Raw genomic sequence first — 72,089 nt, 5'->3', positions numbered from 1 at the left:
AAAAAATAAAAATAAAACGTATGACTTATTTTTGACACTTTTATCAATGGGGCCCTTTTGTGTCCCTTGTTTTTTTCCATTTCTCAACAATAATAATGAAAATATATAAATAAAAATTAATATTGTTATAAATTGTTGATCTATTTAAGGCTTCTCAAAAATTCCACGCATACATTTTTTTGGGGGAAAAAGATTGCACATTTTGTTTTTGCTATTAAAAACAGAATTTTCTTTACCAAAAAGGCACAAAAAAAAAAAAATTTAATCCAACTTTATACCGACTGATGGATCTGAAATAGACCTAGAGATTCAAGCATTGAAAGTAAAAACATTAATTAAAATGTATGACTTATTTTTTACACTTATATCAATGGGGCCCTTTTGGATCCCTTTATTTTTTTTTAAACTGTCATTCCTCAAAAATAATAATGAATAAATATTAATATTGTTATAAATTGTTGATCTATTTAAGGCTTCTCAAAAATTCCACATAGACATTTTTTTGGGGAACAATTTTGTTTTTGCCATTAAAAACAGGATTTTCTTTACCAAAAAGACAAACATTTTTATTTTTTTAAATCCAACTTTATACCGACTGATGGATCTGAATTTGATCTAGAGATTAAAGCATTGAAAGTAAAAAAATTAATGAAAATATATGACTTATTTTTGACACTTTTATCAATGAGGCCCTTTTGGATCCCTTGTTTTTTTTTTTTAAACTGTCATTTCTCAAAAATAATAATGAATACAAATTAATATTGTTATAAATTGTTGATCTATTTAAGGCTTCTCAAAATTTCTACATAAACATTTTTTTGGGGAGAAAAATTGTTTTTGCCATTAAAAACAGGATTTTCTTTACCAAAAAGGCAAAAAAAAAACATTTAAAAAAAATCCAACTTTATACCGACTGATAGATCTGAATCTGATCTAGAGATTCAAGCATTGAATGTAAAAAAATAAATGAAAATGTATGACTTATTTTTGACACTTTTGAAACTGTCATTTCTCAACAATAATAATGAAACTATATAAATAAAAATGTATATTATTATAAATTGTTGATCTGTTTAAGGCTTCTCAAAAATTCCACGTAAACATTTTTTTGGGGAGGGAAAATATTGCACAATTTGTTTTTGCCAATAAAAACAGGATTTTCTTTACCAAAAAGGCCAAAAAAAACTTTTAAAAAAATTGAACTTTATTCCGACTGATGGATCAGAAATTGACCTAGAGATTTAAGTGTTGAAAAAAAATATATAAATTACTTATTTTTTAAAATTGTTATGACTTCCTGGACCAACCTTGAAGGAAGCCCTAAAGGTAAAAAATAAATAAAAAAATTATACATTTGTTTTGAAAATTCACAATATAAAAATGGCCCTCGCATGCGTTGATTTTTCAGTGTGCGGCCCTCAGTGGAAACGGTTTGGACAAGCCCTGCCCTAAACGTTGTCTAGCACGGCTCTGAAGGCACGGGGAAGTGAGGCCATGTTTTTGTCTGCAAATGAGTCATTGCAGTGGCAGCAAAAAGCAACATTGTGAGAACAAGCTCCTCCCCTCTGTGAGGGAAGGTCATGTGTGGACATCCATTCCAGTCCCCAAAGCAGACACGGACATTTATAACTGTCTCGCTGCTCACCCGTTAGCCCGTTATGGATGCCCCCCTCCCAAACCCCTGGCCGGTGATTTGTTTAATCCGTGGAAATGGTTCCCGGCGCCGTGTAAACAAGCCAAGTGCGGAATGAAGGCGGCCGGCCGAGCGTGGCGGGGCGGCCCTATTTGTCAGGGGCCCTTCATAAAACACGCCGGAGATGTGATGGCTTCATTTTACGCAGAGGGCAAAAGGCTCAAACACTTTTAACCACGTCTACACCCCTCCCCCTTTGGAGGAGAGAGACACGCTTACTAAATGCTCCAAATTCACTCATCTTCTCGTCCATATTGGAGGATGGATTTACCTAAGTACTCAACTGCAGAGAGTGCCAGGTGGGGGACAAAATGTTCATTTGAGGGTTTTTTTTTGTTCAAGTGTATGACGGCGTGAAATCTGATTAATATTCTAGAAATAATATAATTATTGTGTGAATGCTCCAAAACATTCACACAAATGGTTTTCTACACCAAAATGTATCTATTTATTCAACTTCTTCTTCTCCAGATTTTGGCGCGCTCTACCTTCCACATTTTTCACCCGATTCAAACCGTTTCAACTTCAAGCTATTCAGCCTATACGGGAAAATATAATGACATTGAACTTTGAGTGTAAACATAACTTGGCCCTAAAGAAATTAACTATTAACTGAAAATCGCAAGAAGAAGTTATTGGGAATAAAAAGATTCTGGGGAAGTTATGTGATAAACAGGAGGAAAATGTTAGAATAATTATGTATATATTATCACAATAACTTTACGCTTAAGGGCTGTTGCTATAAATTATTGTAAATTGTGCTGAAGTGTTTTTTTCTATCTGTGCAAGGACAAAACTTCTTGTCAGTGTTTAACAATATCGCACAGAGACAAACCCGCGATATATCGAGTATAGCCCTACTCAGGACCTTCGTATTGTGAGGCACATGCACTAACCCCTGTACCACCGTGATGCCCTGTTTTATATTCTAGTTTCTTCAAAATAGCCACCCTTTGCTCCGATTACTGCTTCGCACACTCTTGGCATTCTCTCCATGAGCTTCAAGCACACCCGTGAAGTGAAAACCCTTTCAGGTGACTACCTACACTGCAAAAAGTCAGTGTTCAAAAACAAGAAGAAAAAAAATACAAAAATGAGGGGTATTTTATTTGAACTAAGCAAAATTGGTTCAATCCGACCCTAGTACCAACCTCGTCATGTCCGTTGTGTCCTGAGCAAGACACTTCACCCTTGCTCCTGATGGGTGCTGGTTAGCGCCTTGCATGGCAGCTCCCTCCATCAGTGTGTGAATGTGTGTGTGAATGGGTAAATGTGGAAGTAGTGTCAAAGCGCTTTGAGTACCTTGAAGGTAGAAAAGCGCTATACAAGTACAACCCATTTATCATTATCATTTATCTGCCAATAGAACAAGAAAATTCGGCTTGTCATGACTTTCCAAAATAAGTCAAATTAGCTAACCTCAATGAACCCCAAAATACCTTAAAATAAGTATATTCTCACTAATAACAAGTTCTTGGTAGAAAAAAAGAGACCTTTTTGCTCAATATGTTGAATAATATTCTTAAATGAAGTAAATGCTAGTGCCATCATCTTGACATAATGATATGCCCTCGGCAATACATTTCTTGAAACCAGCAAACTTATACTAAAAACAAATGTATTGTTCTTAATGGAAAGGCAACCGCTTGTTACTCTCGGGGTCTCCTAGCCACTCAGGCAAATCATATGGTCTAAAAATGCATTTTTCCATCGACAACATGACATCATCGCGCCAAGAGCGTGCTCTTTCAGTCAATTAGTGCACATATATACAGCCCGGCCCCCGGACAAATTTTTTTAAATTGTAATTTTGAAGAATTTATCTGAATGTGCATGAACTATTTCTGTTTAAAATAGTTTGGAATATCACATGTTAAATGTTTAAATATTAACTGTCAGTTTACTGTACTGTGCCAACTGTACTACTATATGAGTACCGTATTTTTCGGGGTATAAGTCGCACCGGAGTATAAGTCGCACTTGGCGAATATGCATTAAAAAAAAAGGAAAAAACATATATAAGTCGCACTGGAGCCCGGCCAAACTATGAAAAAAACTGCGACTTATAGTCCGAAAAATACGGTACGTATTTTCTCTTGTTTCATTAAAAATAAAACAGCAAAGTCCATTTGGCTGTCATCTGTTTTAATTATGAGACACAATCATACTTGCCAACCTTGAGAACTCCGATTTCGGGAGGTGGGGGGGTGGGGGCGTGGTCGGGGGCGGGGCGGGGTGTGGTTGGGGGCGGGGTTAAGAGGGGAGAAGTATATTGACAGCTAGAATTCACCAAGTCAAGTATTTCATACATATATATATATATATATATATATATATATATATATATATATATATATATATATATATATATATATATATATATATATATATATATATATATATATATATATATCTACATCCTGAAAATATGCAAACAAAACTGTGTTTGGATAATTGATACTTCAAACTTGCATAAATAAATATTAAGGAATATAACATAACTTGGCTTCTGAGAGCTTCAAAATGTAATGAATAAAATGCTAAAGTTGTTGATAAACAAGCAATTATTTTAATAATTAAATATGGTCATTTTAAATGAATTATTATGATAATTTAAAATTAATTATTTCAAATATGTTTATTTTAAGGCTCCAGCGCCCCCCGCGACCGCGAAGGGATTAAGCGGTAGAAAATGGATGGATGGATGGATGTTTATTTTAATGTAAAATTCTATGGCTGGATGTAATAAGGAGTCAGAAAAAATAAAAATAAAAATACAATTAATTTTGATGTTTTTAGCAAAATATAGTAAACATTTATTTAGTTTTTTTAATTTTTTTTTATTAATAAATATATATTTATTTTTAGGTAAGATAAACATAATAATACAATGTATCTCTGGTCTGGATGATTTAGTTCTTGTCACCCTGTTGTCCTCCCGTCGTGAAAAAAGGCTGTCCTCACTCAGGTCCGCATGGAGCTGGAGGGGGCGTGGCCTCCAGCTCCGGCTGAAAATCGGGAGATTTTCGGGAGAATATTTGTCCCGGGAGGTTTTCGGGAGAGGCGCTGAATTTCGGGAGTCTCCCGGAAAATTCGGGAGGGTTGGCAAGTATGGTATATAATCACAGCAGTATGATGATTCTATGTGTCTACATTAAAACATTCTTCTTCATACTGCATTAATATATGCTACTTTTAAACTTTCATGCAGAGAGGGAAATCACAACTAAGTCAATTTAGCAAAAGTGTATTAATTAAAGAGTTATTAAGCAGTGGCACAAACATTCATGTCATTCCAAAACAGAAAGTGCAAGATTGTCAGAGACAATTTAAAACAAGCTATTAGTGCACTTTTGTGCATGATGTCACTAAGATGACATATCAAAACTACACTAAATTAAAGTCCACTTTTTGTACAGAACGCCACTACAATAGTTAAAAACAAATAAAGTGCATGATGTCACACAAGATATTTCAATAAGTGTCAAATAAAAATGAGCTGCATAATAGGAAATCAAATAGTGTATGTCCTTCACTATGTGGTAGGTTCCTGCGGACGTTATCTCCTTCTGTTGTTGACTATTTGTTTCATACGGTGTTGATGTGGAAATGGTTGCTTGGGCATTTTGTTGGTGTGGCACCGAACGGAGATGTTGACATGCGGAGTTTCAAGCATTCTTCATTCTAATGATGCTACATTAACAGTGCTGCTACTTTTTTTTAAACAACGCTTTTGCTGCATACTTGACATATTACGGTTGTCTGTTCGACATCTTCCCGCTTGAAGCCAAACCACCGCCAGACGATGGACCCCCTGCTGTTTTTCTTGGGAATTAATTCTTCCTTCATTTGTTACCAGATTCGCACCTTCTTTCTCTCGCTAACATCACAGCTAACGTTGCTCATGCCGCTACCTGTCTGCTGGGCGAGGGTGTATGACGGTGCACGCGCGACAGTATGTGACGTATGTAAGAAGGTGCGATTGTTTTATGTCTCTGTGAGAAGGAGAGACAAGAAAGAGTGAGAAACACATGTAGTGTAATGCCCGCAGCTAAAAGCAACTGCGTGAGAACATATACTCGAATATCATGATATAGTCATTTTCTATATCTGTTTTCAGACCCTGGTGACTATATATATAGAAAACATATAAAAATATGATGACATTGAACTTTGAGTGTAAACATAATTGGGCCCTAAAGAAATGATCTATTAACTGAAAATCGCAAGAAGAAGTTAATGGGAATAAAAAGATTCTTGGGAAGTTATGTGATAAACCGGAGGGAAATGTTAGAATAATTATGTATATATTATCACAATAACTTTATGCTTAAGGGCCGTTGCTATAAATTATTGTCAATTGTGCTGAAGTGGTTGTTTTCTATCTGTGCAAGGACAAAACTTCTTGTCAGTGTTTAACAATATCGCACAGAGACAAACCCGCGATATATCGAGTATAGCCCTACTCAGGACCTTCGTATTGTGAGGCACATGCACTAACCCCTGTTCCACCGTGATGCCCCGTTTTATATTCTAGTTTCTTCAAAATAGCCACCCTTTGCTCCGATTACTGCTTCGCACACTCTTGGCATTCTCTCCATGAGCTTCAAGCACACCCGTGAAGTGAAAACCCTTTCAGGTGACTACCTACACTGCAAAAAGTCAGTGTTCAAAAACAAGAAAAAAAAATACAAAAATGAGGGGTATTTTATTTGAACTAAGCAAAATTATCTGCCAATAGAACAAGAAAATTCGGCTTGTCAAGACTTTCCAAAACAAGTCAAATTACCTTAAAATAAGTATATTCTCACTAATAACAAGTTTTTGGTAGAAAAAAAGAGACCTTTTTGCTCAATATGTTGAATAATATTCTTAAATGAAGTAAATGCTAGTGCCATCATCTTGACATAATGATATGCCCTCGGCATTACATTTCTTGAAACCAGCAAACTTATACTAAAAAATAATTTATTGTTATTAATGGAAAGGCAACAAGGCAATCGCTTGTTACTCTCGGGGTCTCCTAGCCACTCAGGCAAATCATATGGTCTAAAAATGCATTTTTCCATCGACAACATGACATCATCGCGCCAAGTGCGTGCTCTTTCAGTCAATTAGTGCGCATATATACAGCCTGGACCCCGGACACATTTTTTTAAATTGTAATTTTGAAGAATTTATCTGAATGTGCATGAACTATTTCTGTTTAAAATAGTTTAACATGTTAAATGTTTAAATATTAACTGTCAGTTTACTGTACTGTGCCAACTGTACTACTATATGAGTACCGTATTTTTCGGAGTATAAGTCGCACCGGAGTATAAGTCGCACTTGCCGAATATGCATAAAAAAAAAAGGAAAAAAACATATATAAGTCGCACTGGAGCCCGGCCAAACTATGAAAAAAAACTGCGACTTATAGTCCGAAAAATACGGTACGTATTTTCTCTTGTTTCATTAAAAATAAAACAGCAAAGTCCATTTGGCTGTCATCTGTTTTAATTATGAGACACAATCATACTTGCCAACCTTGAGAACTCCGATTTCGGGAGGTGGGGGGGTGGGGGCGTGGTCGGGGGTGGGGCGGGGTGTGGTTGGGGGCGGGGTTAAGAGGGGAGAAGTATATTGACAGCTAGAATTCACCAAGTCAAGTATTTCATACATATATATATATATATATATATATATATACATATCTACATCCTGAAAATATGCAAACAAACTGTGTTTGGATAATTGATACTTCAAACTTGCATACATAAATATTAAGGAATATAACATAACTTGGCTTCTGAGAGCTTCAAAATGTAATGAATAAAATGCTAAAGTTGTTGATAAACAAGCAATTATTTTAATAATTAAATATGGTCATTTTAAATGAATTATTATGATAATTTAAAATTAATTATTTCAAATATGTTTATTTTAAGGCTCCAGCGCCCCCCGCGACCGCGAAGGGATTAAGCGGTAGAAAATGGATGGATGGATGGATGTTTATTTTAATGTAAAATTCTATGGCTGGATGTAATAAGGAGTCAGAAAAAATAAAAATAAAAATACAATTAATTTTGATGTTTTTAGCAAAATATAGTAAACATTTATTTAGTTTTTTTAATTTTTTTTATTAATAAATATATATTTATTTTTAGGTAAGATAAACATAATAATACAATGTATCTCTGGTCTGGATGATTTAGTTCTTGTCACCCTGTTGTCCTCCCGTCGTGAAAAAAGGCTGTCCTCACTCAGGTCCGCATGGAGCTGGAGGGGGCGTGGCCTCCAGCTCCGGCTGAAAATCGGGAGATTTTCGGGAGAATATTTGTCCCGGGAGGTTTTCGGGAGAGGCGCTGAATTTCGGGAGTCTCCCGGAAAATTCGGGAGGGTTGGCAAGTATGGTATATAATCACAGCAGTATGATGATTCTATGTGTCTACATTAAAACATTCTTCTTCATACTGCATTAATATATGCTACTTTTAAACTTTCATGCAGAGAGGGAAATCACAACTAAGTCAATTTAGCAAAAGTGTATTAATTAAAGAGTTATTAAGCAGTGGCACAAACATTCATGTCATTCCAAAACAGAAAGTGCAAGATTGTCAGAGACAATTTAAAACAAGCTATTAGTGCACTTTTGTGCATGATGTCACTAAGATGACATATCAAAACTACACTAAATTAAAGTCCACTTTTTGTACAGAACGCCACTACAATAGTTAAAAACAAATAAAGTGCATGATGTCACACAAGATATTTCAATAAGTGTCAAATAAAAATGAGCTGCATAATAGGAAATCAAATAGTGTATGTCCTTCACTATGTGGTAGGTTCCTGCGGACGTTATCTCCTTCTGTTGTTGACTATTTGTTTCATACGGTGTTGATGTGGAAATGGTTGCTTGGGCATTTTGTTGGTGTGGCACCGAACGGAGATGTTGACATGCGGAGTTTCAAGCATTCTTCATTCTAATGATGCTACATTAACAGTGCTGCTACTTTTTTTTAAACAACGCTTTTGCTGCATACTTGACATATTACGGTTGTCCGTTCGACATCTTCCCGCTTGAAGCCAAACCACCGCCAGACGATGGACCCCCTGCTGTTTTTCTTGGGAATTAATTCTTCCTTCATTTGTTACCAGATTCGCACCTTCTTTCTCTCGCTAACATCACAGCTAACGTTGCTCATGCCGCTACCTGTCTGCTGGGCGAGGGTGTATGGCGGTGCACGCGCGACAGTATGTGACGTATGTAAATAAATAATAAATGATAAATGGGTTGTACTTGTATAGCGCTTTTCTACCTTCAAGGTACTCAAAGCGCTTTGACACTACTTCCACATTTACCCATTCACACACGCATTCACACACTGATGGAGGGAGCTGCCATGCAAGGCGCTAACCAGCACCCATCAGGAGCAAGGGTGAAGTGTCTTGCTCAGGACACAACGGACATGACGAGGTTGGTACTAGGTGGGGATTGAACCAGGGACCCTCGGGTTGCGCACGGCCACTCTTCCACTGCGCCATGCCAAGAAGGTGCGATTGTTTTATGTCTCTGTGAGAAGGAGAGACAAGAAAGAGTGAGAAACACATGTAGTGTAATGCCCGCAGCTAAAAGCAACTGCGTGAGAACATATACTCGAATATCATGATATAGTCATTTTCTATATCTGTTTTCAGACCCTGGTGACTATATATATAGAAAACATATAAAAATATGATGACATTGAACTTTGAGTGTAAACATAATTGGGCCCTAAAGAAATGATCTATTAACTGAAAATCGCAAGAAGAAGTTATTGGGAATAAAAAGATTCTTGGGAAGTTATGTGATAAACCGGAGGGAAATGTTAGAATAATTATGTATATATTATCACAATAACTTTATGCTTAAGGGCCGTTGCTATAAATTATTGTCAATTGTGCTGAAGTGGTTGTTTTCTATCTGTGCAAGGACAAAACTTCTTGTCAGTGTTTAACAATATCGCACAGAGACAAACCCGCGATATATCGAGTATAGCCCTACTCAGGACCTTCGTATTGTGAGGCACATGCACTAACCCCTGTACCACCGTGATGCCCCGTTTTATATTCTAGTTTCTTCAAAATAGCCACCCTTTGCTCCGATTACTGCTTCGCACACTCTTGGCATTCTCTCCATGAGCTTCAAGCACACCCGTGAAGTGAAAACCCTTTCAGGTGACTACCTACACTGCAAAAAGTCAGTGTTCAAAAACAAGAAAAAAAAAATACAAAAATGAGGGGTATTTTATTTGAACTAAGCAAAATTGGTTCAATCCCCACCTAGTACCAACCTCGTCATGTCCGTTGTGTCCTGAGCAAGACACTTCACCCTTGCTCCTGATGGGTGCTGGTTAGCGCCTTGCATGGCAGCTCCCTCCATCAGTGTGTGAATGTGTGTGTGAATGGGTAAATGTGGAAGTAGTGTCAAAGCGCTTTGAGTACCTTGAAGGTAGAAAAGCGCTATACAAGTACAACCCATTTATCATTATCATTTATCTGCCAATAGAACAAGAAAATTCGGCTTGTCATGACTTTCCAAAATAAGTCAAATTAGCTAACCTCAATGAACCCCAAAATACCTTAAATTAAGTATATTCTCACTAATAACAAGTTCTTGGTAGAAAAAAAGAGACCTTTTTGCTCAATATGTTGAATAATATTCTTAAATGAAGTAAATGCTAGTGCCATCATCTTGACATAATGATATGCCCTCGGCAATACATTTCTTGAAACCAGCAAACTTATACTAAAAACAAATGTATTGTTCTTAATGGAAAGGCAACCGCTTGTTACTCTCGGGGTCTCCTAGCCACTCAGGCAAATCATATGGTCTAAAAATGCATTTTTCCATCGACAACATGACATCATCGCGCCAAGTGTGTGCTCTTTCAGTCAATTAGTGCACATATATACAGCCCGGCCCCCGGACAAATTTTTTTAAATTGTAATTTTGAAGAATTTATCTGAATGTGCATGAACTATTTCTGTTTAAAATAGTTTAACATGTTAAATGTTTAAATATTAACTGTCAGTTTACTGTACTGTGCCAACTGTACTACTATATGAGTACCGTATTTTTCGGAGTATAAGTCGCACCGGAGTATAAGTCGCACTTGGCGAATATGCATTAAAAAAAAAGGAAAAAAACATATATAAGTCGCACTGGAGCCCGGCCAAACTATGAAAAAAACTGCGACTTATAGTCCGAAAAATACGGTACGTATTTTCTCTTGTTTCATTAAAAATAAAACAGCAAAGTCCATTTGGCTGTCATCTGTTTTAATTATGAGACACAATCATACTTGCCAACCTTGAGAACTCCGATTTCGGGAGGGGGTGGGGCGGGGTGTGGTTGGGGGCGGGGTTAAGAGGGGAGAAGTATATTGACAGCTAGAATTCACCAAGTCAAGTATTTCATACATATATATATATATATATATATATATATATATATATATACATATATATACATATCTACATCCTGAAAATATGCAAACAAAACTGTGTTTGGATAATTGATACTTCAAACTTGCATAAATAAATATTAAGGAATATAACATAACTTGGCTTCTGAGAGCTTCAAAATGTAATGAATAAAATGCTAAAGTTGTTGATAAACAAGCAATTATTTTAATAATTAAATATGGTCATTTTAAATGAATTATTATGATAATTTAAAATTAATTATTTCAAATATGTTTATTTTAAGGCTCCAGCGCCCCCCGCGACCGCGAAGGGATTAAGCGGTAGAAAATGGATGGATGGATGGATGTTTATTTTAATGTAAAATTCTATGGCTGGATGTAATAAGGAGTCAGAAAAAATAAAAATAAAAATACAATTAATTTTGATGTTTTTAGCAAAATATAGTAAACATTTATTTAGTTTTTTTAATTTTTTTTATTAATAAATATATATTTATTTTTAGGTAAGATAAACATAATAATACAATGTATCTCTGGTCTGGATGATTTAGTTCTTGTCACCCTGTTGTCCTCCCGTCGTGAAAAAAGGCTGTCCTCACTCAGGTCCGCATGGAGCTGGAGGGGGCGTGGCCTCCAGCTCCGGCTGAAAATCGGGAGATTTTCGGGAGAATATTTGTCCCGGGAGGTTTTCGGGAGAGGCGCTGAATTTCGGGAGTCTCCCGGAAAATTCGGGAGGGTTGGCAAGTATGGTATATAATCACAGCAGTATGATGATTCTATGTGTCTACATTAAAACATTCTTCTTCATACTGCATTAATATATGCTACTTTTAAACTTTCATGCAGAGAGGGAAATCACAACTAAGTCAATTTAGCAAAAGTGTATTAATTAAAGAGTTATTAAGCAGTGGCACAAACATTCATGTCATTCCAAAACAGAAAGTGCAAGATTGTCAGAGACAATTTAAAACAAGCTATTAGTGCACTTTTGTGCATGATGTCACTAAGATGACATATCAAAACTACACTAAATTAAAGTCCACTTTTTGTACAGAACGCCACTACAATAGTTAAAAACAAATAAAGTGCATGATGTCACACAAGATATTTCAATAAGTGTCAAATAAAAATGAGCTGCATAATAGGAAATCAAATAGTGTATGTCCTTCACTATGTGGTAGGTTCCTGCGGACGTTATCTCCTTCTGTTGTTGACTATTTGTTTCATACGGTGTTGATGTGGAAATGGTTGCTTGGGCATTTTGTTGGTGTGGCACCGAACGGAGATGTTGACATGCGGAGTTTCAAGCATTCTTCATTCTAATGATGCTACATTAACAGTGCTGCTACTTTTTTTTAAACAACGCTTTTGCTGCATACTTGACATATTACGGTTGTCTGTTCGACATCTTCCCGCTTGAAGCCAAACCACCGCCAGACGATGGACCCCCCGCTGTTTTTCTTGGGAATTAATTCTTCCTTCATTTGTTACCAGATTCGCACCTTCTTTCTCTCGCTAACATCACAGCTAACGTTGCTCATGCCGCTACCTGTCTGCTGGGCGAGGGTGTATGACGGTGCACGCGCGACAGTATGTGACGTATGTAAGAAGGTGCGATTGTTTTATGTCTCTGTGAGAAGGAGAGACAAGAAAGAGTGAGAAACACATGTAGTGTAATGCCCGCAGCTAAAAGCAACTGCGTGAGAACATATACTCGAATATCATGATATAGTCATTTTCTATATCTGTTTTCAGACCCTGGTGACTATATATATAGAAAACATATAAAAATATGATGACATTGAACTTTGAGTGTAAACATAATTGGGCCCTAAAGAAATGATCTATTAACTGAAAATCGCAAGAAGAAGTTATTGGGAATAAAAAGATTCTTGGGAAGTTATGTGATAAACCGGAGGGAAATGTTAGAATAATTATGTATATATTATCACAATAACTTTATGCTTAAGGGCCGTTGCTATAAATTATTGTCAATTGTGCTGAAGTGGTTGTTTTCTATCTGTGCAAGGACAAAACTTCTTGTCAGTGTTTAACAATATCGCACAGAGACAAACCCGCGATATATCGAGTATAGCCCTACTCAGGACCTTCGTATTGTGAGGCACATGCACTAACCCCTGTTCCACCGTGATGCCCCGTTTTATATTCTAGTTTCTTCACAATAACCACCCTTTGCTCCGATTACTGCTTCGCACACTCTTGGCATTCTCTCCATGAGCTTCAAGCACACCCGTGAAGTGAAAACCCTTTCAGGTGACTACCTACACTGCAAAAAGTCAGTGTTCAAAAACAAGAAAAAAAAATACAAAAATGAGGGGTATTTTATTTGAACTAAGCAAAATTATCTGCCAATAGAACAAGAAAATTCGGCTTGTCAAGACTTTCCAAAACAAGTCAAATTACCTTAAAATAAGTATATTCTCACTAATAACAAGTTCTTGGTAGAAAAAAAGAGACCTTTTTGCTCAATATGTTGAATAATATTCTTAAATGAAGTAAATGCTAGTGCCATCATCTTGACATAATGATATGCGCTCGGCATTACATTTCTTGAAACCAGCAAACTTATACTAAAAAATAATTTATTGTCATTAATGGAAAGGCAACAAGGCAATCGCTTGTTACTCTCGGGGTCTCCTAGCCGCTCAGGCAAATCATATGGTCTAAAAATGCATTTTTCCATCGACAACATGACATCATCGCGCCAAGTGCGTGCTCTTTCAGTCAATTAGTGCGCATATATACAGCCTGGACCCCGGACACATTTTTTTAAATTGTAATTTTGAAGAATTTATCTGAATGTGCATGAACTATTTCTGTTTAAAATAGTTTGAAATGTTAAATGTTTAAATATTAACTGTCAGTTTGCTGTACTGTGCCAACTGTACTACTATATGAGTACCGTATTTTTCGGAGTATAAGTCGCACCGGAGTATAAGTCGCACTTGCCGAAAGTGCATTTTAAAAAAAAGGGAAAAAAACATATATAAGTCACACTGGACTATGAAAAAAACTGCGACTTATAGTCCGAAAAATACGGTACGTATTTTCTCTTGTTTCATTGAAAATAAAACAGCAAAGTCTATTTGGCTGTCGTCTGTTTTAATTATGAGACACAATTGTGTCAAAATCATGATTTTTTTTTTCCATGCTTGAAATAAGAAATGATTACTTTAAAAAAGCAGTTGTATACTTGTGAGTGTTGATGACACAGCTTTGCAACAGTTGATATTCTAGTTTCAAGCATGTTTTACTCAATATAGGTCAAGGGTCGGCAACCTTTACCAGTAAAAGAGCCATTTTGACCAGTTCCACAAATTATAGAAAACAATGGGAGCCGCAAACTTTTTTGAAATTTTAAATGAAATAACACTGCATACAAAGTTTTTTTTTTGCTTTGTGCTATGTATAAATCTGGGTTCTCAGACAAGCTGCCCACACCTTTATATGGAATTATTAAGCTGGTGCGGCACGCGGGTTTTAAATGAATAGCGTTTGTCGGCGTCATGCGTGCCGTGATGGTACAGCACATAGCGCCCACTACAACCAGCGTGCCTGATCAGCCACATGTTGAATGGGGCTTCCGCATGCTCACGTAGGTGACAGCAAGGCATACTTGCTCAACAACCACACAGGTTACACTGACGGTGGCGGTATAAAAAAAACTTTAACACTCTTACTAATAATGCGCCACACTGTGAACCCACACCAAACAAGAATGACAAACACATTTCAGGAGAACATCTGCACCGTAACACAACATAAACACAACAGAACAAACACCCAGAATCCCATGCAGTCCTGACTCTTCCGGGATACATTATACACCCCCGCTACCAAACCCCGCCCACCTCAACCGACGCACAGAGAGGAGGGGGGGGTTGATGTGTGAGGGAGCAGGCTTGGGGTGGGGGTGGGGTTTGGTGGTAGCAGGGGTGTATAATGTAGCCCGGAAGAATCAGGACTGCATGGGATTCTGGGTGTTTGTTCTGTTGTGTTTATGTTGTGTTAAGGTGCAGATGTTCTCCCGAAAATGTGTTTGTCATTCTTGTTTGGTTTTGGTTCAAAGTGTGGCGCATTATTAGTAAGAGTGTTAAAGTTGTTTTATATGGTCACCGTCAGTGTAACCTGTGTGGCTGTTGACCAAGTATGCCTTGCTGTCACTTACGTGTGCAAGCAGAAGATGCATATAGTATAACAAATGTTGATCTGGCACGCTGTTAATACAGATTGTAGAGTGCGTCAAATGTTGTACCATCATGGCTCGCCCTTATTATAGCTGTAAGGGTGAAAATTGGTGAATATTAATCCCGGGAGTTTTCTGCGAGAAGCACTGAAATCCGGAAGTCTCACGGGAAAATTGGGGGGTTCAGCAAGTAAGCTGCTGAGCCGCATCAGAGTGATCAAAGAGCCGCGGGTTGCCGACCCCTGATATAGGTCATCAAATCTCAGCAACAAGCAGTAATATCTTACTGAGATCATTTAGGAGCAAAACACTTAAAACAAGTAAAACACTCTAACATCAAATCTGCTTAGTGAGAAGAATTATCTTATCAGACAGAAAATAAGCAAATATCACCCTTATTTGAGATATTTCATCTTGCTTGGATTTCAGTTTTTTTTTAAGTGAGAGCAAGAAAGTGTGTTGCGGTTTTAGCCAAGCGGACCGTGAATCCTTCAGTTTTTCTGTAGACGAGAGAAGTGAGGACTCATGTGCGTGAGTCCCTCCCCAGCTCCATCCATCGTCCCGCTAATTGGCCGAGGGCCTTCATAATTTCACATGTGCTATTCAGGTGGCGGAGCACGTCTCCCACATTCTCATCCCCCCCAGCTCCACATGAGCTGCTTTCTTTGGAAATCAAACCTGTTCCATCCGACCTGCTTGTGTCGCGGCCTCCTGTGGAAGGCCCGCTGACCCCCCACCTACAGGGGCTTGCTGCGACCCGACCCCCAGGGGGGGGACACGCACGCAGATCTAGACCAGGACTACCCCAAAGTCATCCAGTTGGCTCCAATCATGACAATTAGCGGGGAATTATCAGCGGACTCTGACAGACGTTCCTTGTAATTCTCTTTTATTTCCACCCCGCGCTAATCAGCGGCTCTCATTACAAACGCTGATTAAACTGCAAATTAGCTCGCGGCGGCAGCAGCCCCCTTCTCCGCCAGAAGCCTCGCCGCTCTTCTTTAAGCGCTCAATATCAATTAGGTCCAGCAGGCCGCGCGCCGACTCCAAATGCTTGATAGTGCCTCTTATTAGTTTGGAAAAGTCGGAAAACACCAATAATCAACGGCCACCGAGCCGTGCACACAGCAGTCCATCACGCCAAGGTGCAAGCGAGCTCGTTAGTGATGTGCGGATCCATACGGGATTATCGATACCAGATCTTTAATATCAAAACATACTTGTATACGTTTGATACTCTAGTTCAGGGGTGTCCAAACTTTTTCCAACAAGGGCTGTATACTGAAAAGTCAAAGTGTATTTTGTAGAGAGGTCCGATATCCGATATTGTCCAACTCTTAATTACCGATTCCAATATTAACCGATACCGATATATAATTATTAAGAATTAACACATTATTATGCCTAATTTTGTTGTGATGCCCCGCTTGATGCATTAAACAATGTAACAAGGTTTTCCAAACTAAATCAACTCAAGTTATGGAAAAAAATGCCAACATGGCACTGCCATATTTATTATTGAAGTCACAAAGTGCATTTTTTTTTCTTTAACATGCCTCAAAACAGCAGCTTGGAATTTGGGACATGCTCTCCCTGAGAGAGCATGAGGAAGTTGAGGTGGGCGGGGTAGAGAGTAGCGGGGGGTATATATTGTAGCGTCCCGGAAGAGTTAGTGCTGCAAGGGGTTCTGGGTATTTGTTCTGTTGTCTTTATATGTTGTGTTACGGTGCGGATGTTCTCCCCAAATGTGTTTGTCATTCTTGTTTGGTGTGGCGCATATTTGTAACAGTGTTAAAGTTGTTTATACGGCCACCCTCAGTGTGACCTGTATGGCTGTTGACCAAGTATGCGTTGCATTCACTTCTGTGTGTGAAAAGCCGTAGATATTATGTGACTGGGCCGGCACGCAAAGGCAGTGCCTTCAAGGTTTATTGGCACTCTGTACTTCTCCCTACATCCGTGTACATAGCGGCGTTTTAAAAAGTCATACATTTTACTTTTTGAACAAGATACCAATAATTTTGTAACCAATACCGATAATTTCCGATATTACATTTACTGCCGATATTATCGGACATCCCCAGTATTTTGATATTTTTTGTTTTTTAAAAATGTTAAAAACAAATCTTGTGTCAACATAGGTGATAAGGTGACTATGTACATTAATTATTATTAGTTAGAACATTTGAGCTTTTCCTCATTACATGCCCATTTGTCTTGCTCTTTTTCTTGTTGTTGTTTTTTTAGACTAGAATAAAAATACAGTTTTTAAATACAACCTCGTGCGTCAAAAATTCTGCCTGTACACAAATATTAATATTTCGTTACACATTTAACAGGGTTTATTGTGGTTGTTGTGATTTAAAATTAATTCATAAGTTAGTGTTTGTTTTATTAATTAACAAACCTTTTATATTTGTAGCTGAGATAGGCTCCAGCACCCCCCGCGACCCCGAAAGGAATAAGCATTAGAAAATGGATGGATGGATGGATGTTTTATTTTTATTTTGAGAGATTCTAATCATTTAAAAATTGTTTTAAATAATTTAACCATTTTAAAAATTCACAAGTTAGTAATATTTTATTTTTTAATTAACTAACTAAAGTTTGTTTATATTTTAAGTCTATTTTATTCGTATTTTGAGAGACTCTTATTTTTTTTAAATTAATTCAAAAGTTTTTTTTTGATTAACTAACCAACTCAAATTTGTTTATATTTTAAGTATTTTTTTATTTTATTTTGAGAGCTTTTAATATGATATCAAATTAATTCACAAGTTAGTATTTGTTTTCTTTAATTAACTGAACCAACTAAAACTTCTAAGTATATTTTATTTTTACTTTGAGAGTTTCTAATATTTTTTTCAAATTAATTCACAAATTAGTATTATGTTATTTTTTAATTAACTAACTAAATTTTGTTTATATGGTAAGTATATTTGATTTGTATTTTGAGAGCTTCTAATATTTTTTTTAATTAATTCAAAAGGTTTTGTCTTTTTATTAACTAACCAACTAAACTTTTGTTTATATTTTAAGTATATTGTATTTTTATTTTGAGAGCTTGTAATATTTTTTTTTATTATTCACTAGTTAGTATTATTTTATTTTTTAAATAGCTAATTAAATTTTGTTCATATTTGAAGTATATTCTATTTTTATTTTGAGAGCTTATATTTTAAAGAATGTATTCACAAGTTAGTATTATTTATATTTTCTTTAATCTAAACTTTGTTTATATTTTAAGTATATTTTATTTTTATTTTGAGGGCTTCTAATATTTTAAATCGGGTGTCATACTGAAAAGTCAAGTATGGAGGGTCCATTTTGTATTTTTTTTTCTTTTTAAATACTAAAAACAGATATGTTTATTTATTTTAAAGACAAAACTTTGTGTTACAGGTGACTTAGTATACTATTAATATATATTACTTTCAAATGTTTGCCTTTTTCTCATTACATTCAGAATTTTTCCCCTTTTTTCTTACATTTTACTGTTGTTTTATTTTAGATAAGTGTGTTATTATTTGAGTGTCATCTTAAATTGCATATACCTCAAATATATTAAAGTACGTCCACAGAATAATAAACTAATTCATACTGTAACTACTTGCTGGTGTTAATGTGTATGTTAGTGTGAAGTGAATTAATTAACTCATATTATGTTTTGCATATGGTGAATGTTTATATTCATCTTGGAGAAAAGCAAACCACCAAGTTGAAGTAAATAGTGGTATTTCAGTTTGAGCACATAATAAGATAAGGCCCTTAAGTTTGACATTTGCAGGTGGATTGGATCACTTAGCGTAGGAAAGAGGCCCAAATTTGGATTTCGGAATGCAAAAGTGATAGCCCTATCCTTGAGAAGAGACTACAAGTCTAGATCGACGTCAACATTTAAGTTATGACTTAAAGCGGTTGTTTTCCCAACACTTACACACGAACATCTCCTTTTATGGTCGGGGTGTGCTGTCCTGACTTAGCACACACCCAGAGAAAGGAAAGAGGAATATAAAACTGATGGTTTGGCTTCTCCAAGTTAGGAGTGCCTCATTTTTGACTCGACCTCCTCCAGGAACTGCAGTCCTGTGTAATGACGCTCGATTGTAATAAAGCAACATTTGGTTCAGCCGCATTGCCGTGTCACCTTTCTGTCCGGACGAGGATGACATGACCAGAAATACATGGTCATTTTTTCCCATGGTCTTTGAACACACCGTGTCGGCGGAGAGTGTTGTGTGTCCAGGAGTGAAACACGGAGACAGACGTGTGTGCATGGAGGAAATACTACCGTTGTTAGCATAAAATTGGCAATAAAAGTTAAATGATAGTCAGACTTTGTTTTCTTCTGGATGGTACAATACATTAAAAATACTTTATTTTGTTAGTTGTGGCGGCTAATATGAAGCCGTACATTAAAGAGAAACCCTAAACGTAGTTAACCCGCGCTTTTATTTTGAAGCACGAAAAGTGTGTGATTGGTTTGAGAAAGTGTCTTGACATGTTGTGCAATAAAAAAAAGTCTCCTTTCTACATCCTGCCGACTGTCTTTCATTTCTGTTGAGCTTTTATGTCATCTCACAGTCAGAGTAACAATCTAAATGTTATGTTATCACTGCACCTTCACCGTAATCTGAAGTGAAGCGTCACCCACCTCTTAACGACGTGCGCAGCAGGCGTTTGCCGCAGGGATGTTGTCTCTTCTCACCCGCAAAAAATAATCCTTTCTTGTAGGGAGAACAACTTGCCATGGCTTTGAACCTGATATTTCCTTAATGTGCCCTTTTCTTTATCCGTGTATGCTCGCTTGTGGCTCATCAGTAGCAAGTGAACCGCAGCCAAACTCCCCCCGCTACGGTCAAATAGTAAGTGTTCGCGTTAATCGGCCGCTAAAAAAATTAGAGCTGTTATTGAAATCTATAGTTATAACGCGTTAGCTTTGACAGTCCTAATATACTTTGGTGTGTGTATATATATATATATATATATATATATATATATATATATATATATATATATATATATATATATATATATATATATATATATATATATATATAAATAATAATAAATGATAAATGGGTTGTACTTGTATAGCGCTTTTCTACCTTCAAGGTACTCAAAGCGCTTTGACACTACTTCCACATTTACCCATTCACACACACATTCACACACTGATGGAGGGAGCTGCCATGCAAGGCGCTAACCAGCACCCATCAGGAGCAAGGGTGAAGTGTCTTGCTCAGGACACAACGGACATGACGAGGTTGGTACTAGGTGGGGATTGAACCAGGGACCCTCGGGTCGCGCACGGCCATTCTTCCACTGCGCCATATATATATATATATATATATATATATATATATATATATATATATATATATATATATATATATATATATATATATATATATATATATATATATATATATATATATATATATATATATATATATATATATATATATATATATATATATGTCTTAATAAGGTTATCCAAAAAATAGTGCTCGATACCGTAGTAGAGCGCAATATATGTATGTGTGGGGAAAAAAATCACAAGACTATTTCATCTCTACAGGCCTGTTTCATGAGGGGGGTACCCTCAATCGTCGTCTCCTGACGATTGAGGGTACCCCCCTCATGAAACAGGCCTGTAGAGATGAAATAGTCTTGTGATTTTTTTCCCCACACATACATATATATATATATATATATATATATATATATATATATATATATATATATATATATATATATATATATATATATAGTCGAGGTTACTGTGGTTTATCCGTTATACAGTGCTCAATACCGGGGTAGAGCGGAATATACGTTAGGTCAGGAAAAAACACGGAGGCTATTTCATCCCTACAAGCCTCCGTGTTTTTTCCTGACTTAACGTGTACATATATATATATATATATATATATATATATATATATATATATATATTAAATATATATATATATATACATATATATATATATATACATATATATATATATATATATACATACATATATATATATATATACATATATATATATATATATACATATATATATATATATATATATATATATATATATATATATATATATATATATATATATATATATATATATGTATATATATATATATATGTATATATATATATATCCCATTTTGCTGCTTTTTATTAACAAACGATAAATCGCATCCTTTTTCACATTCTTAAAGGAAATATATGTTTAGATTAAATAGTGTGTATAGGTTTCCCTGCTCTTCAGGGGAGTTTATTCAATAAACTCCCCCGAAGAGCAGGGAAATCTGCAAAACAGGCTTGTAGGGATGAAATGGCCTCAGTGTTTTTTCCGGACCTAACGTGTGTGTGTGTATATATATATATATATATATATATATATATATATATATATATATCCCATCTTGCTACTTTTTAATAACAAGCGATATATCACATCCTTTTTCACATTTTTAGAGGAAATATACAGTATGTTTGGATTAAATAGTTTGTATAGGTTTCCTGCTCTTCAGGGGAGTTTATTGAATAAACTCCCCTGAAGAGCAGGGAAATCTGCGAAACAGGCTTGTAGGGATGAAATAGCCTCTGTGTTTTTTCCTGACCTAATATATATATATATATATATATATATATATATATATATATATATATATATATATATATATATATATATATATATATATATATATATACATTGGGTCAGGAAAAAACACAGAGGCTATTTCATCCCTACAAGCCTTTTTTTTGCAGATTTCCCTATTGGGTCAGGAAAAAACACAGAGGCTATTTCATCCCTACAAGCCTGTTTCGCAGATTTCCCTGCTCTTCAGGGGAGTTTATTCAATAAACTCCCCTGAAGAGCTGGAAACCTATACAAACTATTTAATCCAAACATATATTTCCTCTAAAAAATATATATATACAGTATATATATCCCATGTTGCTACTTTTTAATAACAAGCAATAAATCACATCCTTTTTCACATTCTTAGAGGAAATATATGTTTGAATTAAATAGTTTGTATTAAACAAATGTAGTTCAGAATCATGCATGTTGGTTTTGTTGTTCTGAAATGTTTTGTTCCCCCCTGAAACCTAGAGGTCCAAAAAGCTTGTAGTTTTTGTGTCACTATACACACTACTAGCGTTCTTTTGGAAGAGGATAGCTGTGCATGGTATTCTGTGATTAATACCGGGTGAAATACAAAGCACTATAGTGTACACATATAGTTTTGATTTAAAATCCATCTAAAGTAATATGACTTACTATGACATTGTTTTTTTTCTCTCTTCTTTTCATGCATCATACAATCACAACGAGATGTACAACGCTCTATGAACCTTGTCAATTAGTTTGATAAGATGATGAATTTAAGGCATAATGCTCTTAACGCTTCATTAAAACAATTAAAAGTTGTTTTTTTTACGCAGATTGCACGGGAAAACATTATATATTGCGTTTTAAAACGTAACAAAATGTGTAATTATTTGCTTTTAGAAGCCAGTCGGGTAATATCAGTCCTGTTTTTGTGAAGTTTTCCCAATGGAGTGCCGAGCTATCGACTCAACTGAGCCGCCGCCTGATATCGATTGCTCCGCGTTCGACTCGTCTTCCCTGCCTCCAACCTGCACGCACACAGGCACCGGCTGTACTTAGCTAGCATCAGGAAAGCTTAATATCTGCAATAAAAGCCACTGTCTGGAATCATGACCGACCCGAGGATACGGCAAATTAAGATCAAAACTGGCGTGCTGAAGAGGTACGTGTGCAGTATACGATAAACCCCAAGCCTGTTGGCGAAGTTAGCCAACTAGCTCGTTAGCTTAGCCGAGCTTGACGGGTAGGCTGGGCGACAGAGTAGGCCGCAAGTGCGAGAGTTTTTCGGCATGTTACCTTAACGCCAGTCCGATGCTTTAGCCAGGCCTCCAGCCGGCTAACGCAATGACCAAGCGGTGTTCGGAGAAACTTAACAGCGGTGTTTCTGAACAATTGACACAACCTGTTGTGTAATATGAGTTTTAATGCTTAAAATGATGGACTTGCTTTGCTATTTGTGTGTTTTGCTATGTGGCTAATGACAAGCTACACGCCCTGTCACACAATTAATGTGGCTGTCAAACCATAGACATCTTCTCAGGGTACGCAGCATGGAGCGCTACTGCCTACTGGCGCTGACGAGACGCGGGGCCGCCATCTTGGAGTGGTGATCCGCTCCACTCAGTGCAATTCATTTGGCAGGAGCAATGAACTGTCAGTGCTTTTAATTCATCTTACCTCACTGAATACTACCGATTTTCACCCGCTTTTTTTGTCATACGTGTAGCTATGATAAAGGACACATGTTTTGGCGTGTTTTATTATTCATAGTTTGCTTAACAGTAATAGAATATTCTTATATGCTATAAGTGACCAGACGTCCGAGATCAAAACTGGGAATATAATCCCAGAGAAGGGGGAAAAAACGGTCAGCTATTTTTAAATTGAAGAAACAATATGATTAGGTTATATATACATGCGTATATCCTACATAAACAATGTATGAATATATTAGATATCTATATATCTATAGACTGTATCTCTGTTGCTGCAGCAGCAGAGTTTATTCTGTCTTGACACTTTGTATTGATATTTTGTATTACATTCTTCCCTTAAATGATCATGTTTACAGTGATTTGTTTATATGTATTTTTTATGTATGTCGCTTTGGATAAAAGCGTCTGCCAAATACTTCAACATAAACATACCGTATTTTCCGCACTATAAGGCGCACCGGATTATTAGCCGCACCTTCTATGAATTACATATTTCATAATTTTGTCCACCAAAAAGCCGCCCCGGACTAAAAGCCGCGCCTACGCTGCGCTAAAGTGAATGTCAAAAAAACGCTGCGCTAAAGTGAATGTCAAAAAAACAGTCAGATAGTTCAGTCAAACTTTAATAATATATTGAAAACCAGCGTTCTAACAACTCTGTCCCAAAATGTACGCAAATGTGCAATCACAAACATAGTAAAATTCAAAATGGTGTAGAACAATAGCAACATAATGTTGCTCGAACGTTAATGTCACAACACACAAAATAAACATAGCGCTCACCTTCTGAAGTTATTCTTCATTCGTAAATCCTTCGAATTCTTCGTCTTCGGTGTCCGAATTGAAAAGTTGGGCGAATACGGGATCCAAAATGGCCGGTTCCGTCTCGTCGAAGTCACCGGAGTCAGTGTCGCTGTTGTTGTGCAGCAGTTCTGTGAATCCTGCCTTCCGGAAAGGTCGGACCACAGTTGTGACCGAAACTATCTGCCCAGGCATTTACGATCCACTGGCAGATGTTGGCGTATGTCGACCGGCGCTATCTGCCCGTCTTAGTGAAGGTGTGTTCGCCTTCGGAGCTGTGTGAAAAAAGCCACCCGGCCTCTTCGCGTAAACTTCCCTTAACCACTCGCTCATCTTTTCTTCATCCATCCATCCCTTCGAGTTAGCTTTTATGATGACGCCGGCTGGAAAGGTCTCTTTTGGATGGGTGGAAGTTAGCATGGCAAGCTAGAACCACAGTGAAGGATGACTTCTCATTCCCTGTGGAGCGAATATTCACCGTACGTGCTCCCGTTCCACAGTGCGGTTCAGTTGCTGTGAAATACGGTAGTAATCCGTGTGCGGATGGAGAGATTGCGTCTTTTTATGAACCGGATCGTTTTGTAGGAGCCATTTTGTGGTCTTTACAGATGTAAACAGGAAATGAAACGTACGGTGATATCCGCGCGTTTTTTCTTCTTCTTCCGGGGGCGGGTGAAGCGCTTCCTGTTCTATGGGGGCGGGTGAAGCGCTTCCTGTTCTATGGGGGCGAGTGCTTTCATTGGCGGTTGCTTGCGTAGAAGAAGAAGCGCTTCCTGTTCTACCGGGAAAAAAGATGGCGGCTGTTTACCGAAGTTGCGAGACCGAAACTTTATGAAAATGAATCGTAATAAAGCGCACCGGGTTATTAGGCGCACTGTCAGCTTTTGAGAAAAATTGTGGTTTTTAGGTGCGCCTTATAGTGCGGAAAATACGGTATATAAACACCTGAAAGTCTTTTATATCAGCTAAAACCACCAATCTGTTTCACTGGATTCAGAATAACACCAAATTCTGTCTTACAATCTTCATCTTCATCATTTATTTCAACTTTCTGTTATTCAAGTATGACATTTTTAAATGTAATTAATTTCATTGACAAGCAATTCTATTATGGTCATACTCTTGTTTGCTAGCAGCTACGGTTTCAGTACTATTGAAGATATTTGCTCCTTCTCAACTCTGTGATAATATTCTTTTCACAAAATACAACCAATAGTACGTTAATGTTCAATCTTACTCATGAAAAGTAATCCCCCGATTCCTATTTTCAACAGTCCGCTCATTTGAGCAGGAAAACGCTGAACACCATCTTTGTTTTCTACCTGTCAACTGTCAGTTTAGGCTGCTCGCCGGCTCCTCATCACCACTTCAAGATGGCGGCCGAATTTCTCGCGTCACAGCAGCCAATGCTGCGTCTACTTATAAGATGTCTATGTGTCAAACTACCAGGGTTTAACTCATACTTGCCAACCCTCCCGAATTTTCCGGGAGACTCCCGAAATTCAGCGCCTCTCCCGAAAACCTCCCGGGACAAATATTCTCCCGAAAATCTCCCGATTTTCAGCCGGAACTGGAAGCCACGCCCCCTCCAGCTCCATGCGGACCTGAGTGAGGACAGCCTTTTTTCATGACGGGAGGACAACAGGGTGACAAGAACTAAATCATCCAGACTAGAGATACAGTAAATTGTATTATTATCTTTATTTTACCTAAAAATAAATATATTTATTAATTAAAAAAAAAAAAAAACTAAATACATTTTTTATTTTTTTTTATTTTGCTAAAAACATCAAAATTAATTGTATTTTTATTTGTATTTTTTCGTGACTTATTATTACATCCAGCCATAGAATTATACATTAAAATAAACATATTTGAAATAATTGATTTTAAATTATCATAATAATTCATTTAAAATGACCATATTTAATTATTAAAATAATTGCTTGTTTATCAACAACTTTAGCATTTTATTTATTACATTTTGAAAATCTCAGAAGCCAAGTTATGTTATATTCCTTAATATCTATTTATGCAAATTTGAAGTATCAATTATCTAAATACAGTTTTGTTTGCATATTTTCAGGATGTAGATATATATATATATATATATATATATATATATGTATATATGTATGTATGAAGTACTTGACTTGGTGAATTCTAGCTGTCAATATACTCCTCCCCTCTTAACCACGCCCCGCCCCACCCCCGACCACGTCCCTGACCACGCCACGCCCCACCCCCGACCACGCCCCCACCTCCTGAAATCGGAGGTCTCAAGGTTGGCAAGTATGGTTTAACTTTTATAACCATACGCCCTAAAAGGCTCTGTCCCTATTTACTTAAGTTATTCTGTAATTTATTATATAGATTTTTTCCATATGCACCGATTTGGCTGACTTAAATTCCATCCATCCATCCGTTTCCTACCGCTTGTCCCTTTCGAGGTTGAATATGAAAATTGATATACATTTAAATGTGTTCTGTGGACAAACACTACTTAAAAATAAGTTAAAGATATTCAGCTTTCATGGGAAAATTCAGGTTGAAGCTAAACTTTTACAGGTGAACTTGATTAGATCCTCCCTAAAGGTTTGTCCAACTGCTATGGTACTTTTTTGCGCAACTTTTGTCTTAAACAAGGAACTGAGTGGGTGGGGATATGGCTGAAAACTGTATCGCAACATAAGGATTTAAATCGGGCGATATTGATAATTATTCATGTTTTTATGACCTATTGAAAATAACAATATGAAGATTTTTTTTTTTTTTAATATAAACATTTTTATTTTTATTGTAACCTTCCTCTGATTTTAATCCCCCCAGTTATCAAGGCTGAAAGTAAACAATCAATGTAACCGAATTCACATTGATCACTTAACGATAACCTCGTACAAATAGGGTTAAAAAATAAGGAATGTGTAAGCACTGTTTAATAAATTGTAAGGAAATAGTGTGACAATGTAAACATAGTAACACAAGAATAAGTTTTTTTCTGTAGTGCCGGGAAGTTGCAGCTGTGCTCTAAAGGGTGAGCGCGACGAAGGGCGTGTGGGATTACCGGTCTCGTTGGGGACGAGCACCTCGCATCATCTACAGACCACATTGGTCTGACTATGGTCCGTTTAAAAAAAAAAATCCAAATAACTGCCATATATGTTGAGGTGATAATTGATTCTGTTACCTGATTGGCTGTTAGCGTGTCACTCTCACTGACCAGTGATCACTTCCTGCGTTGCTCGGTTACCAGACAGTGCCTTTGTTCATGCAACCAACCTTTGCAACTTCCGCTTTCTTCCAACATAAAGGAAAAAAAGTATCACGTTTTATCGAGTGCATTTTTTTTTTTTTGTTATAGATTACGTGTCTATCGCTATGGATTTTGACATTGGTATCGCCCAGTCCTATTCAAACGTTCCTCTTCATCATGCGGTCTCTATTTGGACATAATCCACGGAACTTGATTGTAATGAAAGGCACAAAATGTAGTAAACAAGGTCCCAGATTTTGCTGAATGAGTACCACAAGAATTACAGTATGTATGTAATCATTAAAATAGAATAGTTTATAAATAGTATAATTTAATAGTAATAGATAATAAATACAATAGAAGAGTGGTTCTTAATTTTTTCACAAAGTACCACCTCAAAAACACGTGGCTCTATAGACATTAATGACCAACACTAAAATACAGTAGCATAGTGAACCTAAACAATAATTAAGTACCACCGCAATGACAACATTAAAATACAGTAGTGTAGTAGACCTAAGTATTCATTAAGTACCACCATAATGACAATATTAAAATACAGTAGTGTCGTAGACCTAAGTATTCATCAAGTACCACCATAATGACAACATTAAAATACAGTAGTGTAGTAGACCTAAGTATTCATTAAGTACCACCATAACGACAACATTAAAATATAGTAGTGTAGTAGACCTAAGTATTCATTAAGTACCACCATAACGACAACATTAAAATACAGTAGTGTAGTAGACCTAAGTATTCATTAAGTACCACCATAACGACAACATTAAAATATAGTAGTGTAGTAGACCTAAGTATTCATCAAGTACCACCATAATGACAACATTAAAATACAGTAGTGTAGTAGATCTAAGTATGCATTAAGTACCACCATAATGACAACATTAAAATACAGTAGTGTAGTAGACCTAAGTATGCATTACGTACCACCATAATGACAACATTAAAATACAGTAGTGTAGTAGACCTAAGTATTCATTAAGTACCACCATAATGACAACATTAAAATACAGTAGTGTAGTAGACCAAAATATTAATTAAAAACAGGTATATTTAATATTTTTGGTCACTTGAATATTTAATTAATTGATTATTTGGCGTACCACCAGATGGAGCCCATGTACCACTTTTGGCAACAAGTTGTGCAAAAAGTACTACAACGTTCAAAAGTTTAGGTTCTCCTTTAAAGGTTTTAGTGCATTTTAGCTTCACTCTGAAGCGGTCTATCTTTAGTGTGCAGTGTACGTAACGGCGCGCAGGTAGAAGTAGTTTTTCTGTGTAAAAGGTTAAATCCAGTCCAAATTCCTTATGTACGCAGTTATATTTGTGAAGGATGCATGTTTATTTGCAGCTCTACAAAGATATTCCAGTGTCCTCCCAAGCTCCTAATGGAACTTGGTGCAGATATTTTTAAAAGGAGCTCGTAGCAAGGTGGCTCTCTTCGATTAGGTTCTCCTCCCTACCTGCCGCCTGCCGATGGCGTCTGCGTAATGTAGTATTGATTGTGATTTGATGAGGGTCAGGTTATTAATGCATGCTCCCTGAGGTGGTAATGATGGTGGCAAGGAAGCGCAATGTCATAGTTTGTCCGTAGTGTCGGGGGGAAAAGCTATTATAATAGTATAATTCTTCAAACGCTGTTTGTGTTGCATCTCAGGTCAATGGAGGAGAACCATTAAGGTTCAACGGGGTCTTTTCAGGGACCATTTTGGAAATAGAACTCGGGCTGGGGTGAGTTGTGGACTTAGTCGACGTCATGTACTTTGCGTCGAGAAAAGATGCAATTAATGGTGTTTGAATCAATCGCCCACCGATCATTTTTGGCCAATTTCTGTGGAAAAGTTTGACCTAGAGTGGCAGCTATAGAATATTTTAGTAAATGATAAATAAATGATAAATGGGTTGTACTTGTATAGCGCTTTTCTACCTTCAAGGTACTCAAAGCGCTTTGACACTACTTCCACATTTACCCATTCACACACACATTCACACACTGATGGAGGGAGCTGCCATGCAAGGCGCTACCAGCACCCATCAGGAGCAAGGGTGAAGTGTCTTGCTCAGGACACAACGGACATGACGAGGTTGGTACTAGGTGGGGATTGAACCAGGGACCCTCGGGTCGCGCACAGCCACTCTTCCACTGCGCCACGCCGTCCCCAGTAATAGAGTATTCTGTTGAATATATCGATCGATTAATAGAGTAATCAAATAAATCATATTTTTGCTTAATAAAGGTTTTTATTTTATTTATTTTTTTATTTTTTTGTTCTGTCCGGCTTCTCAGGCAAATCTATGGCGTCACATTAATGGCAAAAATCCAAGCGCATAAAAACTGTTATCGCGCGCTGATTCTCCACTTCGTAAAAATTAATGAAATAATCTTTGAATTTTGTTTTTAAAATGTTAAAAATAGCCTTTTAATAATGTATTCTGAAACAGTTTAAAATAATCAGAGAACTGACTAACACTGACCCTACTAGGGATGTCCCGATCCAGGTTTTTGCACTTCCGATCCGATACCGATATTGTTTTTGCACTTCCGATCCGATACCGATACTGACCGATACCGATACTGGCCTATCCGAGCATGTATTAAAGTTTAAAGTTATTTAGCCTACTTAGTTGTCAGAATCATGTTGAAAAGGGTTTTAGTACTCTTGATAACAACTAGCCAGCTGAATTAGGGGAGTTTGAATTATACACAATGGTTGGTAACAAGAAACTGACCTGTTTATTCAAGGATAAACACAAAATAGACAAAATTATACATGACAAACAGAAATGGCATCATTGAACTAGGGCTGGGCGATATGGCCTTTTTTTAATATTGCGATATTTTAAGGCCATATTGCGATACACGATATATATCTCGATATTTTGCCTCAGCCTTGAATGAACACTTGATGCATATAATCACAGCAGTATGATGATTCTATGTGTTTTGATTGATTGATTGAGACTTTTATTAGTAGGTTGCACAGTGAAGTACATATTCCGTACAATTGACCACTAAATGGTAACACCCCAATAAGTTTTTCAACTTGTTTAAGTCGGGGTCCACTTAAATTGATTCATGATACAGATATATACTATCAGATATATACTATCATCATAATACAGTCATCACACAAGATAATCACATTGAATTATTTACATTATTTATAATCCAGGGTGTGGAGGGTTAGTGTCAAAAAGACATCCAAAAGAGTTTGATATGAGAATAAATCTAAAGTTAAAATATAGGGTAGAAATGCACCCATTTGCAGGAAATGTAGTCTTGATTTTCAACATTTTCTTTCAAGGCTTGCATGTCTACATTAAAACATTCTTCTTCATACTGCATTAATATATGCTACTTTTAAACTTTCGTGCAGAGAAGGAAATCACAACTAAAAAAAATCACTAATTTTTTCATACGGTATTGATGTGGACATTTTTGCCTCGGCATTTTGATGGTGTGGACGTGTGGCCCCGAATGGAGATAAGCGTCTCGACAGACGTCACAATATTTGAACAATGATGACGAAAACTGTTTTCTCTGTCGTGTCCGTGTGTCGAAAATTGTTATGCGCTTATTTTTTTATTTGATTTTGTGCGTGGCATATAATTGCTATGCGCAGAGGACGCTTGAGCAGTGCGCAATTGCACAAGCGCGCACCTTATAGGGAACGTTGGTCACACGGCTGCGCTAGCATCACAGCTAACGTTAGCCATGCTGCTACCTCTCTGCTCGGGGAGGACGTATACGTATGTGACGTATGACGTGACAGTATGTGACGTATGACGTGACAGTATGTGACGTGTGTAAGAAGGTGCGCTCGCTGTCTGTGAGAGGGAGACACAGGAAAGAGTGAGAAGAGCCTTTCGTGTAATGCCAGCAGCTAAAAGCAACTGCGTGAGAATCCACAGACCTGTGGATGTGTTGAAGGTGTGCTGGAAAATGCGGAACGGAAATTAGGGAGGAGCAGAAAAGTGGAATGTATTATTTAAATCGGTGCGTTGGAAAACACGGAGCGGAGTTTTTTTTTTTAACTGGATCTGGATCGGCATTTTCCCATGCCTTGCCGATACGCATTTTTTTGCAAATATCGGCGGCTGATCCGATCCAAATATCGGATCGGGACATCCCTACAATAAATACTCATGTTTTAAAATGAATAAATGATCGTATAAAGAATGTTGATTACAATTAGAGATGTCCGATAATGGGTTTTTTGCAGATAGCCGATATTCCGATATTGTCCAACTCTTAATTACCGATTCCGATATCAACCAATACCGATATAAACGGTCGTGGAATTAACACATTATTATGCCTAATTTTGTTGCGATGCCCCGCTGCATGCATTAAACAATGTAACAAGGTTTTCCAAAATAAATCAACTCAAGTTATGGGGAAAAAAATGACAACATGGCACTGCCATATTTATTATTGAAGTCACAAAGTGCATTATTTTTTTTAACATGCCTCAAAACAGCAGCTTGGAATTTAGGACATGCTCTCCCTGAGAGAGCATGAGGAGGTTGAGGTGGGCGGGGTTGAGGTAGGGAGTAGCGGGGGGTGTATATTGTAGCGTCCCGGAAGAGTTAGTGCTGCAAGGGGTTCTGGGTATTTGTTCTGTTGTGTTTATGTTGTGTTACGATGCGGATGTTCTCCCCAAATGTGTTTGTCATTCTTGTTTGGTGTGGGTTCACAGTTTTATACTGTAAAATGTACGGTTGTTGTGTTTTTATAGTGTATTATTACTAGAGATGTCCGATAATGGCTTTTTTGCCGATATCCCGACATTGTCCAACTCTTAATTACCGATTCCGATATCAACCGATATATACAGTCGTGGAATGAACACATTATTATGCCTAATTTTGTTGTGATGCCCCGCTGGATGCATTAAACAATGTAACAAGGTTTTCCAAAATAAATCAGGGTAGCGGGGGGTGTATATTGTAGCGTCCCGGAAGAGTTAGTGCTGCAAAGGGTTCTGGGTATTTGTATTGTGTTACGGTGCGGATGGTCTCCCGAAATGTGTTTGTCATTCTTGTTTGGTGTGGGTTCACAGTGTGGCGCATATTTGTAACAGTGTTATAGTTGTTTATACGGCCACCCTCAGTGTGACCTGTATGGCTGTTGACCAAGTATGAATTGCATTCACTTGAGTGTGTGAAAAGCCGTAGACATTATGTGATTGGGCCGGCACGCAAAGGCAGTGCCTTTAAGGTTTATTGGCGCTCTGTACTTCTCCCTACGTTTTAAAAAGTCATACATTTTACTTTTTGAAACCGATTACATTTTAAAGCATTTATCGGCCGATAATATCAGCAGTCCGATATTATCGGACATCTCTAATTACAATATCAATAAAAAAAAAAATGTGATTATTATTCATGCCATAATCGTCCAGCCCTGCCATATCACGTCACAGTATCATTGTAATCATTTTGATACCGAAATATCGCGGTGTTATGATACCGTTACCGTCATTCTTCATCCTCCATGTTTTTGTCCGACTTTTGAGCCGTGTTTTTGTCCGTTTTCTCCGAATTGTACGACCTTCCCGCTGTTGAAAAGTTGTTACAAGTGTGCTCTGTCACCACGTCCCCTCAGCAGCGCTCCCGTCTTTCCTTTGATTCGGCGGCAAAGCCCGGGGCCTATTCTGCTCGGCGCTCGCCGCCCCGGCGATGCGGATGGCCTTAATCAAATGACAAGAGTAATTTGCCTTTGTCATTCGGCGACACGCCGCCTCAAAAATACAGTGCGGGAGAAGGCGGCTGACTAGGTGGCGTCGGCCGGCTTTAATTCCCTTTTTTTTCCCCCCCTTTCCTATTTTCCAGCGAACTGCCTTTTCCATTAAGCCGGAGGTGGCAGGTCTATTTAAAAGCAGCCGCGACCCCGGCTCTCCAACTCTGTGGGAAATAAGAAATTAACATCAGCGCTGGAAAAAGGGGGCAGGAATGGACATTTTGTTATTAGACTGTCCTTCAGTTGTATTCAAATTATTCAAGCTTTCTTTCCGCCATCTTTTTGTGTGTGTGTGCGCTCCAAACAGGTCGCCTGTTGTGACGCGCCCTGACGGAAGCGGTGTCAGGATGAGGCGTAATTGACGTAAAATATGACAGAGTGGCGCCGGCCAGCGCGGCAATGCGAGGAGCGGCGCAACACGGCGGGGAAGCCTCGCCGCTAATGTGACTGATTAATGGCGAATCACTCGCTGCTGATTTCATGAAGGAGGGGAAAGAAAGAAATTTGTGTTGTCACTCCGACGGAAAAAGACCATTAGTTGGGAATCATTATCAGCGGCCATATTTTCCAAGTCCATTATTCCAATCAGGGCGGGCATGTGTTTAATAGATTTACCTCCATTTGGCCCGTAATTGATAAATAATCAAAATAGATCAATGTGCTCAAGACCATTTTCACTAACAATCAAGGAAAAGAGGCCCATTTACCAGCTGACTTGCTCCAAATTAAGGGCTAAATTGATGATCAATTAATTGTGTGCGCTGAGCTTCGAGATGCTCCTCAATGCAGAAAAAAGGGTTGGAGACTGCACACGGAATGGGGGTCAAAGTTCACAGCTCGATCACCTCTGCGTTTACGAATGCCACAATGCTGACTTTAGCGGTATCAATAGAACGTTTTATGTTTGTACAGTACAGTCATTCAATGCGTTTTCTTTATTTTCAAGACTATTTACATCAGGCCAGGACAATTATTTTGATTCGGGGGGGGCAAATTTAGAGAAAAAAATGTGTCTTGGGGCCATACTTGCCAACCTTGAGACCTCCGAATTCGGGAGATTGGGGGGGGGGGGGCTTAAGGGGAGTATATTTTTATAGCTAGAATTCACTGACATTCAAGTATTTCTTTTATATATATATATATATATATATATATATATATATATATATATATATATATATATATATATATATATATATATATATATATACACACATTGAAATTCAAGTATTTATTTTATTTATACCTGTATGTAATATATATATATATATATATATATGTATGTAATATATACATGTATTACATACAGGTATAAATAAAATAAATACTTGAATTTCAGTGAATTCTAGCTATATATATATATATATATATATATATATATATACATTTTCAAACATGTTTTTTATTCTAGTTTCTTCAAAATAGCCACCCTTTACAGGTGTGCTTGAAGCTCATGGAGAGAATGCCAAGAGTATGCAAAGCAGTAATCAGAGCAAAGGGTGGCTATTTTGAAGAAACTAGAGTATATAACATGTTTTCAGTTATTTCACCTTTTTTTGTGAAGTACATAACTCCACATGTGTTCATTCATAGTTTTTATGTGACAATCTACAATGTAAATAGTCATGGAAATAATGAACACGCATTGAATGAGAAGGTGTGTCCAAACTTTTGGCCTGTACTATACATCAAGGGTGTGTCCTGTGTGCAGGCTGATCAAAGAGGAGGTCTCGTATAAAAAGGAGGCCAAGCAGCAGGAGGAGAAGATCGAGCAGCTGAAAGCGGAGGCGGCTGACAGTTACCTCATCAAGCAACACGTAAGTGGCGCAGGGATGGGCACTATTCACTTTTCAACCCATACGGAACCAAATCCCGGTACCTGGTATATCAGATGGAATTTTTACCTGACACGTTTCGACTGTCATCTGCAGACTTGGTCAGAACTGTGACGTGTTGCCTATCAGCTGTTCTTTTAGGCGTGGCCAACCAGGCAGACCTGTCAAGTCTACCAGTGTATTGACAAGACTGGAAATGAACAGGACCATCACTTTTTTGGACATGAAATTCCACCGACGGCAGTCAAAACATTAATGTTCATGGAAAACTGACACCTACTCTGGACCTCCGAACATCCCACAGCACACAAACTGTCAGTCGTGAGAACATTCCATGAACAGGCCAACATCATAACAGAAGAAGAAGAAGACTGCCAACCAGATAGACTTGACAGGTTGGCCACGCCTACAAGAACAGCTGACAGGCAACACGTCACAGTGGTCAGGTGACCCTTCTGAAGAAGACTGCAGGTGACAGTGGAAACGTGTCAGGTAGTGTTGTACCGGTACCAAAATGTATTTCGATACATTTCTAAATAAAGGGGACCACAAAAAATGGCATTATTGGCTTTATTTTAACTAAAAAATCTTAGGGTACATTAAACATATGCTTACCTGCCAACTACTCCAGTTTTCCCGTAATTAGTACGGTTTTCATCAACCTATTCCGGGTTACGGTTGCAGTGATAAAAAATACGGTTTTTCATTAATTAAAAATTTTTTTTTTTTTTTAAGTTTTATTCACGAAATCGCGTAACAACAATGACAATCGACACTGCTTCCCGTAACTTCCTATCGAGCCATTCCGAATGCCATGCGCGAGGCTATTTATAGCACCGCTGCCAAGCACGAGGCACCAGTTGCCATTGTTTCCAAACGAGCGAACGATCATGGAATCAGCCGGAGAAAAATCGCAAACGAGTCTTAAACCGAAAAGAAAACTGCAGTCATTCCGTGAAGAATATTCAAAAGCCTATCCGGGAATAATTATCCGTTCCAAAAAGGGTGAAAACTACGCGAATTGCACCTTGTGCAGACAAGATTTTTCGATCGGACACGGAGGAATTAGCGATGTAAAAGACCACGTTGGGACAAAAAAACACAAGTCTAATGCCGTTGCTAGCGATACAAGTGGAAAAATTTCAACGTTTTTCGTCGCCCAAACAGATTCTTTGGATGTGATAAATGCCGAAGTTTTATTTACGGAGGCAATAATTGAGCAAACAAAAAGGTAATGACACCAATGTTATCTATTGGAATTGTTTAGTACTGTTATACTGTTAAAAGTGTTGATACTATTTATGCTTTCAAGTCCAAGTTGAAGAAATCTTGTTAAATGTTGACAGCATAACTACCAAAATACAGAAGTATGTCCTTAATATTTTTGCAGTGCTATTTCTGTTGAAAAGTTCAAATGATTACATTAGAGATGTGATGTGCCACTTTTCAAGTGTCTGATGGCTTAAATTAATTTTCATTAATTTTTCATATTTTGAATTCTTTTGAAAGGCTTACAAAAAAACTACATTTGAATTGTAATTCCATGCTATTGACAGGACTATTAATTTGAATGAAGTTAGCTTACCATGTTTACAGTATGATAATTGTGATAGAAATGTGAATTTTAGGCACAGAATATTTTTTACAATTGAACAAGGCAGTAGATTATACAAGCTTGGACAGAAAGTTAATAATGACACCAATGGAATTGTTTAGTACTGTTTTACCATTTGTTTACTGTAAAAGTTGTTTATACTGTTTATACTTTCAATTAACAAATTGAAGTCTTGTGAAAGGTTGACAGGATAACTGGCATTAACTGTCAAAATAATTTCAAACTATTGAAGTTAGCTTACAGAATAAACATGTCAATCAACCCATATGATTTTTGCTGTAATATTGTTGTTTTGAAAAGTCACTGTGACTGATAGAAAAGTGATGGTTTTAGCAACATTTTAACCTGTCTGAATGCTAATAATCATTTTGCGTTAGGTTTTTCTGATTTCAAAAGTTGGCAGGTATGCATATGTTTATTATTGCAATTTGTCCTTAAATAAAATAGTGAACATACTAGACAACTTGTCTTTTAGTAGTAAGTAAACAAACAAAGGCTCCTAATTAGTCTATGCAGTAACGTATTGTGTCATTTATACACCTATTATTTTGTCAACATGATGAGGGACAAGCTGTAAAAAATTATTATTAATCTACTTGTTCATTTACTGTTAATATCTGCTTATTTTCTCTTTTAACATGTTCTATCTACACTTCTGTTCAAATGTAATAATCACTTATTCTTCTCTTCTTTGATACTTTACACTAGTTTTCGATGATAGCACAAATTTGGGTATCAATCCGATACCAAGTACAAACCCCGTTTCCATATGAGTTGGGAAATTGTGTTAGATGTAAATATAAACAGAATACAATGATTTGCTAATCTTTTTCAACCCATATTCAATTGAATGCACTACAAAGACAAGATATTTGATGTTCAAACTCATAAACTTTATATTTTTTTGCAAATAATAATTAACTTAGAATTTCATGGCTGCAACACGTGCCAAAGTAGTTGGGAAAGGGCATGGTCACCACTGTGTTACATGGCCTTTCCTTTTAACAACACTCAGTAAACGTTTGGGAACTGAGGAGACACATTTTTTAAGCTTTTCAGGTGGAATTCTTTCCCATTCTTGCTTGATGTACAGCTTAAGTTGTTCAACAGTCTCCCTTCTCATATTTTAGCCTTCATATTGCACCACACATGTTCAATGGGAGACAGGTCTGGACTACAGGCAGGCCAGTCTAGTACCCGCACTCTTTTATTATGAAGCCACGTTGATGTAACACGTGGCTTGGCATTGTCTTGCTTAAATAAGCAGGGGCGTCCATGGTAACGTTGCTTGGATGGCAACATATGTTACTCCAAAACCTGTATGTACCTTTCAGCATTAATAGCGCCTTCACATATGTGTAAGTTACCCATGTCTTGGGCACTAATACAACCCCACACAAAGATTCTTCTTAAACTGTTCAACAATTTGCTCAGGCATTTGTTGACAAAGTGGTGACCCTCGCCCCATCCTTGTTTGTGAATGACTGAGCATTTCATGGAATCTACTTTTATTCCCAATCATGCCACCCACCTGTTCCCAATTTGCCCGTTCACCTGTGGGATGTTCCAAATAAGTGTTTGATCAGGATTCCTCAACTTTATCAGTATTTATTGCCACCTTTCCCAACTTCTTTGTCATGTGTTGCTGGCATAAAATTATAAAGTTAATGATTATTTGCAAAAAAAAATTTGTTTATGAGTTTGAACATCAAATATGTTGTCTTTGTAGCATATTGAACTGAATATGGGTTGAAAATGATTTGCAAATCATTGTATTCTGTTTATATTTACACACACTTTCCCAACTCATATGGAAACGGGGTTTGTAGTTACAGGATCATACATTGGTCATATTCAAAGTCCTCATGTGTCCAGGGACGTATTTCCTGAGTGTATAAACATAATTACATTTTTTTGTGATGCTAAAAAATATCGATGTAATCATAGTAGTATCGACTAAATATGCTCTTGTACTTGGTATCATTACAGTGGATGTTAAGTGTAGATCCACCCATGGCATTTGTTTACATTGTGACACCGGTGAGCTATTGTATCCTCCTACTGTGTGTAGTGAAGCACTGGGGAACCGGTACTTTTTAGAGGCGGTATAGTACCGAATATGATTCATTAGTATCGCGGTACTATATTAGTACCGGTATAAAGTACAACCCTAGTGTCGGGTAAAAATTCCATCTAATATACCCAAAATATTGTCTGATTACAAGAAAGTTTGAAACATATCCATCTTAGTTGTAGTTTTCATTACCAAATTTGGAAGTGTTGAAATCGCCACGTAAAATTGCAAATGCTAATTGTAGCAAATCCAATGTAAGTTAGCATCAAGCTAGCACACTTTAAAGAGTGAAGCCTTATTTTACGTTTGAGCGTTTTCTTTTTGGCATGCTTGCTTTGTTGGTGTGGAAAATTGCAATATTAGAGAGAGTTTGGCTGAGTCCGCCCTGACTGATTGTTTACATGAGCCGGAGTCAAGTCTGCAACCGGACATGAGGTCACGTGCGACAAAGGTATCGAAGTATGGCACCGTTTGATTTTACGTGAATCGATACCGAAATCAGTCAGTGCCTATAGAAGTACCAAATTGGCTAGCCATCCCTAATGCATACTTGCCCACCTTGAGACCTCCGAATTCGGGAGATTGGGGGGGTTTGAAGTGGGTGGGGTTAAGGGGGGAGGAGTATATTTTTATAGCTAGAATTCACTGATATTCAAGTATTTCTTATATATATTTTATATATATATATATATATATATATATATATATATATATATGTATATATATGTATATATGTATGTACCGCATTTTTCGGACTATAAGTCGCTCCGGAGTAAAAGTCGCACCGGCCGAAAATGCATAATAAAGAAGGAAAAAAACATATAAAAGTCGCACTGGAGTATAAGTCGCATTTTTGGGGGAAATGTATTTGATAAAAGCCAACACCAAGAATAGACATTTGAAAGGCAATTTAAAATAAATCAAGAATAGTGAACAACAGGCTGAATAAGTGTACGTTATATGAGGCATAAATAACCAACTGGTATGTTAACGTAACATATTATGGTAAGAGTCATTCAAATAACTATAACATATAGAACATGCTATATGTTTACCAAACAATCTGTCACTCCTAATAGCTAAATCCCATGAAATCTTATACGTCTAGTCTCTTACGTGAATGACATAAATAATATTATTTGATATTTTACGCTAATGTGTTAATAATTTCACACATAAGTCGCTCCTGAGTATAAATCGCACCCCCGGCCAAACTATGAAAAAAAAACTGCGACTTATAGTCCGAAAAATACGGTAAATAAAATAAATACTTGACTTTCAGTGAATTCTAGCTATATATATATATATATATATATATATATATATATTTATTTTATTATATATATATATATATATAATACTTGAATCTCAGTGTTCATTTATTTACACATATACACACACATAACACTCCTCTACTCATTGTTGTATTTGAAAGTGCAATTCTTTGCAGCCAGTAGCACAGCCTTTGAAGGAGCATAGGTATGGGCAGCATCTGTGAAATTTAATTTGCAGGGAAGGAGTGAGTTTAGGGTTGAATTGTCCATCCTCAATCTATTCTCTGTCACTTGTCGTCGCCATGACTGTCTCTTCTTCGTTCTTCTGCTTCGTCTCCTTCTTGTTGTGTGCGCAGTTGTGCACTCTCCAAAAGCCGTAGATGTTATGACGTGACTGGGCCGGCACGCTGTTTATATGGAGAAAAAGCGGACGTGACGACAGGCTGTCCTCACTCAGGTCCGCCCCTGTTTTCCGCTTGGAAATCAGGAGAAATTCGGGAGAATGGTTGTCCCGGGAGATTTTCGGGAGAGGCACTGAAATTTGGGAGTCTCCCGGAAAATTCGGGAGGGTTGGCAAGTATGTCCTAATGTGGCGCGTTCAGCTTCTTTTTTAAACAAGCGACTCCACACACCTTTTTAAGAGGCAATGCTAGTTATCAAAATGAGTATTTATTTCCCCCTCAACGCTACAATGAGGAATCTGTCTGGCAGCTTGTCAAAGCGTCTTGACAGAACACCAGCAGGTCATGTGACATCCTTGTTGCTCGCATGTCAAACAATTGGCCTGATTAGCAGAATGACGCTAATGGATCGTCTTCACGCTGCTTCTCCTGGCATCACGTCGTCTTCATCCCCCTCGCCGACCACGCTTTAACACAGGGCCGTCCAAACTTTTTCCCCCTCATTGAAAAATCCAAGGATGCGAGGGCGGTTTTGATATTAACCAACACAATAACTACATGTTTGGGGGGTTTTCCAACCCTGAGGGCTCCCCTCAATTTTGGTAAATGTTAAATGTACTGGGGACCCGAAAATTTTAAAAGTAAGTCATATAACCATATTATTTTTTTACTTACAGCGCTTAAATCTCTAGACCACAGGTGTCGAACTTTGCCTCCTTGAACTTGTCCAAATCATGAGTTTTTATGTTTTATGCCCTTTTTGTCAAAGAGAACCTCTGTTTTTATATGGCAATCTTACAAATCTGCATTTTTTTTACCCCCCAAATATACATAAAAATAGAATATTTGATTCAATTGGATCCTTGAATGGGTCAATAGCAACATTTATTTCTAATGAAAAAAACAGTTATCAGTGTTAAAATGTCAACGTTTTCTCTTTACATTACACCCGTTTGTTTCTTTACTCCATTCTTTGTTTGTTTGTTCTTTATAGTATTTTTAGAATGTGCCGCGGGCCTTTAAAAAAATTAGCTTATCAGATCATAAGTTTATTAAAAAAATGTTTATGTTTTTGTCAAGACCTTTGTTTTTATACGGCAATCTTACAAAATATGCAAATGTAACCCCAAAAAATACATCAAAATAGAATATTTGATTCAATTGGATCCTTGAATGGGTCGATAACAACAACATTGATTATTTCTAATGAAAAAAACAGTTATCAGTGTTAAAATGGCAACTTTTTCTCTTTACATTTCACCCGTTTGTTCCTTTACTCCTCTCTCTGTTTGTTTGTTTTTTATAGTATTTTTAGAATGTGCCGCGGGCCGTTAAAAAAATGTGCTTATCAGATCGTAAGTTTATATATTTATTTTTTATGCCCTTTTTGTCAAAGAAAACCTTTGCTTTTATACGGCAATCTTACAAAATATGCCATTTTTACCCCAAAAAATACATCAAAATAGAATATTTGATTCAATTGGATCCTTGAATGGGTCAATAACAACAACGTTGATTATTTTTGATGAAAAAAACAGTTCAGTGTTCAAATGTCAACATTTTTTCTTTACTTTACACCCGTTGTTTGTTTTTTATAGTATTTTTATAATGTGCCGCGGGCCGTTAAAAAAATTAGCTTATCAGATCGTAAGTTTATATATTTATTTTTTATGCCCTTTTTGTCAAAGAAAACCTTTGTTTTTATATGGCAATCTTACAAAATATGCCATTTTCACCCCAAAAAATACATCAAAATAGAATATTTGATTCAATTGGATCCTTGAATGGGTCAATAACAACAACATAATTATTTTTGATGAAAAAAACAGTTATCAGTGTTAAAATGTCAACTTTTTGTCTTTACATTACACCCGTTTGTTCCTTTACTCCTCTCTCTTTGTTTGTTTTTTTATAGTATTTTTAGAATGTGCCGCGGGCCGTTAAAAAAATTAGCTTATCAGATCATAAGTTTATATATTTATTTCTTTTATGCCCTTTTTGTCAAAGAAAACCTTTGTTTTTATACGGCAATCTTACAAAATATGCAATTTTTACCCCAAAAAATACATCAAAATAGAATATTTGATTCAATTGGATCCTTGAATGGGTCGATAACAACAACATTGATTATTTCTAATGAAAAAAACAGTTATCAGTGTTAAAATGTCAACATTTTCTCTTTACATTACACCCGTTTGTTCCTTTACTCCACTCTGTTTGTTTTGTATAGTATTTTTAGAATGTGCCGCGGGCCGTTTAAAAAAATGTGCTTATCAGATCATAAGTTTATATTTAATTTTTTTTATGCCCTTTTTGTCAAAGAAAATCTTTATTATACGGCAATCTTACAAAACTGCAATTTTTACCCCCAAAAATATATCAATATAGAATATTTGATTCAATTGGATCCTTGAATGGGTCAATAACAGCAACATTGATTATTTCTAATTAAAAAAACATTTATCAGTGTTACATTTCAACATTTTCTCTTTACATTACACCCGTTGTTTGTTTGTTTGTTTTTTATAGTATTTTTAGAATGTGCCGTGGGCCGTTAAAAAAAATTAGCTTATCACATCATAATTTTATATATATATATATATATATATATATATATTTATTTTTTTATGCCCTTTTTGTCAAAGAAAACCTGTGTTTTTATACGGCAATCTTACATAATATGCCATTTTACCCCAAAAAATACATCAAAATAGAATATTTGATTCAATTGGATCCTTGAATGGGTCAATAACAACAACATTGATTATTTTTAATGAAAAAAACAGTTCAGTGTTCAAATGTCAACATTTTCTCTTTACTTTACACCCGTTGTTTGTTTTGTTTTTTATAGTATTTTTAGAATGTGCCGCGGGCCGTTAAAAAAATTAGCTCATCAGATGATAAGTTTATATTTATTTATTTTTTCTGCCCTTTTTGTCAAAGAAAACCTTTGTTTTTATACGGCAATCTTACAAATTATGCAATTTTTACCCCAAAAAATACATCAAAATTTAATATTTGATTCAATTGGATCCTTGAATGGGTCAATAACAACAACATTGATTATTTTTAATGAAAAAAACAGTTCAGTGTTCAAATGTCAACATTTTCTCTTTACTTTACACCCGTTGTTTGTTTGTTTTTTATAGTATTTTTAGAATGTGCCGCGGGCCGTTAAAAAAATTAGCTTATCAGATCATAAGTTTATATATTTATTTCTTTTATGCCCTTTATGTCAAAGAAAACCTTTGTTTTTATACGGCAATCTTACAAATTATGCAATTTTTACCCCAAAAAATACATCAAAATGTAATATTTGATTCAATTGGATCCTTGAATGGGTCAATAACAACAACATTGATTATTTTTTATGAAAAAAACAGTTCAGTGTTCAAATGTCAACATTTTCTCTTTACATTACACCCGTTGTTTGTTTGTTATTTATAGTATTTTTAGAATGTGCCGCGGGCCGTTAAAAAAATTAACTTATCAGATGATAAGTTTATATTTATTTATTTTTTCTGCCCTTTTTGTCAAAGAAAACCTGTGTTTTTATACGGCAATCTTACATAATATGCCATTTTTCCCCCAAAAAATACATCAAAATAGAATATTTGATTCAATTGGATCCTTGAATGGGTCAATAACAACAACATTGATTATTTTTAATGAAAAAAACAGTTCAGTGTTCAAATGTCAACATTTTCTCTTTACATTACACCCGTTGTTTGTTTTGTTTTTTATAGTATTTTTAGAATGTGCCGCGGGCCGTTAAAAAAATTAGCTCATCAGATCATAAGTTTATATATATTTATTTTTTCTGCCCTTTTTGTCAAAGAAAACCTTTGTTTTTATACGGCAATCTTACATAATATGCAATTTTTACCCCAAAAATACATCAAAATAGAATATTTGATTCAATTGGATCCTTGAATGGGTCAATAACAACATTGATTATTTTTAATGAAAAAAACAGTTGTCAGTGTTAAAATGTCAACTTGTTCCTTTACTTCACTCTCTTTGTTTGTTTTTTATAGTATTTTTAGAATGTGCCGCAGGCCATTAAAATAATTGGCTGTGAATTGCAAACGGCCCCGGGCCACAGTTTGGACACCCTTGTTTACCGCGAGCATAAAAATTCAGAGCGAGTGGGTTTTGTTTGTTCATTCAAAGCGGCGGCCGGGGCCCGAGCGGAGCGGCACGCTTGGCTGGCGTTAATGGCGAGATTGGGAGGCCAGATGGATTATGGTTTGGAGATGATGCGTCTGAGGCAGGATGGATTAGAGGTTTTTGTTTTAATGGAATCAATACGCTCTCTTAAGTGTCGTCTTTATCCCGCGCTGATGGGATCATTCCACCGAAGCCAGAGGGCGCCGTGACTTTTCTCTGTCGCGGCTCGGCTCCGCTTAGCCCGGCGCGCCCTTCCGCACGTGCGCTTTGTCGGGTTAACATCGCACCTGGACGGCGATGGCGCGTGACTTTTATCATCGCTAGTTTAGCCCACAGCAGACTTTGGTCCAGTCAGGTTCTTGGCTTTGTGAAGCAAAAGTAGGCCGCTGTGTTGTCTTACTGGTGGCAGAAGGTGTAACCCGGCGGATGTGCTTGCAGACGGAGAGCTTGAAGGAGACCATCATGATGGTCCCAGACACCCGACGCCGCCTGACCGTTGCACACAACGACCTGCAGCAGCTACTGGTGAGTGGACAACGTTTCCTTCATTTGAAAATACTATTATACATGAAGTGGAATAAAAGAGCAAACAAGTGTAATGAGGAAAAAAGTTGCAAAATTGACACTAATAACTCAAAGCCAACATGCCTTGCTCAAAAAGTTATAACAACTTGTAATCAATGGGTAGATCTGAAGTCGGTCTAGAGATTTATTTTGAACTTTTATGAGTGGAGGCCTTTTGGGTCGCCGTTGTTGAAAAATAATAATGAATCAAAAAGCAATGGGTTATGAATTATTTACCTATTTATAGCACATCTGTCAAACTCAGGGCTTGGAGGCCAGATCTGGCCTGCCAATTCATTTAATATGGCCCGGCAAATCATTTCAAAGTAGACCTCCAAATCATTTAATGTGGCCCGACAAATCCTTTAAAAGTAGACCTCCAAATCATTTAAGGTGGCCCAACAAATAATTTCAAAGTAGACCTCCAAATCATTTAATGGGGCCCGACAAATCATTTCAAAGTAGACCTCCAAATCATTTCATTTGGCCCAACAAATCATTTCAAAGTAGACCTCCAAATCATTTAAGGTGGCCCGACAAATCCTTTAAAAGTAGACCTCCAAATCATTTAACGTGGCCCAACAAATACTTTCAAAGTAGACCTCCAAATCATTTAATGGGGCCCGACAAATAATTTCAAAGTAGACCTCCAAATAATTTCATTTGGCCCAACAAATCATTTCAAAGTAGACCTCCAATCATTTAATGTGGCCCAACAAATAATTTCAAAGTAGACCTCCAAATCATTTAATGGGGCCCGACAAATCATTTCAAAGTAGACCTCCAAATAGTTTCATTTGGCCCAACAAATCATTTCAAAGTAGACCTCCAATCATTTAATGTGGCCCAACAAATAATTTCAAAGTAGACCTCCAAATCATTTAATGGGGCCCGACAAATCATTTCAAAGTAGACCTCCAAATAATTTCATTTGGCCCAACAAATAATTTCAAAGTAGACCTCCAAATCATTTAATGGGGCCCGACAAATCATTTCAAAGTAGACCTCCAATCATTTCATTTGGCCCAACAAATAATTTCAAATTAGACCTCCAAATCATTCAATTATTTCAAAGTAGACCTCCAATCATTTAAAGTGGCCCAACAAATAATTTCAGATTAGACTTCCAAATCATTCAATAATTTCAAAGTAGACCTCCAAATCATTTAAGGTGCCCGACAAAACATTTAAAAGTAGACCTCCAAATCATTTAATTTGGCCCGACAAATCATTTCAAAGTAGACCTCCAAATAATTTAAGGTGGCCCGACAAATCACTTCAAAGTAGACCTCCAATCATTTAATGTGGCCCGAGAAATCATTTCAAATTAGACCTCCAAATCATTCAATCATTTCAAAGTAGACCTCCAAATCATTTAATTTGGCCCGACAAATCATGTAAAAGTAGACCTCCAAATCATTTGTGGCCTGACAAATGATTTCAAAGTAGACCTCCAAATCATTTAATGTGGCCTGACAAATCACTTCAAAGTAGACCTCCAATCATTTAATGTGGCCCGACAAATCATTTCAAATTAGACCTCCAAATCATTCAATCATTTCAAAGTAGACCTCCAAATCATTTAATTTGGCCCGACAAATCATGTAAAAGTAAACCTCCAAATCATTTAATTTGGCCCGACAAATCATTTCAAAGTAGACCTCCAAATCATTTAATGTGGCCTGACAAATGATTTCAAAGTAGACCTCCAAATCATTTAAGTGGCCTGACAAATTATTTAAAAGTAGACCTCCAAATCATTTAAGGTGGCCCTCCAAATCATTTCAAAGTAGACCTCCAAATCATTTAATTTGGCCCGACTAATCTTTTAAAAATAGACCTCCAAATCATTTAAAAGTAGACCTCCAAATCATTTAATTTGGCCCGACAAATCATTTCAAAGTAGACCTCCAAATCATTTAAGGTGGCCCGACAAATCATTTAAAAGTAAACCTCCAAGTCATTTAATGTGGCCCTCCAAATCATTTCAAAGTAGACCTCCAAATCATTTAAGGTGGCCCGAAAAATCTCTACTTACTAGCCTAAATAAATCAACCATTTATAAATATGGTAAGTTGCAATAATTTCACCTCCAAATGTAGTGTATATTACTGTAAATGGAAAAACACTACTGCTGTTTTTATGGTTAAAAAAAAAATAATAATAAAAAAAGGCAGCTCAGTTGCCATAATTTTACTGTAAAATTTATATTTGTTTCTTTACTGTAAATAAAAAAACCTGCAATTTTGCACTAAAATTGTGGCTCCCTTGAACTGCCAGTTTGTTTGGGTTTTTTACCGCAAATCAACAAGTGTAGATTTTTTGGTGTATTACTGTAAATGCCAAAACGGCACCACAGTTTATTACAGTAAAAAAAAAAGTACAGTTTTTTTCATTCCGAGAACATTTTTGTAAAAACCACAGTAAATTTCACAATTTTACCATGAAATCTATTGCTATTTGCTTTGAACTCATTATTATTAGTAATTATTTCTATTTAAAAAAAGGTGTGAATGTTTGATCATATATTTTTGTATGATTAGACAATATTTAAGTGAACATCATTTGCAATTACATTGAGTAAAACATTTTTTTTCTCCCAAAATGGAAAGAAAGAATACATTTAGTAAGAAAAGTTACAGTACTTTATTGATGCATATTATTTCCAGGCTTTCCAGGGCCATATAAAAGGCCCCCGGGCCGTGAGTTTGACACCTGTGTTGTACAGGGTAATAGGACAGGAACGTTGCCACTTAGTACGCCCCGTAAAAGATGGACGCGGGTAGAGAATGAGTAAAAAAAGTCGATCTCAGACCGGGCTCCAAGGGAGGGGGGGGACTCGAAGCACATATTTAACTACGACATGCAACTCAAGACTTGCAACAGGGGGAAGGGCTGAATCTGCCACCCATACCACGTGGGATGAAGCGCCGAAGGCTCGGGATAGGAGGTGGGGTTTGTCCCTGCTCCGTGACCTCGGTGCTGTCGCAAACACGACAACACAGCAAGCCGGTCCAACAGAAGTCGACAGGTGTGTGTCCACGAGAGAATTTTCTGAACTGTCCTCTAGGAGAGTCTCAAAGCAAAAACCTTGTCACGTCGCTCGCAGCCGGGGAAAACAATCCAGATAAGAATGTTTGTGTTTGAGCGAGCGGAAACACATTTAAAGTTTTCACTCCGTCTATTTCTGGTCCTCAAATTCATCATACTTCGCCATGCAGAGCAGACGGCGTCTCCAGGATGTTGTCAAGTTTGTGATTTAGTCCAAACTCTCAAAAGTCTTGAGTGCCTGGAGCTCTGCCTGCATCCTCCAATCATTAGTGCACGGCTTTAGGGTACTTTGAATGGCTTCCAGCACCTTCCAATCTGTCGACACACCAGGGCAGCGCTTACTCCAATCAGCAGATGTCCTATCATGATTCCAACTAGGTAGATATCTTCAACGTCCTCTGGTCGCCAGGCATACGGCACTCGGCTTCTCCCAAGAGTCCATCTTGTGTTCAGCAACAACCGTTCAGGCAGGTTCCCCCAAACCTGAGTGTGGAAGTTGCCCTCCAGTGGGTTTCTCGGACCACCAAACATCGCCACACGAGCCCGGAACAGGGTTACAACACTGTTTTATTTTTCAATAAAGTCTCTTGCTTTCCAGCAATAGTTTTTGTCCGTCTCAGGCTCGCTCTTGCTCCAGCTCCAGCTCCAACAACTCTCTCCTCCCCGCTGCTGCCTTTTTAACAGAGCGACAGGTGATTAGATAACCAGGCCCAGGTGGGCCATCTACGCACCTGTCGCTGATCTCGAAGCCGGTCCTGGCACACCCCGCTTCGCTGCAGGTCCGCAGGCCACGCCCCCCTCCACAATAAAATCTTGTCAATTTCATTGAGAGGCAAGTGGATCAATTCCATTGTTTAGATTTTGGAGAGCAACGAGAGGCAACGAGAAAGTTAAGACCGGAGAAGACAAAGATGCGAGCAGGAGAGAGCAAGGGAGCGTCCGCCTTCGATGAGTGCCAGAGAGAGAGGGAAAAAATAACTTTCTGGCTTCTGATCACGCAACAAGATGTTTCAAGCCTTTTTTTTTTGTCTTTTTGTCTAAAAAAGAAATATCTAAATTAGGGATGTCCGATAATGTCAGACTGCCGATATTATCGGCCGATAAATGCTTTAAAATGTAATATCGGAAATGGTCGGTTTCAAAATTATCGGTATCGGTTTCAAAAAGTAAAATGTATGACTTTTTAAAACGCCGCTGTGTACACGGTAGAGATGCGCGGATGGGCAATTATTTCATCCGCAACCGCATCAGAAAGTCGTCAACCATCCGCCATCCACCCGATGTAACATTTGATCAGAACCGCATCCTCCCGCACCCGCCCGTTGTTATATATCTAATATAGACGATGCAAGGCATTAGTGAGGTTATAAAGCTTTTGCCTGTTAAAGAAAGGAGACTGATCCAATGCAGTGCAGACATTCGCGTGCCACGCTGTCACGACCCAGACGCACACCAGTGCGCAATCATATGGGAGCCGCGCTGAGCGCACCTCCAAGCGCGTCTCGCTGCCGGCGACGGCCGCGTATGAGCCCGACGCTCCAACGCCATCCATTTTCAGGGCTAGTTGATTCGGCAGGTGGGTTGTTACACACTCCTTAGCGGGTTCCGACTTCCATGGCCACCGTCCAGCTGCTGTCTATATCAACCAGGGTGAGCCCCACCCCTTTCGTGAGCGCACTGCGCGCGGAGTGACCCCTGTTACGCGCCCCCGGCAATGGGGGTGGCGGGCAGGTAAGCTGCGCGGGCGGAGCGCGCGGAGTGACCCCTGTTACGAGCCCCCGGCCACGGGGGTGGCGGGCAGGTAAGCTGCTTACCTGCACCATCACCCAACCATGCAAATTTTGCATTTCCTTTGGAAATCGAGGTCCCAGAGTCTGGAGGAAGACAGGAGAGGCACAGGATCCACGTTGCCTGAAGTCTAGTGTAAAGTTTCCACCATCAGTGATGGTTTGGGGTGCCATGTCATCTGCTGGTGTCGGTCCACTCTGTTTCCTGAGATCCAGGGTCAACGCAGCCGTCTACCAGCAAGTTTTAGAGCACTTCATGCTTCCTGCTGCTGACCTGCTCTATGGAGATGGAGATTTCAAGTTCCAACAGGACTTGGCGCCTGCACACGGCGCAAAATCTACCCGTGCCTGGTTTACGGACCATGGTATTTCTGTTCTAAATTGGCCCGCCAACTCCCCTGACCTTAGCCCCATAGAAAATCTGTGGGGTATTGTGAAAAGGAAGATGCAGAATGCCAGACCCAAAAACGCAGAAGAGTTGAAGGCCACTATCAGAGCAACCTGGGCTCTCATAACACCTGAGCAGTGCCAGAAACTCATCGACTCCATGCCACGCCGCATTAACGCAGTAATTGAGGCAAAAGGAGCTCCAACCAAGTATTGAGTATTGTACATGCTCATATTTTTCATTTTCATACTTTTCAGTTGGCCAACATTTCTAAAAATCCCTTTTTTGTATTAGCCTTAAGTAATATTCTAATTTTGTGACACACGGAATTTTGGATTTTCATTTGTTGCCACTTCAAATCATCAAAATTAAATGAAATAAACATTTGAATGCATCAGTCTGTGTGCAATGAATAAATATAATGTACAAGTTACACCTTTTGAATGCAATTACTGAAATAAATCAAGTTTTTCAAAATATTCTAATTTACTGGCTTTTACCTGTATATCCGTCAGTAAACTCGCCATGAAAGCACTAAAACATACCGGTGTAGTGACTTTACATTATTCACCCAAGGAACTTCAGTTATTAGAGAGTTCCGGTCGGAGGCTTTTTCACGGGACACATTTCCGGCGTTGTTGTTGCACTAGTGAGCCACGGATGAGGAGATGCTGCTCCGTTATTGATGGAAGTAAAGTCTGAACGTCATTAAAACAGTTAGCGCCATCTTTTGACTCTTCTTCCACTCCCGTCCTTGCACGCTACACAGCAAAGGGGAGAAAACGCTGTCGAAGGTGAGCCACGTAAATAAGACCGCCCACAAAACGGCGCATCCTGAAGCGACTGTCAGAAAGTTGATAATAGATTTTATTTGTAAAAGCACTTTACATTGAGCAAACAACCTCAAAGTGCTACAGTGCATTAAAATAAATAAATAAAATAAAATACAAATAAAAACTAGAACAGCCTAATAGCTAGAAATAGCACACATATATCTAAAAAAAAGGCTTTTTTTTTTCTTTTTTTGTTAAAGAAGGGTTTTAAGACTTTTTTTAAAGGATCCACAGTCTGTGGTGCCCTCAGGTGGTCAGGGAGAGCGTTCCATAGACTGGGAGCGGCGGAGCAGAAAGCCCGGTCTCCCATTGTTCAGAGCTTTGATCTGTGAAACATCATCTATCCACAAAATGACGCATCCGGTGCGCCTTTTGTCTGAAAATAGACCTGACTCGACCCGCTCATCGGCAGTGGGCCTTATAACCCGGTGCGCCCTATGGTCCGGAAAATACGGTAATCAAAAACAGTTTCCTATGCAAATTGCCTAACAAGCCTATTATTATGTTTATATTCATACATTGTTCACTGTTCACTGGGCAGCCATGATTGAATGTGGCCCTCACTAAAAATGAGATGACTCCCCTGATTTAAGGCTCCAATTACTTCACATCAAATATTCCATTTTGAAAAATGTTTTTGGGGGAAAATATGGCATATTTTTAGTTTTTGCCATTAAAAAAAACTGTGGAAAAGGGCATAAAACATTACAACAAAAATAATTAATGGCAACGAATTAGAGATGTCCGATAATATCGGGCTGCGGATACTATCGGCCGATAAATGCTTTAAAATGTAATATCGGAAATTATCGGTATCGGTTTCAAAAAGTAAAATGTATGACTTTTTAAAACGCCGCTGTGTACACGGACGTAGGGAGAAGTACAGAGCGCCAATAAACCTTCAAGGCACTGCCTTTGCGTGCCGGCCCAATCACATAATATCTACGGCTTTTCACACACACAAGTGAACGCAAAACATACTTGGTCAACAGCCATACAGGTCACACTGAGGGTGGCCATATATACAACTTTAACACTGTTACAAATATGCGCCACACTGTGAACCCACACCAAACAAGAATGACAAACACATTTCGGGAGAACATCCGCACTGTAACACAACATAAACACAACAGAACAAATACCCAGAACCCCTTGCAGCACTAACTCTTCCGGGACGCTACAATATACACCCCTCACAGTTTTTGGTTGAAATGAAGAATTCCCTTTCAATCAAATTAAGCTTGAAAATGATGAAATATTAATACAATTGGAATAAAATTGACAATGAAGAGGGTGTAGGTAAAACATGGTGAGATGCGGAACTTCATGGACAGTAGGAATTTAGTGTTGCCACTCAAGTAAAGTATGAAAAATGTTTAGTATTACTCTAAAAAAATAACTAAGGTGGTATGATGGCCACAGGTTGACCCTGGAACGGATTAATTGTACGTGATGTTATTCACAATAGGAAAAAGGTGTTTTAATATTCAGTAGGACCAATCACAGTTTAGAGGCGTGGCTGGGTCTAAATAAGGAAGCATGCAAGAAGAAGTGCAATCAAGCTTTTTTTCATAAATTTACAATTTTTTTGATTGTTTTTGTGTTTTGCTAGGAAATGATGGAAAAATATTTTTAAAAAATGTCAAATTTGTAGTATTTTTTAATTGTAAAAATGAGAGATGCCCGATAATGGCTTTTTGCCGATATTGTCCAACTCTTAATTACCGATTCCGATATCAACCGATACCGATATATACAGTGGTGGAATTAACACATTATTATTTTGTTGTGATGCCCCGCTGAATGCATTAAACAATGTAACAAGGTTTTCCAAAATAAACCAACTCAAGTTATGGGAAAAAAATGCCAACATGGCACTGCCATATTTATTATTGAAGTCACAAAGTGCATTATTTTTTTTAACATGCCTCAAAACAGCAGCTTGGAATTTGGGACACGCTCTCCCTGAGAGAGCATGAGGAGGTTGAGGTGGGCGGGGTTGGGGGGGCTGGTGTAGGGGGTAGCGGGGAGGTGTATATTGTAGCGTCCCGGAAGAGTTAGTGCTGCAAGGGATTCTGGGTATTTGTTCTGTTGTGTTTATGTTGTGTTACAGTGTGGATGTTCTCCCGAAATGTGTTTGTCATTCTTGTTTGGTGTGGGTTCACAGTGTGGCGCATATTTGTAACAGTGTGACTGAGACACTTTTGATCTTTAACATTCACCGAAATTCAGGGGAATCCTAATGTTTTGAGCGTGAAAAATATCCAAATGGTCTCCGCATGCTTTTATTTTTCAATGTGCGGCCCTCGGTGGAAAAAGTTTGGACACCCCTGGCTTAGAAGTAACGGCGGACGAGGCCCGATACAACTTGCAAGGTCCTCACAATAACAAACTTTGTGTACTTTCTCACGTTTGCAGGAAGCGGAGGAAGAGTTGGCGGAATCTGCGGAATACCAAGAAGCCAAAGACATGTTGGACTCGGTCAAGTTGGAAACCTAAATTCTGTTGTCACTTGCTTCAAACGCTCATTCCTTATTACATGCATAATTATTATGAATGTGATGTTTGTTTGATCTCCAAACCTCTCCACTATTAATGCAACTTTCGTACCATAAAACATAGTTTTAGTCATTATTGTTTTGTCACACAAATACACTGACACACTCCTGTCTAATCTGAAATACGGATTAAAATACAATTTGCTTGTTGCTAGGCAGAATTCATGTGGGAACCCACCGTTTGTAATTGAAAAAGACAAGGAGAATGCGTCCTATTCAAGCCTTTTTACTCAGCACAGCGCCACCTGCTGGATGAGGTTAGTGTTTGTCCCTCACACACACACACACAAAATGATCCCATTGTACTTTTTTTTATTTTATTGCTGTCTCTGTCAATTCAAATGATTGTATGTTGTCACATTTGCTCCAAAAAAACCCAAAGTGGAAGAATGTCTTCTTTTTTTTTTCTTCCTTTCTGAACACTCAGAAATAAATGAACTCAATTGGCGTCCAAATGAAGGTTACGTTTAATGTCTTCCTTCTTTTACACATTTGGGTAATTATTAGTGGCATTAGCGTCCTAATGAGGCACGCCGCCGCCGCATGATGGGACAGTTGCTGCCGCGTGACATCCGCCCGCCGTCGTCTCGTTAAGGAAAATGTCGTTTGGATGCTGATTATTATATTTGGAGGTGTAATTGTGTTTTTGTAGACCAGCCCATGGCCTGGTGGCTTCTGCTAATTGGAGCACGAGATGCAACGTCAGGGTTCATGAGATGAGGGAAGAACTGCTGACGTCAAATATGCGTTAGGAGGGTTTCCTGGATGACCCATAAACCAGATTAATTGCAGCTTGTAAAAATACTACAATGTACGCTAGTGTATAATATCAAGTCTGTTTTTGTCATTTACTTGTGAAGTCCACTTAAAAAGAGAGCAGTTTGATTGCATTTGTAAACATTGACTTACACCCTCCAACCCAGTGAATGCAAATATATCCCTTATCCAACATCATCCTCATCTTTATCATACTCCAGCATCATCTTTATCATGGTCCAGTATCATCTTTATCATGTTCCAGTATCATATTCATCATGGTCCAGTATCGTCTTTATCATGGTCCAGTATCATCTTTATCATCGTCCGTAGTCCAGCATCATCTTTGTCATACTCCAGCATCATCTTTATCATTGTTTATTATCATCTTTATCATGGTCCAGTTTCATCTTTATCATGTTCCAGTATCATCTTTATCTTCGTCCGCAGTCCAGCATCATCTTTATCATGGTCCAGCATCATCTTTATCATGGTCCAGCATCATCTTTATCATGGTTCAGTATGATCTTTATCATCGTCCGTAGTCCAGCATCATCTTTATCATTGTCCATTATCATCTTTGTCATGGTCCATTATCATCTTTGTCATGGTCCTGTATGATCTTTATCATCGTCCGTAGTCCAGCATCATCTTTATCGTACCCCAGCATCATCTTTATCATGTTCCAGTATCATCGTCCGTAGTCCAGCATCATCTTTATCATGGTCCAGCATCATCTTTATCTTGGTCCATTATCATCTTTATCATGTTCCAGTATCAGCGTCCGTAGTCCAGTATCATCTTTATCATGGTCCAGTATCATCTTTATCATTGTCCATTATCATCGTTATCATGGTCCAGTATCATCTTTATCATGGTCCAGTATCATCTTTATCTTTGTCCATTATCATCGTTATCATGGTCTAGTATCATCTTTATCATGTTCTAGCATCATCTTTATCATGGTCCAGTATCATCTTTATCATTGTCCATTATCATCTTTATCATGTTCCAGTATCATCGTCTGTAGTCCAGTATCCTCTTTATCATGGTCCAGCATCATCTTTATCATTGTCCATTATCATCTTTATCATGTTCCAGTATCATCGTTATCATGGTCCAGTATCATCTTTATCATGGTCCATTATCATCTTTATCATGATCCAGTATCATCTTTATCATTGTCCATTATCATCGTTATCACGGTCCAGTATCATCATTATCATCGTCCGTAGTCCAGCATCATCTTTATCATACTCCAGCATCATCTTTATCATGTTCCATTATCATCTTTATCATGTTCCAGTATCATCTTTATCATGGTCCAGTATCATCTTTATCATTGTCCATTATCATCTTTATCATGTTCCAGTATCATCGTCCGTAGTCCAGCATCATCTTTATCATGGTCCAGCATCATCTTTATCATGGTCCATTATCATCTTTATCATGGTCCAGTATCATCTTTATCATGGTCCATTATCATCTTTATCATGTTCCAGTATCATCGTCCGTAGTCCAGTATCATCTTTATCTTCGTCCGTAGTCCAGCATCATCTTTATCATGGTCCAGTATCATCTTTATCATCGTCCGTAGTCCAGCATAATCTTTATCATGGTCCATTATTATCTTTATCATGGTCCATTATCATCTTTATCATGGTCCAGTATGATCTGTATCATGGTCCAGTATGATCTGTATCATGGTCCAGTATGATCTTTATCATGGTCCAGTATGATCTTTATCATTGTCCGTAGTCCAGCATCATCTTTATCATGGTCCATTATTATCTTTATCATGGTCCATTATCATCTTTATCATGGTCCAGTATGATCTGTATCATGGTCCAGTATGATCTTTATCATGGTCCAGTATGATCTTTATCATTGTCCGTAGTCCAGCATCATCTTTATCATGGTCCAGTATGATCTTTATCATGGTCCATTATCATCGTTATCATGTTCCAGTATCATCTTTATCTTCGTCCGTAGTCCATCATCATCTTTATCATGGTCCAGCATCATCTTTATCATGGTCCAGTATCATCTTTATCATCGTCCGTAGTCCAGCATCATCTTTATCGTGGTCCATTATCATCTTTATCATGGTCCAGTATCATCTTTATCATTGTCCATTATCATCTTTATCATGTTCCAGTATCATCTTTATCTTCATCCGTAGTCCAGCATCATCTTTATCATGGTCCAGCATCATCTTTATCATGGTCCAGTATGATCATTATCATCGTCCGTAGTCCAGCATCATCTTTATCATTGTCCATTATCATCTTTGTCATGGTCCATTATCATCTTTGTCATGGTCCTGTATGATCTTTATCATCGTCCGTAGTCCAGCATCATCTTTATCGTACTCCAGCATCATCTTTATCATGTTCCAGTATCATCGTCCGTAGTCCAGCATCATCTTTATCATGGTCCAGCATCATCTTTATCTTGGTCCATTATCATCTTTATCATGTTCCAGTATCAGCGTCCGTAGTCCAGTATCATCTTTATCATGGTCCAGTATCATCTTTATCATTGTCCATTATCATCGTTATCATGGTCCAGTATCATCTTTATCATGGTCCAGTATCATCTTTGTCTTTGTCCATTATCATCGTTATCATGGTCTAGTATCATCTTTATCATCGTCCATTATCATCTTTATCATGTTCTAGCATCATCTTTATCATGGTCCAGTATCATCTTTATCATTGTCCATTATCATCTTTATCATGTTCCAGTATCATCGTCTGTAGTCCAGTATCATCTTTATCATGGTCCAGCATCATCTTTATCATTGTCCATTATCATCTTTATCATGTTCCAGTATCATCGTTATCATGGTCCAGTATCATCTTTATCATGGTCCATTATCATCTTTATCATGATCCAGTATCATCTTTATCATTGTCCATTATCATCGTTATCACGGTCCAGTATCATCATTATCATCGTCCGTAGTCCAGCATCATCTTTATCATACTCCAGCATCATCTTTATCATGTTCCATTATCATCTTTATCATGTTCCAGTATCATCTTTATCATGGTCCAGTATCATCTTTATCATTGTCCATTATCATCTTTATCATGTTCCAGTATCATCGTCCGTAGTCCAGCATCATCTTTATCATGGTCCAGCATCATCTTTATCATGTTCCATTATCATCTTTATCATGTTCCAGTATCATCTTTATCATGGTCCAGTATCATCTTTATCATTGTCCATTATCATCTTTATCATGTTCCAGTATCATCGTCCGTAGTCCAGCATCATCTTTATCATGGTCCAGCATCATCTTTATCATGGTCCATTATCATCTTTATCATGGTCCAGTATCATCTTTATCATGGTCCATTATCATCTTTATCATGTTCCAGTATCATCGTCCGTAGTCCAGCATCATCTTTATCATGGTCCAGCATCATCTTTGCCATAGTCCGTAGTCCAGTATCATCTTTATCATTGATTGATTGATTGATTGAGAAGTGTATTGACATGTTAAAGAATGTAATCCATGTAATGCTTTAAAAAGGCAAATTGATGGCACAAAAAGCCAAAAGGCTTGTTTTGTTTCCATTGTGGTGCATTCAATATGCATCACATTTGATACATTCAATAATAAAAGATATATAACCTGTAACATGTTTATAAAAAAATGTTTAAAACAATGATAAATGATGTACATATACACAGTATACATGTCAGGTGATTTGAGAAACAATATATTTTTTCCACCCAGCACATTTTAATGGGACATGTTTGGGGAGATTTTGACGTGCTTGTGAATAATAAAACTGTTTTTCAACCACTGTGCCGTGGCACACTAGTGTGCCATGACATACAGTCTGGTGTGCCGTGGGAGATTATCTAATTTCACCTATTTGGGTTAAAAATATTTTTTGCAAACCAGTAATTATAGTCTGCAAATGATGTGTTGTTGTTGAGTGTCGGTGCTTTCTAGAGCTGGGCAGAGTAACCGTATCAGTAGGTGGCAGCAGGTAGCTAATTGCTTTGTAGATGTCGGAAACAGCGGGAGGCAGCGTGCAGGTAAAATTGTGTCTAATGCTTAAACCAGAAATAAACAAAAGCTGAGTGCCCTTAAGAAAAGGCATTGAAGCTTAGGGAAGGCTATGCAGAACAAAACTAAAACTGAACTGGCTACAAAGTAAACAAAAACAGAATGCTGGACGACAGCAAAGACTTACTGGGGAGCAAAGACTGCGTCCACAAAGTACAACCGAACATGACATGACAATCAATAAAAGAAGGATAAAAACAACTTAAATATTCTTGATTGCTAAAACAAAGTAGATGCGGGAAATATCGCTCAAAGGAAGACATGAAACTGCTACAGGAAAATACCAAAAAAAAGTGAAAAAGCCAGTTGATTGGTAACACTAAATTGGCCCTAGTGTGTGGATGTGAGTGTGAATGTTGTCTGTCTATCTGTGTTGGCCCTGCGATGAGGTGGCGACTTGTCCAGGGTGTACCCCGCCTTCCGCCCGATTGTAGCTGAGATAGGCTCCAGCGCCCCCCGCGACCCCAAAGGGAATAAGCGGTAGAAAATGGATGGATGGATGGAAACGAACCAGACAAATATTTTCCATCCATCCATCCATTTTTCTACCGCTTGTCCCTTTCGGGGTTGCGTTTTTTGTTGGACAAAATTAAGAAGATAAAAAAAGTAGTATTTATTTTTTTACCAGCACAAATGTAGCACAAACGAAAGGGACAAATTTGGGGAAATTTTGACATGTTTTGGGGGAGGCTTATGGATAATAAAACTTTAATAACATAAAAACTATAATAGTTAGACAAAAGACAACATCTCCCAAATGTTTGTGCTGCAAAACACTTGTCTTACTATTACAGTTTTTATGTGAACATTTTATGATTCATACCAGCCCCATAAAACCATAATAACAAAGACTATAATAGTTGGATGAACACTTTATTTATTTTTTTAATACTATTTTTTAACCAGCACAAACACACAAATGTGACAAATTTGGAGAGATTTTGACATGTTTGGGGGCTGCTTGTGAATAATAAAACGTTACTATAAAACTATAACAGATGGACAAAAATATTTTAAAGCACAAACGAACCAACTCCTTTTTATTATACAAAATTAGGGGGGGAAATATAGAGATATATTCATATTTATATATTTAAAATATATATATATATATAAATAAATATAAAAAAATATATATATTCATATTTTTTTATTTTTTTATTTTTACCAGCACACACGAATTTGGGCCAAAAAATATTTTGCAGCACAAATGAACCAGCTCCATGTGCTATGTTTTATTGGACAAAATTAGGGGAGGGGGGAACAAACTTTTATTTTTATTTTATTTATTTGTTTAAATAATTACCAGCACAAACGAATGAGAGACATTTGGGGAGATTTTGACATGTTTGGGGGGCTGCTTGTGAATAATAACACGTTAATAACAAAAGCGTAAAGGTGTGGTACAAGTTTTTGAAGATGTTGATAGTAATAAAACATTACTAAGACAAGAATCATAATAGACTAAATGTTGGGACAAGCAAGTTTGGGGAGGGGAGGGGCAACTTCATTCACACATTTACGCATTCCAGTATTTTGTGTATTTATGCATGTGTTTATACTATGAATATATTATGTACTGTATCTAGTATAATATGTAGTGTATCTAGTATACTATGAATATAGTATGTACTGTATCTAGTATACTATGAATATAATAAGCACTGTATCTAGTATACTATGACTCCAATATGTACTGTGTCTAATATGCTATTAACACAATATGTACTGTATCTAGTATACTATGAACATAATGTACTGTATTTAGTATACTATGACTCCAATATTTAGTGTATCTAGTATACTATGAACAATGTACTGTATCTAGTATACTGTGAATATATGTAGTGTATCTAGTATACTGTGAATATAATATGTAGTGTATCTAGTATACTATTAACATGTACTGTATCTAGTATACTGTGAATATAATATGTACTGTATCTAGTATACTATGAACATGATGTACTGTATTTAGTATACTCTGACTCTAATATGTACTGTATTTAGTATACTATCAATATATGTACTGTATCTAGTATACTATGAATATAATATGTAGTGTATCTAGTATACTATGCATATAATATGTACTCTGTATCTAGTGTACTATGAACATTATGTACTGTATTTAGTATACTATAACTCCAATATGTACTGTATCTAGTATACTATGAATATAATATGTACTCTGTATCTAGTGTACTATGAACATTATGTACTGTATTTAGTATACTATAACTCCAATATGTACTGTATCTAGTATACTATTAATATATGTACTGTATGTAGTATACTATCAATATAACATGTACTGTATATTATATACTATAAATATAATATGTAGTGTATCTAATATACTATGAATATAATCAAATCAACTTTATTTATAAAGCACATTTAAAATAATACTGTCTAGTATACTATGAATATAATATGTACTCTGTATCTAGTGTACTATGAACATTATGTACTGTATTTAGTATACTATAACTCCAATATGTACTGTATCTAGTATACTATTAATATATGTAGTGTATCTAGTATACTATGAATATAATATGTAGTGTATCTAGTATACTATGAATATATTATGTAGTGTATCTAGTGTACTATCAATATAACATGTACTGTATATAATATACTATGAATATAATATGTAGTGTATCTAGTATACTATGAATATATTATGTAGTGTATCTAGTATACTATGAATATATTATGTAGTGTATACTATGAATATAATATGTAGTGTATCTAGTATACTATGAATATATTATGTAATGTATCTAATATACTATGAATATAATATGTAGTGTATCTAGTATACTATCAATATAACATGTACTGTATCTAATATACTATGAATATAATATGTAGTGTACTATGAATATAGTATGTAGTGTATCTAGTATACTATGAATATAATATGTAGTGTACTATGAATATAATATGTAGTGTATCTAATATACTATGAATATAATATTTAGTAATCCACGCAGCGAGTCATCAGTTGTGCGCACGCAGCCTAGTTTTCCCACACGTCAGCTGACTCTCATCGGGTGTAATTTGGTGGAGAAATCCAAGTGAATTAGAAGAATGAGGAGGAATGGACTGACTTACTCAGAATTAGAGGAATGGACTGTGGATTTAGCCGCGGACGGGTCCGGGGGTGGTGGGTCCGCCGGGGGCTGTAAGGTGTTCTCCGTCTGTGATTGGTCGGCGTGTGCGGGCTCCATGTGCGGCTTTAGGCGCCTCCCCGTCCGCGCAGAGTCCATTATAATGCACGCTGGCCGCCTTTTAAGCACAACCGAATTTGCTCTCATTTAGGCCCATCTAGATCCCTAAATAGGTTAAAGAAGGTGTGTGTGTGTGCGTGCTTTCACCACGCCTCTCTCATTGTTGCTGGAAGTGCACCATAGTTGTATTTATTGTGTCAAGTATCAGCGGTGAGCGATGCTCTCCCACGCCGACCTCCTGGATGCTCGCCTCGGTGAGTTGTCCTCGCCCGGCTCGGCTCTTCAACTCTGCTGTAAGCATGAAAACACTTTTTTTTTTTTTTTATTGGAAATTTAATTATTATCATATTAATGCGTAATTCGATTGATTTAACAGCGGTAGGATTGAATTAAAAAAAAAAAAAATGTCATTAAATGCGCACAGGGATGAAGGACGCCGCGGAGCTCCTGGGCCACAGGGAGGCTTTAAAGTGCCGGCTGGGCGCAGGCGGACCGGACCCGGGTCACGCCGGGGAGCTGGGCCCGGGCCACGACAGCGCGGAGGGGGCCACGCTGCTCCCGGGTGAGGACATCAGCTCCGGCGGCGGAGGAGGAGGAGGAGGTGGCGGCTCCAACCCGGGGCAGGGGACCGGCAGCAAGGAGCAGGAAAAGCAGCAGAACGGTGGCGGCAACCATCAGTCCGGTGCGGGAGGCCAGCAGGCCCAGAAGCAGAAGCGGCACCGGACTCGCTTCACGCCGGCTCAGCTCAACGAACTGGAGCGGAGCTTCGCCAAGACCCATTACCCGGACATCTTCATGCGGGAGGAGCTGGCGCTGAGGATCGGACTGACGGAGTCCAGAGTGCAGGTGAGCGCCTCCGACCTCCACGCAATATTACACTCGGATCATATATATTAAAAAAACAAACAAACAAAAAACACGCGCGCTTAGTTGTATTTTATAAATTTATGTATTTTTCAATAATAATATCGACTTTTAGTAGTGCGTATTTACAATTGTATTTAAGTCATGAATGACGAAAGTGCGAAAATGAATGGTGTGTTAAGAGCGATTTGTGTAAAAAATGAGATCAATAAAAACTTTTTTTTTTTTTTTGGAGGAAATGACCGACAATGTTTAGTACATTTTATCATAGTGTAAAAAAATAAATAAATTAGTAAATAGTGTACAAAAGACAGAAAATAAGCACTTTTGTACAAATAATGATGATAAATAAACAATAATCGATTTGTCTATAGCCAGCTAAATGTCATGCAAAAAATACATCATTTCTTTAACTATATGACCTGAAAACGACCAAAAATGTTTACCGGTAATATATTTTTATTGTAGTGTAATTTTTTTTATAGTGTACAAAAGACTGAGAATACAAGCACTTTTGTACAAATAAAGATGATAAATACAAATAATGTAATTCGAATTTGTCTATAGCCAGCTAAATATCATGCAAAAAAAACATAAATATTTTTTTAAGTATATGAGCTGAAAATGACCAAAAATGTTAATATATTTTTGTCGTAGTGTAAAAACAAAAAGTGGATAAATAGTGCACAAAAGACTGAGAAACAAGCACTTTTGTACAAATAATGATGATAAATACAAATCGTCTAATTCGGATTTGTCTATAGCCAGCTAAATATCATGCAAAAAATACATAAACATTTTTTTTAACTATATGACCTGAAAATGACCAAAAATGTTTAATATATTTTTATTGTAGTGTAAAAAATGTTTTAAATAGTGTACAAAAGACTGAGAAAACAAGCACTTTTGTACAAATAATGATCAATAAAAAATTATCTAATTCGAATGTGTCTATAGCCAGCTAAATATCATGCAAAAAACACATAAACATTTTTTTAACTATATGATCTGAAAATGACCAAAAATGTTGAAGATATTTTTATCTTAGTGTAAAAATTTGTTTAAATAAATACTGTACAAAAGACTGAGAAAACAAGCACTTTTGTACAAATAATGGTGATAAATAAAAAATAATCTAATTCGAATTTGTTAAACCAGCTAAATATCATGCAAAAAATACATTAAAAAATGTAACTATATGACCTGAAAATGACCAAAAATGTTTAATATATTTTTATCATAGTGTAAAAAAATGGAATAGTGTACAAAAGACTGCGAAAACAAGCACTTTTGTACAAATAATGATACATACACATAATCTAATTCAAATTTGTCTCTCGCCAGCTAAATATCATACAAAAAATACATTAACATTTTTTTACTATATGACCTGAAAATGACCAAAAATGTTTAATATATTTTTATCATAGTGTAAAAAAAAACAAGAATAGTGTACAAAAGACTGAGAAAACAAGCACTTTTGTACAAAAAATTATAAATAAAAATAATTCGTATTTGTCAAGCCAGCTAAATATCATGCAAAAATAAATTTAAAAATGTTTAACATTCGTAAATGTCAATAAATATAGATACAGTTAACTATATGATGCAAACGTATGGATGTAAATCTAATAAACAATGTCAAATAAAGATGTGTAAACCCAAATAAATATAAATCACGTGCTTCTCCTGTGTGAAATTGAACTCCAATAATAACCATTATCATTATAATAACATTATCGTTATACTGATCATCATTATTATCATTGTTATTATTATGATAGCGTGGCCACTTATTTGCATACAATTAGTGAAATGACGCACATCACATTATTCCATTTTTGATGTTACTTTCTGAAGCAATATAGAGATGTGTACGTCACATATATATTACGTGTCGAGAAAGGGGGAAAAAAAGATATTGTTTTTTATTATTATGGAGTATCACCTTTCCACACAAACGTGCACATTAATCATGTGACACACACACACACGCATGCAGCAAGTCAGGAAATAACATCATTAACATTGTCAGCAGTGTTTTCCCCATTACCATAAATATAATCTCACCTCCCTTATTAGTCCGTACAAATGAGTTTGTGAAATAAAAATAAGCCTTTGTTTTTATTTGGGGACAAACCCCAGTTTTTACTAAAATAGTACAAAAAAATACACTTATGTGCACTCATGATCGGTGTACTGATTTAGTTAGAATTGTCAAAGTGGATATTACAATTTGAAGCTCTTCTGGGTGCCGTTTGAGGACATTTAAGTGTGGACATAAAGATCTTCCTTCACTCTCCTCGTCGTCATGATTTATTGTTATGTTTCTTCCATCACCATCGCCATCATCGTACAGGCTCCAACCTTATTTTTATGTCCACACCGTTCAAGATCAGATAAACACATTTTAATGACACATTTTGGCAAAAACACACAACAAATAATATTGAGAATATACACACACATTATATATATATATATATATATATATATATATATATATATGTGTGTGTGTGTGTGTGTGTGTGTGTGTGTGTGTGTGTGTATACACACACACATTATACATATATATGTGTGTGTGTGTGTATATATATATGTATATATATTTCAATGTTTATATGTATATATCTGAATGTACATATGTGAATGTGTATATATATATATATATATATATATGTATATATATATATATATGTATTTATATATCACATGTATATACATACACAAACATGTATATACATACATAAATACACACATATATACATACACACATATATACAAAATGTGCGTGTATGTATATATATATCTGTGTATGTATATATGTATTTGTGTGTGTATTTATACACACGTGTATGTATGTGTGTGTACGTGTATATATGTGTGTGTGTATATGTATAAAGGGACAAGCGGTACAAAATGGATGGTGTGTGTGTATATATATATATATATATATATCACATATGTACATACACAAACGTGTATACACATACATAAATACACACATACATGCACAAATACATACATACACACTTATATACAAAATGGGTATGTATGTATATATGTATCCATCCATCCATGGATGGTATGTATATATGTATTTGTGTGTATATATAAACACGTGTATTTGTGTCTGTGTATATATGTATGTATAAATGTGTATATATATGTATGTATATATATATATATACAGTATATGTATATATGTATGTGTATGTATCTAAGTGTATGTGTGTGCGTATACAGTATATATATACAGTATAATCTAAGTATAGTAACATATGTACTAAATCATCATCATGTCATCTTTTTTCATGTTTTAATTTTTTAGCCTTACACATATTAGTTATTTAAATACGTGTTTATATTTTCAGTTAATGGTTAATATTTATTGTTTACATTGAACAAAGAGAGCAAAGACTCTACCAAGTCAAATTCCTTGTGTTAAACATACAACAAAGCTGATTCTGAATCATATAAATAATATACTATAGTCTTTTTATCAAGTGTGGCGTCAAACAAAACCTATAATTATATATTGCTTGTTATTGTTATTACAGACTTGATGTTTAATCATCAATTCTAAGCAGGCATTAAAATGGGCGCCTAAACGGCAAAGCTAACATTAGCTAACGACTTCCAACAAAATTTGCTTTTGAATTAATAGTCAATTAATGTCTCTTCTCTGTTGTGTTTTTGTGAACCAATTACGGAAGAAAAAAAACGATAATTAATGTACACTGTAAAAAAAAATTCTGTTAAAAAAAGGTCATCTACTGGCAGCTATGGCTGCCAAACGAAAACCATAAAATTAAAGTAAAACATTGTAAACCAAATAATGACCAAAAACATATTTACAGAAATTTTCATGAAACGTTTTGCGGAAAAATATCGTAATTTTACAGATTTTTACTAAATTATTCAAGATCAACCACCTTTAATAAAGTGACAATGCAAACAGTTCTGCAGAAAAATACCTTTATTCTACGGAGTTTTCCCAAATTATTACGATCAAACACCTTTAATAAAGTGACAATGCTGGCAGTTCCACAGAAAAATACCATTATTTTACAGATTTTTTTCGGAATTGTTAAGATCAACCACCTTTAATAAAGTGACGATGCAAACAGTTCTGCAGAAAAATACCATTATTTTACAGATTTTTACTAAATTATTACGATCAAACACCTTTAATAAAGTGACAATGCAAACAGTTCTGCAGAAAAATACCTTTATTCTAGTTAGATTGTTAGTATAGACATTGACTTTTATATAACAAGCTACATATTTAATGAAAGATAATTACTGTAATTTTACATGAATTTGAAAGTAATTTAAGAAAACAGGAGATGCTATGTATAATTAATTTGGTATTTTTCTGTAAAAAAAAAATAGAAATATACATAGTTTGTCATTACTGGCATATTACTTAAAATAACAGGCGGGTTGTTTATTTACAGATTATGTCTTCAATTCTACAGTTTTATAAACTATTTAAAAAAAATAGAAAAATTACAGTAGGAATTTAGAGTAAATTAACCATAAAAATTTGATTTTTTTTTACAGTGTATATATGTGTGTTTGTATAAAAGTGTATATATAATAATAATAATAATAACTGGGATTTATATAGCGCTTTTCTAAGTACCCAAAGTCGCTTTACATGTAGAACCCATCAATCATTCACACCTGGTGGTGGTAAGCTACTTTCATAGCCACAGCTGCCCTGGGGTAGACTGTATATATGTATGTGTATATATATATATATATGTATGTACATATGTGTGCGTATATATATATATATATATCTCAGTATACTAATATATGTACTAATTCATCATCACGTCATCTTTTTATTTTTTATCCTTACACATATTAGTTATTTAAATACGTGTTTATACTCTCAGTTAATCGTGAATATTTATTGTTTACATTGAACAAAGAGAGCAAATTCCTTGTGTGTTACAATCATACAATAAAGCTGATTCTGAAACATACAAATATTCTAACATAGTCTTTTTGTCAAGTGTGGCGTCAAACAAAACATTTAATTATATATTACTTTTTATTGTTATTACAGACCCGATGTTTAATCATCAATTCCAAGCAGGCATTAACACGGGCGCCTAACCGGCAAAGCTAACATTAGCTAACAACTTCCAACAAATTGTCTGTTTTTGAATTAATAGTCAATTAATATCTCTTCTCTGTTGTGTTTTTGTGAACCAATTTCGGGGGGAAAAAAATGCTAATTAATGTTGCAAAACAACTCTAAATTCGATACAAACGATTAAGGCTAATGCTAAAGCTAAAAGAGCGCGCAATGCATTCTGGGACTTGTTCATTGTTGACATTGTGTGGTTATTTTTGGCGGGATTTCTTTAAAATGGCGTCTAAAGTGTGGCCGCACGGTGTGGTGGGCGCAGGTGTGGTTTCAGAACCGCCGCGCCAAGTGGAAGAAGCGCAAGAAGACCAGCAACGTGTTCCGGGCGCCGGGGACCCTCCTGCCGACGCACCACCACGGCCTGCCGCAGTTCCCCTCCGCGGCGGCGGCGGCTGCGGCGGCCATGGGCGACAGCCTGTGCTCCTTCCACGCCAACGACGGCCGCTGGGCCACGGCCGGCATGGCCGGGGTGTCGCAGCTGCAGCTGCAGGCCCGCCAGCCCTCCATGGCGCAGTCCTTGTCCCACTGCAGCCTGGGCGGCGGCCCGCCTCCGCCGGCCTCCATGGGGCTGTCCAACATGTCGTCCAACGGCGCCGGGCTGCAGTCGCACCTGTACCAGCCCTCCTTCCCCGGCATGGTGTCCGCCTCGCTGCCCGGCCCGACCAACGTCGGCGGCTCGCCGCAGCTGTGCACGTCCCCGGAGAGCGACGTGTGGCGGGGGAGCAGCATCGCCTCGCTGCGCCGCAAAGCCCTGGAGCACACAGTCTCCATGAGCTTCACCTAATGACGACATGATTATTTATTCCTCGCGGCGGAGTAATCGCAGACATGACGAAGCACGACGCTCAACTTTATTTCCCCGACATCTATTTATCGGTCTAGTTCCGTTCCTTCGTCTGCGCGCGCAGCTCTGCCGCCATTGTGGCGGGAGTCCCTCCGAGTGTCTTTCAGCGTGGAGAAAATACAAGACTGTAAAAATGCTGACTGCGCTCAATCACGGGGGAAACTCTTGAATAATATAAAAAGAAAAGAAAAAAGAAGACGATTCTAATCTGTACAAAATGTTTTGTGGTCACTTTTACGTGTTTATTATGAGCCATTTTTTGTTTCATGTTTATGATTCAAGTAATAAAACAACAAAAATTATCTCATATTTTAAATCCGTTTTCCAAATTTCTTACGGATTGGTCGGTTTTATTATTATTATATTTTATTATTATTATTATTATTATTTTAGAGTGATGTCCGATAAATGCGTTAAAATGTAATATCGGAAATTATCTGTATCGGGTTTTTATTTTTTTTATTTTTTTATTAAATCAACACCAAAAACACAAGATACATTTACAATTAGTGCACTCATTCACACAAAAGGATTGTTTCTTTCTGTTATTAATATTGTGGTTCCTACATTATATATCAATACAGTCTGCAAGGGATACAGTCCGTAAGCACACATGATTGTACGTGCTAATAGTACTAACCTTTAACAGTTAATTTGACTAATTTTTATTAATTACTAGTTTCTATGTAACTATTTTTATATTGTTTTACATAGAAAATGTTTTTAATTTATTTATTTTATTTTATTTTTTTAAAGTACCTTATCTTCACCATACCTGGTTGTCCAAATTAGGCATAATAATGTGTTAAATCCACGACTGTATATATCGGTTGATATCGGTATCGGTAATTAAACAGTTGGACAATATCGGGTATCGGCAAAAAGCCATTATCGGACATCCCTATGTTTTTTTTATTGTTTTACTGTGGCGGTGTAGCTCGAGGGGCCGTGCCAGCAACATGAGGGTTCCAGGTTCGATCCCCGCTTCCGCCATCCTAGTCACTGCCGTTGTGTCCTTGGGCAAGACACTTCACCCACACTGGTAACTTAGATATTGGGTTTCACTATGAGTCACTAGAGAAAAAGCGCTATATAAACATAATTCACTTCATTTCACTGTTGCAATAACGTTTATCCATCTTTTGATATTTAATTATATTAGTTTTGTGCACATCAAAAAAAAATCTATTTTCCATCGTGTATTGTTTAAAAATCAAAGCTTATGTTTGTAACTTATGAAGAAAAAAATGTGCAGTTATTCAATTTTGAACATTTAATTTAACCTTATTATTCGTCTTAAAATCTGCAGTTGTATTCATTTTATTCACAATGAAAACGGATATTTTTTTCAAAAAATCGATATTGCGTAATTTTTGTTTTACTTTGAAGTAAAACATTTTTAAAAGAACACGAGATTCAAATAAATCCCGATTTAATATTTCACTGAGTACTGGATTTATTCTTTTTTGTGTTGCATTTTTTTGTTAATCTTTAAAAAATGAGGTTTTCTGCAGCATATAAATCTGCAATTATTTTTTATTTTATTCATAACAATAACTAGGCATAAATGTTTTTTCTAATTAGATTTTCTGCACCATTAAATCTGCGATTATATTAATTTTATTCACAATAATTATTTTATTTTATTTTCTGCAGCATATATCTCGTACTGCAAAAAAGGAAACAAAACAATTAATACAGCCCTCATTGCATATATTTTTTAGATTTTAATTATAAAAAAGAGGCTTATGTAAATACATCTTCAATTTCACTATTAAATGTACAATTATATTAATTTTATTCACAACAATATCTAAGAGCAGACATATTTGTTTAATAATTATATATATTATACTGTTAAAAAAGACACTTAATGCACTTCTTTTAGCTTTTGAGTTAAAAAAAAGAAAAAATCTTCAATTTAATGTTATTTCATTAATATTTATTATTATTATTATTTATTACTGATTTATTATTTTGTGTTGCATCAGCACCTATAGCACATTGTTCGTCTTTAAAAATGCATTTACATTAATTTTATTCACAATAATAACTAATTGCAGAAACAAAAAAAAGGACCCAATTCCTCATTTGCATATACATGTAAAAGTCAGCAAATTGTTTCTCTTTAAATTTGCAATTATGGCAAATGTATTCACAACAATAACTAAGAGCAGAGATGTTTTTTTAACAATTCGATTTTTTTTTGCAGCATATTATTTAAGACAAAAAAGTCACTTGATGCACTTTTTATTGCGTCATGACTTTTGAGTGGAAAAAAATATTGCGGGGAAAAAAAAGTCTTCAATTAGACGTTATTTCAATAATATGAATACATGATTTATTATTATTCATGTTGCATCACCACCTGCATTGTTCATTCATCTTTGAATATGCAATTATATGCAATATTAATATTAATTATTAATAAGAAACATTAGATAGAAAACGTTATCACTCCCTCATTTGCTTTATTGTAAATTTCTATTTAATTATGTTAATTGTATTCAAAACAATAATAACTCATTACAGAAATAAGAAAAAAAAAACGTCCTCACCCCCTTATTTACTTTAATGTACATTTCTAGTTAATTATGTCAATTTTATTCAAAACAATAACTAATTGCAGAAATAAGAAGAAATAAAAACGTCACCCCTCCCTCATTTGCATTACATTTTCTAGATAGTTTGAACAAAAGTGTTGAAAAAAGTACAGTATTATAATAAAACTATTAATGTTGTGAAATATCAACATTAAATTTGATGAAACGTTCTAGAAAAAACAGCAACTATTTGGTTTGCTTGACATGAACTAATAAAATGCCAGACGTCATCATTAGTTTCATTGGCTGCTGGGAAGGCGAAACCTCCTCCTGATTGGCTCATTTGTCAGCGGCCTGACGAGGCGTGCAGCCAATCAGTGACCCCGCTGCTGCAGCTGCTTCTGTCCTCCCACAATGCCTTGCGGCGCAGTGTGTCGGCCCGCCATATTTCTAATGAAGTCCGTCAATAAAGAATCTCGCCTCAGCGCCTCCATCTTGCATCATGAAGGCGCGCTCATTAGGGGGGTGGAGGGT

The 72,089-nt window shown here is 36.8% G+C and overlaps 2 protein-coding genes across 2 annotated transcripts; both read left to right on the top strand.

The window, feature by feature from the left end:
* Window positions 1-22,935: 22,935 nt before the first annotated feature.
* tbca (tubulin cofactor a) lies at window positions 22,936-54,517 on the top strand. The gene is made up of 4 exons (XM_061966017.2): window positions 22,936-23,134; window positions 35,217-35,322; window positions 45,313-45,399; window positions 53,919-54,517. The coding sequence occupies exons 1-4, from the start codon at window positions 23,082-23,084 to the stop codon at window positions 53,997-53,999; spliced, it is 327 nt and encodes a 108-aa protein (XP_061822001.1). The 5' UTR covers window positions 22,936-23,081; the 3' UTR covers window positions 54,000-54,517.
* Window positions 54,518-61,824: 7,307 nt separating this feature from the next.
* Window positions 61,825-69,297, top strand: otpa (orthopedia homeobox a). Its single transcript, XM_061966057.2, has 3 exons — window positions 61,825-62,433; window positions 62,565-62,986; window positions 68,431-69,297. Exons 1-3 carry the CDS (start codon window positions 62,358-62,360, stop codon window positions 68,950-68,952), a joined length of 1,020 nt encoding a protein of 339 aa, XP_061822041.1. The 5' UTR covers window positions 61,825-62,357; the 3' UTR covers window positions 68,953-69,297.
* Window positions 69,298-72,089: the final 2,792 nt, after the last annotated feature.

The sequence above is a fragment of the Nerophis lumbriciformis genome, linkage group LG11, assembly GCF_033978685.3.
Source record: "Nerophis lumbriciformis linkage group LG11, RoL_Nlum_v2.1, whole genome shotgun sequence".
NCBI classification, from domain to species: domain Eukaryota; kingdom Metazoa; phylum Chordata; class Actinopteri; order Syngnathiformes; family Syngnathidae; genus Nerophis; species Nerophis lumbriciformis.
This window is presented reverse-complemented; position numbering and strand designations above follow the sequence as displayed.

Bases quoted from the DNA above. Each gene is read 5' to 3' on its own strand.
- tbca (XM_061966017.2), top strand. From the start codon at position 23,082: ATGACCGACCCGAGGATACGGCAAATTAAGATCAAAACTGGCGTGCTG. The intron at 35,323-45,312 runs GTAAGTGGCGCA...ATGTGCTTGCAG, and splicing joins GTTACCTCATCAAGCAACAC to ACGGAGAGCTTGAAGGAGAC. The intron at 45,400-53,918 runs GTGAGTGGACAA...TCACGTTTGCAG, and splicing joins ACGACCTGCAGCAGCTACTG to GAAGCGGAGGAAGAGTTGGC.
- otpa (XM_061966057.2), top strand. From the start codon at position 62,358: ATGCTCTCCCACGCCGACCTCCTGGATGCTCGCCTCGGTGAGTTGTCC. The intron at 62,434-62,564 runs GTAAGCATGAAA...AAATGCGCACAG, and splicing joins CTCGGCTCTTCAACTCTGCT to GGATGAAGGACGCCGCGGAG. The intron at 62,987-68,430 runs GTGAGCGCCTCC...TGGTGGGCGCAG, and splicing joins TGACGGAGTCCAGAGTGCAG to GTGTGGTTTCAGAACCGCCG.